The sequence below is a fragment of the Manis pentadactyla genome, chromosome 19, assembly GCF_030020395.1.
Source record: "Manis pentadactyla isolate mManPen7 chromosome 19, mManPen7.hap1, whole genome shotgun sequence".
Lineage (NCBI taxonomy): Eukaryota > Metazoa > Chordata > Mammalia > Pholidota > Manidae > Manis > Manis pentadactyla.
Window position 1 is genome coordinate 20,643,436 of NC_080037.1, and position 72,089 is coordinate 20,715,524.

A 72,089-nucleotide genomic window follows, 5' to 3' on the forward strand; every position below is an offset into this window, starting at 1 on the left:
TGGCATCTGTGATCTCCCTCCGGACTTCATCCCATTTCTCTTGCGTATTTCTCTGCATCTCTGTCAGCATGTTTATGATTCTTATTTTGTATTCTTTTTCAGGAAGACTGGTTAGGTCTGTCTCCTTCTCTGGTGTTGTCTCTGTGATCTTTGTCAGCCTGTAGTTTTGCCTTTTCATGGTGATAGGAATAGTTTGCAGAGCTGGAAGGAGTGACGGCTGGAAGAACTTCCCTTATTGTTGGTTTGTAGCCCTCCTCTCCTGGGAGAACAGCGACCTCTAGTGGCTTGTGCTGAGCAGCTGCCCACAGACAGGGCTTCTGCTTCCTGCCCGGCTGCTATGGAGTTTATCTCCCCTGTTGCTGAGGGCGTGGCCTGGCTCGGGCCTCTGATCCAACGTGGTGGAGCCCCATTGGAGGGGTAGCGGCGGGGAGGCTGTTTATCTCCGTAAGGGGCCTCCCTGCTCCCTGCAGCCCAGGGGTTAGGGTGCCCAGAGATCCCCGGATTCCCTACCTCTGGATTAAGTGTCCTGCCCTGCCCCTTTAAGACTTCCAAAAAGCACCCGCCAAAACAAAACAACGACCACCAAAAAAAAAAAAAATTTTTTTTAATTAAAAAATCAATCAATAAATAAATAAAGTGGCCACTCGTTCGTCTTTATTCTCCGGCGCCTGTCTAAGGCATCTGCTCACTGGTCTTTTGCCCTGTTTCCCTAGTATTGGGGTCCCTATCCCTTTAAAACTTCCAAAAAGCGCTCACCAAAACAAAACAGAAAAAAAAAAAAATGGTCGCGCGCTTTTCTTATGTCCTCCGACACCCGGCCTCCGGTGCCCGCTCACCGTTCTTGCTGCCCTGTTTCCCTAGTATCCAGTGCCCCCTGGGCACGTACTGTTTCTGCACTCTGGCCCGGATGGCGGGGGCTGGGTGCTCGGCAGTCCTGGGCTCCGTCTCCCTCCCGCTCTGCCTGCTCTTCTCCCGCCGGGAGCTGGGGGGAGGGGCGCTCGGCTCCCGCGGGGCCGGGGCTTGTATCTTACCCCCTTCGCGAGGTGCTGGGTTCTCTCAGGTGCGGATGTGGTCTGGATATTGTCCTGTGTCCTCAGGTCTTTATTCTAGGAAGAGTTGTCTTTGTTATATTTTCATAGATATATGTGGTTTTGGGAGGAGATTTCCGCTGCTCTACTCACGCCGCCATCTTGGCTCCACCTCAAATATGTGATATTTATATAAAAAACTGACTATATAATATAATTTGAATGCCTGAAAGCTTCCCTGGAGACAGTTCATTTAAACATTTTGTTAATAAATACGTTGTGAAAATACAATTGTGTATAAATACATGATATAAAAATAGTGAAAGTAAATGTACAGAGAAATGGACAAGAAATTGAGTGATAAGTCAAGAGTTCATTTAATATATATATATATTTTTAATTATTTATGGAAGTCAATACACAAGTGGACAGATCATAAGTTTTGGTGTTAGAGAACATTGGAATCTCAGCTCTGATATTTATTAAGCAACAGGGGACACACTATTCAACTTCTCCAAACTTACTCTTCCTCTTCTGAAAAATGATAATAAATTCCATAACAAGCAGGTTGTGGATTAAATTTGATATTATATATAATGTGCTAGGCACATAGAAGGGATCAATAAATAATAGCTTTTTTAACTGCTACTGATTTATCATTACAAATTTCTATACCAAAAAACATAGGAAAATGGTTCCTTCTAATGCAATAATTTTGTAAAAACTTGTAAAATATATTATTACCAATATATATATAAAGCATAAATGCCAGGCTTATTTAAAATGCCCTGAAAAGACCTTAAATTTCTCTTTTGTCAGATATCTTGATACAATGATCCAATATTAAAATTCAGTCACACTGAACTTTCACTTTATCAAATGTGTCATTCTCTTCTGTCTGTTCTCTGTGTGTGGCGGTTGTGCTGCAGTTACATAAACCTCACGTTCCTTATACTTGAGCTACCTCTTTGTCATTTGTTATTTTTAGCTCAGATTTATCTTCTTCCTGTAAGCCAATCTTGATATCCAGGTTAAATGCCCATGCATTTTCATTCTGATAGTACTGGTCATATTATGAAGAGATTGCTGGTAAAATTATCTGTGCTTTTCTTACCAAAAATGCAATCTCAATGGGAGCAGGAATTGAGTTTATATGTTCTGAAGTAGCAAAGTCCTCATATCAAGGTTTAAATCTTGAGGTATGAAAAAGAGAAGTGCAATTTTTTTTAGTAAATAAAAAAGATTTATAAAAGATGATGTATTTGTAATATTTTGAAGAATAGTTAGAATCTTAAAAAAGAGATATAAAGTCTGAAAGGTATTCAAGGTGGAAATATTGTGTCAGCAAAGGCAGCGGGGGAGGTACTTGGGAAATAGAGTTTTCACTAATGCGTTTGAAATTACTCTTATGTGATTGAATGAGTGTCCTTAAGCCAGATACAAGGCTGTATATAATATGCAGATATAATTTTATATCCTTATTTCCCAAAGGTTTGAAAGGTTATTTTCATGTAATATCCTGTTTGCAAGCTTTTGCTTTCACAGAAAGCAAAGGAAGTATAGTTCAAAATAGAAGGAATATCTCTGGTTATGTAGACAATGTTTTAAAAATGATTAACCATGAAGGCTGCATTCATTGGATTCATGTCCATGGATACTATTAAGTGCTGGCTTTTAAAACTTATATATTGTATCTATTTTATAAAATGTGTTTGCACAAAAACACACTGACAGCACTTATATTTAATATTGTTTCTTCTAGAGAATCATGGCATTAATTTATCTTAATTCTTCATTTCATCAGTACGTATTAGGGAACATTACATTTTCCTCTAAGGAAAATGAAAGATGAAATAGCAAATATTTGATAAAAAATTATGTTAAAAATAAATGTCAATATATATATATGTATGTGCACTGTTTTGATTTTGGTGATGATTTCATGAGGTTAATGCATATGTCAAAACATCAAATTATATATGTCAAGGGTGCTCACTGTATTATGCACCAATTGTCAATCAGTAAAGCTGTTAAAAAAGCTATATTTTTCACTTACTAAAACTTCGGTCAAATCAAATAACAAAACATAAAATATATTTTTATAGTAACAAAAATGTACACCCTTAAGATATACCTTCATACTTACATTTTAAAGCAATCAATCTAACTGACAGCATATTTATATAGTGTCTTGACTAAATCAATAATCATAATGCATTTTTTATTTACATAAGTTTATTATCTTTCAGATAAATTTATTTTTCTTATGTATTCATCTTTTCTCTTAGAGTTTATCTTTTAGTATCTGTGCTCTTTTTTTTTGCTCCTATTATTTATATTTATTCCACTTATATTTGATTCTTCTATCTCCTCCTACTCTCTCTCCCAGTGATTCAATTTTCTTTGGTACCTTCAGTACAGTGGCTCCTGAAATAATATTACCTGAATAATTACAATCTCCAGTGTTTGGCTGAATAACCAAAATAATCTTGTTCTCCATACTTTGTTTATTGACTCCATGCCTGGTAAATACAGACTTTTATAATTTCCTGGAGTTGAAGCTATTCTTTTAGCTGAAAAGATACCAAGTTGTAGAAATGTTGAAACTATGGACTCAGCGGCAGTGATTAGTATAGGACGTCACGTCGCAAAATACCCTCTGCCTTAAAGGCCAAATGTCAATGCATATCAGTAATTGCTTAGAATCTAGAACTATGGATGGAAGTATTTATTGTGCCATCAGATTATGAATCTCTAAAGATTCGATTTTATTATTTATTCTTATTTTAATCATGATAAATACGATGTATGTACAAATTGGAATTGATTATTTTGCATATGAGTTCCAATATTTCTTCATTGTTTAGTCTACTTTGGAAGCCTAGCTTTATTTTTCATTTTTGCCATATAGTCATGATAGATGTCAAATAATATGCTAAGCAATGGTAGCATAGAGTTGCACAAGATATGTTTCTAGCTAGGAGAATTTTGTAGTGATTTGTATGCCAAAGATTAACAATTATAATCCAGGGCTTTGTCAATTAGTGGTATAAATGCATAGGTACTAAACCTGTCAAAATAGGGTACCTAATACTATGTTTTTTACATATGCATATATGCTAAATATTATGTAAAAGAATGCCATTTTACATAAAAGCTAGAAGCTTGAAATAACTCAAATATCCACCAACTGTAAAATTAATATACTGTGGCATATATGTATAAAGGAATATGTTACAATGAGAACACATGAACTGTATCTACATACAACAATGAATCTTACAAATACAATATTGACCAAAAAAACGTCCAGTCTCAAAGACTATTAATTAAATTATTCCAATTGTATGGAATTTTTAAACAAAAATGCTGAGTTTTAGAAGTCAGGATAAAGCTTATATTTCGGGAGTAAGTAGAGAAAAGTAATCAAAATGGAAAGAACAGGTTTCTTGGTATTGTTAATGGACTCTATGTTAACGTTCTACTAACGTATAACAAATTACCAAACATCTAGAAGCTTAAAACAACATACATATATTATTTCACAGTTTCTGTGGGTCAGGAGTCTGGCACAGTTTAGTTGGATTCTCTACATGTTGAAAAACGTTGGCCAGGACCTGGGTAACCTTTGGAAGCTAGTTTGGGAAAAGGTCTACTTCCATACTGCTGATGTGTTGGCATGCCTAATTTTCTTACTGCTTTAACAGTCATGGTAGATTATTTCATGAAAGTGTCTGGAGCAAGTTTGCTAGCAAGACATGACATAATCATGGGGTGACAGTCCATCAATTTTCCACAGTTCATTCCTTAGAAACAAGTTACCCACCCTGCCCATATTCAGGAGGAGGAAATAATCAAAACACACATACCAAAGACAGAGGCCATTTGGTGGTTTCCTTTGTCCTTTGTATGCCTCAGCCTTTTTTTTTTTTACCTGGGTGGTGGTCCATTTATTAGCTGCCAGCTCACCTTATTTGTAACTCATTCATTTGAAAACCATTTATGTATTGATTAGACTCAATAGAAAAGTACTTACAAATCATATCAATTATTTAAAAGAAGCTCCCATGTAATAAAAGTAAAGGGTTCCTTAGTAGCCTGGAGGAATATTGATTATTGTCAAGATATTAAATGTTATATCAATTTTGTTTTTCAATGATAATTAAAGAGAAAGAGTAAATGTAGTGTAATGAACTTTCTCAGATTAATTTTGAGTAGATGGTAATGCCATTATTTCTTCATAGCTGAGCTCCATGTAAAATTCCTTCTAAAATGTAAATCTCAGTAGCCCAGGCATATTAGTTTCTATTATTTAACAAATAACCTTCAAATTTAGCTGCTTAAAGCAGTGTCCATTTATTAGCGCACAGATCTTTAGGTCAGAAGTCCAACACACCAGGGCTGAATTATTTACTTCAGGCCTCACTAGACCAAAATCAAGCTGGGCTAAGCTCTTATCTGGAGTCTCAAAGGAAGAATCCACTTCCAAACAAACTCACGTTGTTGACCCAATCCAATTCCTGAGGTCGTTGCACTAAGATCCGGGTTCTATGCTGGCTGTTGCCTGGGATGCTCTCTCCAGAGGCTGTCTGTCTTCCTTATCCATCTCTAAACTGGGTAATATACTGAAATCTCCTTAGGTCCTCAAATCTCTCTTATGACTACCTCTCACGTCTTTAAGAGTTCCTGGGCTTGCATTGGGTGATTCTACCCTGATAATCCATGATTATTTCCCTATCATAAAGCTGGTGGTTAATAACTTAATTAAATCTGCAAAGTCTCTTTTTCCATTTAAGTTAACATAGGACAGTCATAAGAGCAGGAGACAAAAATCTAGGGGATAAAAGTCATCCTATCACAAAAGCATATTAGTATTTGAATGAAAAATCTGGTTCTTGAAATTAGCAACTTCTGTATATTAATAGAATATTTTTTTTAAGCCACAGACTTTATTTTATCTCTACGTAAGACAAAGAAGGAGAAATTCTGATGTAGGGGAATCCAATATTATTTAATACATCAATATTTTTTTCTAGCCACAAGAGTACAACATTTAGAGCTGTACTTACTTTGTCTTACCAGTAAAAAAAAGTAATAATGTATAGTATCTTTACAGTTCATATTTATACTTTTAGAAGTCAGAAAGTAAAAGTCCTCAAAAGAAAATAGGAATAAAAATAACTGCTTAAAATTTGTACTTGTTTTTTCTTTATATATCAAAATGCAAAGCCTACCCTAATCACATTCCATGTGTAGATCTATACATTATGCAAAGGATTTCTCCAAGTAGTTTTGGTGTTGTGGATGTGTATTACATATTATGTCAGTTAAGCAGAGCATTACATCTGAATACTTTAATATCTTTCTTGTATATAGTAAATGTATCATTTAGTATCTCACTGTTTTTAATTTGATTTTCCTTAGAAGCTAATGATGTTGAGCATATTTTCTTGTGATTATTAGCCATGCATATATTTTCTTTCACTAAACAACTCTTCAGACACTTTGCCAAATTTTTGTTTGGGTTATATTTCCTTTTATTATTGAGTTAAAAGATTTTTTTTACATATTCCAGGTACAAGGCCTACATCAGATATTTGATTTTCAAATATTTTGTTCCATCAACTGGATTGTCTTTTTACTTTATTGATGGTACACTTTGCAGCACAAACATTTTTAATTTTGATGAAGTTGAATTTACATATTTTTTCTTTTATCATTGGTTACTTTGGCTGCCATCTAACACAAGATCAGGAAAATATATTCCAAGTTTTCTTCTAAGAATTTTATTGTTTTGCCCATAATGCTTAGGTCTATTTCCATTTAATTTTTTAAAATATATATATATATTGTGAAATAGTGGCCCACATTCACTTATTTTCATATGGATAGACAGTTGTCCTAGCATCACTTATTGACAAAACAATGCTTTACCTGTTGAATTTTCTTAGCGCCCTTGTGAAAAGCAAATTGATCATTAAAGTAAGGTTTATTTTTGGACTGCCATTTCTACTTCATTAGTCTATATATCCATTTTTATAACTCACCTTCTTCATTATTAAAACTTTGTGGTAAGGTTTAAAATCAGAAATTATGACTCCTCAGCTTTATGTTTTTTCAATATTGTGATGGCTATCCAGGGACTTTTGAGATATGAATTTTGGGAGCAGGTTGTCAATTTCTACAAAAATACCTTTTAGGACTTTGATATGGATTATATAAAACTTGTAGATAGATTTGCCTAATTTTGCCATCTCAACAATATTAAGTCTTCTCAACCATGAGTATGGATTGTCTTTCCATTTATTTAGATATTTTTAAATTTTTAAAATTAAGTTAATAAAAATGGAATTTATTTAAGGTGTGCAACATGTTGATTTGATATACATAGTGAAAGGATTACTATAGTCAAGCTCATTAACATATGTTCTCACATAATTATCATTATTTCTTGTATGTATGGTAACAGCACTTGATATCTACTCTCTTACCAAATTTATAGTATTCAATTCTCTTTCTTTGTAAATGCCATGATCTTATATATAGAAAACCCTAAAGACTCCATAAAAAATTAAACTATTAGAACTAATGAGTAAATTCAGTAAAGTTGCAGGATACAAAATCAACATTCAAATATCTTCATATTTCTATGTGCTAACAATGGACTATCTAAAAAAGAAGTTAAGAAATAATTTCATTTACAATGGCATCAATACAATAAAATACTTAGGAATAAATTTAACCAAGCATGTTAAAGAGCTGTACATCGAAAACTATAAAACATTGATTAAAGAAATTGTAAAAGATACAAATGAAAAGATACCCTCTGTTTATGAACTGAAATAATTTCATAATGTTCATACTATCCAAAACAATCTATAGATTCAATTTAGTTTCTATTAAAATTCCATTGTCATTTTTCACTAAAGTAGGAAAAGCAATTCTGAAATTCATACAGAACCACAAAAATATCAGGTAGCCAAGTAATATTGAGAGAAAAGAACAGAGTTGGAGATATCATGCTTCTTGGTCTTGAACTGTATTACAAAGCTACAGTAATCAAAAGAGTATAGTACTTGCATAAGAATAAGCACACAGACCAATGCAACAAAATAGGAAGAACAGAAATAAGTCCACACACATATGGTCCATTAGTCTTTGAAAAGGTTATCAAGAACACACAATGGACAATGGAAAGTCTCTACAGTCAATGGTGCGGGAAAAACTGATTTTTCACATGGAAAAGAAAAAACTTCTTTTGATTACACAACTTAAAAATGTTAAGTTGAAATAGATTAAATACTTAAACATAAGACCTACAACTGTAAAACTGTTATAAGAAAACATGCAGAAAAAATCCATTGGCATTAGTCCTGGCAATTATTTTTTTGGACATGACTCCAAAAGCACAGGCAATAAAAGTTAAAATAAGACTACATCAAACTTAAAAGCTTCTATACAGCAAAGAAAATCATCAACAAAATGAAAAGGCAACCTATGAAATGGAGACAATATTTGCAAACTATATATCCAATAAAGGGATAATATCCAAAATATACAAGTAATTCATATAACCAATAGCAAAATAGTAACTTGATTTTAAAAAGTGAAAAAGGACCTGAATATTTTTCCAAATAAGACATTTCCCAAAGGTACATGAAAAGATACTCAACATCACTAATCAACAGGGAAAGGAATATCAAAAACACTATGAGGTATCACTTCACACAGGTTAGAATAGCAATTTGAAAAGATAAGAGATAAATGCTGGCAAGAATGTGGAGACAAGGTAATTCTTGTATACGGTTTGTGGGAATGTAACTTGTTACAGCCATTAGAGTACTGAAACCATAACTACCAAATGAACCAGGAATCCCACTTCTAAGCATGCACCCAAAGGAAAAGATATCATTATCTAGAAGATTCGTTTGTACTCCCACATTCACTGCAGCATTATTCATAACAGCCAAGATATGGAGACAGTATAAATGTCCATTGACAGATGAATGCATAAAGAGAATGTATAAATATACAATGGGATATTTTTCAGCCTTAACAAAGGAGATCCTTCTCTTTGCAACACATGTCTGAACATAGAAGACATTGTGTTAGCGGAATAATCTGACCACAGTCAAACAAAGAAAAAAAAAACCTGTATAAATGCCTTTATATATGGGAGTCATTCACCTTTTTCAATGCTGTTTTGTAGTAATCAGTAATAAGTCCTGGGCTGCTTTTAAAAAACTTATTCCTTGAAGTATTTGTTCTTTCTGTGGCTTCTGTGAATGAATGAAATTGTTTCTTCACCTCAGTTTTGGATTGTAAATTTGTAGTTACTAAATTGTAATAGATTTGTGTATATTGACTTTGTGTCCTGTAGGTTTTGAGATTTTTAGTAGAAATCTTAGTATTTTCTATATGTAAGATCATATCATTTCTAAATCAAGATAGTTTTGCTTCTTCCTTTCCAACCTCAGTAGCTATTATTTCTTTTTATTTCCCAAAATTGCCCTGGTTTTAAACCAAGATTCATAAGTAGTTGTGAATATTGACATTCTAGCCTTATTCCTGATCCTGGGGGAGGGGAATCATTGTCCTTACATATGATGTTACCTGTAGGTTCTTCTTAAATGCTCTGTATTAGTTTGAGTTATTTCCCTTACCTTCTTTCATTTTAGTGTTTTTAGAATGAAATGGTGTTAAGATTTAATTCAAAGGCTTTTATTGCATGTATTGCTAATCATGCGGCTTTTATCCTTATTCTATTAATATGGTGTGTTGCATTCATTGGTTTTTAGGCCACACACAAATCTTATATTCCTGAGATAAACTTTTCATTGTATTAACCTTTTTATATATTATTAGATGCTCCTTGCTAGTATTTTTGTTAAGGGTTTTTGCAACTTTGTCCAAAAGTGATATTGGTCTATAGTGTTCTTTTGTTATCACGCTAATACTGGCCTTAAAAAAATGATTTGAGGAGTATTTCAGTATTCTCTTCTCTGTACAGTTACAAAACTTAGGAAATGGTTCATATTTATTCTTTTTGAAATATTTGGAAGAAATCACCAGTGAAGATGTGTTATCCTTGGCTTTTATATAAGGGAAAACATTTAATTACTAATTCAATGTCTTTATGGATAAAGTTAGATTATGGTTATTACGGGTATGGGTGTACTTAGTTTTATATTTATTTCTTATTCAGTTTTGGTGGGGTTTCTTTTTCTTTTTAGGAATTTGTCCATTTATCTTAATAATCTATTTTGGGGAACAGTTGTTCATTGTATTGCATTACTTTTTATTTCTGTAAAATTGCTAAGTAATGATACCTCAAGATACATTAATGAATTTTATTATCTTGATTAAAATCAAATTATTAATTTATTAAAAGACTATCATCTTTACTTGGGTAATCCAGCAAATGGTGTAAATTTTTTGACCTTTTCAAAAAATAAGTTTTGGTTTCACTAATTTCCTGTATGTTCTATCTCATTTTGTAGTTCACTTATTTCAACTCTACTGTTTATTCCTTCATTCCTTCTGGTCTCCTTTTGTTGAGTTTTCTTTTATATTTCTAGTTTCATAAGATGTAAGTTAGGCTGTTGATTTAAGGTCTATCTTCTTTCTCATTGGTGTGTCATATTAGGTTTGCTGCTGTATTTCCTTCTAAGCATTTCTTAAATTGCATCCCATCAGTTTAAGTATATTTTCCTTTGGGTTTCTTGCCTCTCAGTTTTCTCATTCACTCAGTGGTTATAAAGTGTGTTTATTTCCAAAACACTCTTCTGTTGATTTAAAATATAATTGCATTTGATCACATTATTATTTGTATGTTATCAATCCTTATAAATTTACTGAGGCTTGTTTTATGACCTAGCTGATGTTCAATATTGAGAATATTCTATGAGTTTTTAAGGAGAATGTGTATTCTGATGTTGTTAAGTGGAGGTTTGTATAGATGCTTATTAGGTTTCATTTATAAGTGGTTTTCAAGTTTTTTATATTGTTTAATCTGTCTAGTTGTTCTATGCATTGTTGAAAGTACAGTATGAAGTCATCAATTATTTTGTTGAATTGTCTATTTCTGCTTTCAATTCTGTCAATTTTCAATTCACATATTTTTCAGATCTGTTCTTAGTTTCATAATGTTTATATTGGTTCTATGTTCTTGATAAATTGAACTTTTCATCATAAGGTGTTCCTCTTTATCTCTAGTAAAAGTTTTTGTCTAGAATTCAATTCTTCCTGCTTTTGGAGAGCTGCTCCAGCTCTTACATGACTGATGTTTTCAGGGCATTTATTTTTCCCTTCTTTTACTTACAACATGTTAGTGCCTTTGAGTCTAAGTATGTCTCTTGTAGATAACACATAATAGGACATTATTTTGTTATATCCAGTTTGAAAATATCTGCCTTTTGATTGGATTGTTTATTCATATTTAATGCTATGATTGACATGGTGTTTTCTACACGTATCATGTATTTTTATTCCAGCTACTCCTCTACTGCTTTCTTTCATTTTTAACTGGCAATTTCTCATATATCATTTTAATTATTTTAATTGATTTTGTAAATTCATTTGCATATGTGTATGTAGTTTCTCTGTGATTGATCTAGGACTTAAAATGTACATTTTACATTTAAATGTTAATCACATCAGAATTTATATTAAATTTATACTAAAAAACCTTTTAAATTATAGGGACTCTCCACTCACGTAGCTCCATTCCTTGCCTTCTTTTATGTGTTATTATTTTTATAAATATTACATCTGTTAAAAGCCTAACAATACATTATTACAATTATTGTTTGATTTGAAATTACATACCTTAATGAAGTTGCAAGGAAAAAGGAGAGCAAAGATATATTTATAGAATATGTTATAACTTGTCACCATCTAGTATTCTTAATTTTGTGTATTTGTAGATTTGAGTTACCATCTATTGTCATATGTTATATGCCCTGCAATTATATCACTATTGTTTTATGCAGTATCTTTTAAATCGGTTGAGAGTAAAGGAGAAGAAATATATTATTATACTGTCTCTTTTAATTACCTTAATTGGCATTCTATATTTTATGTGTGTTCTGATTACTAGGTTGGCACTTACTTTCATCCTAAAAAAAAATTCCTTTAGTACTTCTAGCAATACACTCTTTGAGTTTTTCTTTATCTAAGAATGCCTTTATTTTAGCCTCATTTTTTTTAAGAATATTTGCTGGATTTAAAATTTGACATTGACAGAAATTTTTCTTTTAGTACTTTGAGTATATTATTCCACCACCTTCATTGTTGCTAATAAGCCAGCTATTAATATTAATAGATACTTTGTGCATTTTGATTCATAATTATCTTACTACTTGCAAAGTTCTCTACCTATGACATTGAACATCTCACTATGTCTGATCAATGGTGTGGTTTTCCTTGTGTTTATACTATTTTGATTTGTTAGTATTCCTGTTTATAAAATGTTTCTTCAAATAAGGGGATTTTCCAGTCATTATTCTGCACCTTTTTCCTGTCCTCTCTTTCTGATACTTTTATTACACATATACTGGTGTACTTACTTTTAGCCCACACTTCTGTTAGATGCTGTTCACTTTATTTCATTCTTTTTTATTCTGTCCTTTCAGATGGCAAAGTCTTTATCAATCTTTCAGGTTAAGGATTCTTTATTTACCAGAGCAGTTCTATTCTTGAGCTCCTTTAGTAAATTTTTCATTTGGTTATTGTGCAAGTCCATTATATCCATTTGATTATGTTTTTATAATGTTTTATTTTTTATAATATTTTAAATTTACATTATTTATTTGATAACTCATTGTCATCTTATCCATTGATTCTCTAAAAATGATTTCATTTAGGGTTTTGAACATATGTTTACAATAGCTGTTTTTAAGACTTTGTCTTCTAAGTTTATCATCAAGACCCAACTCAATTGCAGCTTCTCTTGCATGCCCACTTCCCTGGAACAGTGACATACTTTTTTGTGTCTCTTTTCATGTCTTATAATTTCTTGTTAAAAACTATATATTTAAAAAGTCTTCGATAGATATACTGGATATTGTTTCCTACACCACGTCAGAGCTTGCTATTATTTTCTTGTTAACTTTTCGATTTGCTTATTGTCTTGGTTTAGCATATTTTAATAAACAGACATTTTTAATATTAATGAAGTCTAGCTTATAAATTATTTCTCTAATGGATTGTGCCTTTGGTGTTGTGTCTAAAAAGTCACTGGCATATCCAAGGTGATCTAGGCTTTCTTCTAGGAGTTTTAAAATTTCATATTTTACATTTAGGTCTGTTAATCATTTTGAGTTAACTTTTGTGAAGGATATACGGTCTGTGGTTAGAGTCTATTTTATATATAGATGTCCAGTTATTCAAACACCACTAGTTGAAAAATTATTTTTGCTCCATTTGATTGCCTTTGCTCTTTTGCCAAACATTAGTTGACTATATTTATGTGGTTCTTTTTCTGGGCTCTCTATTCTGTTCCATTGGTTGATTTATCTTTTCTTTTATTAGTACCACATTGTCTTGATTACGGCATTAACTAATTTTGGGAGGTCTATCTACCCATGTTGTGCAGTCTCCCATGTCCCTGTCCCGATTTTTTTCTTGTTTTCATCTGTAAGCCTGACCACGAAGGGGCTGCCCCTATGTCAGCACAGTTTAGCAGTAAGCTTCTTAGAGATAAGAGGTTGCGCTTGAGCCCCCTGAGTCAGTAAAGTTTTCACCACTTACCAGTGGGTGTGCATGCGGCCTGGAGACTGCTTTCATACTTCAGGGAGCTGTGTGTTTGTTGTATATGTCACTTTTCCAGGAAGAGGTTGTAGAATTTACTGTACATTTCCTTCTGGCAATGCATAGCCTTGAGCATGAACACAGCCTGCTGGACCACATAGGATGGTCATGATTTTAGTCCAGTGCTCTTGGACTGGATCTTTCCCTGATCTTGTTAAGTTCCAACAGGAATGCCTTTATGGTATCATACCAAATTGTTAGTCTTCACTGATTACTAGATGATTACTGCTTTCAGCAAATCCCTGCATCATTAATTGCTCTACAGTGTAATCCAAATACATTTAGGCCCTTCAGATAAGCCCAGAGAGTTGCCGGTTTTTGAGGTTTGCTCTGTCTCTTCTTGGGCAGGACAGAACTTCTGCTCTAAGGAGCAGGTGCTTAGAAATGGGAGGGAGGGGGAGTTTTTTCTTCAGTGTCCTTCCTCCCCAGATCCCTCCTATGGAGAAGTTGCTGTGTGTATACCTACATAAAGAATGGATATAACTTGTGCTGCTGCCCAGCTCTCACAAATATCCTCCTCTATATATGTATTCTATATTACAGTGTCTGGAGATGGGATATATTGATGTTATTGATGGGTATATTGATGCCAAATCCACCCTAAAGAGCTCTTTTGCCCCAGAGAGTTGGAGGAGTTGAGAGTAAATACTCAGTTGCTGACCTATGGGAGTAGTTTTTCACAGGAGAAAGTTGTAGACCCTAGCTTGAAGTGAATAGCTTTCCAGTTTTTAAAAAAATTTCCATAGACTTTGTGAAATAAGTGCTTCTCAGCTTATTGTAAACTCTTCATTCAGTCTCCCAAAATATTGAATACTTATCTTTGCTAATTTTGAATAGTTCATTAAGAGTTTCTCTGGTGGAAATTTCACCAAGTTCTTCACATTTTTTACTGATAGGATGTTTTAAAATATGGTATTACTACTAGATGTTCAATTTACAATTGATCCAATATTTATTTTATGAATAAATATTCAGCAAAAGCCTGATCTAAATAATAATTAAGCACTCTAGAAATTTGAAGCTTTTTGTACATCATGAATGTTAAGATTTTTCGAAACACACAATTTAGCTTTTCTTAGTGCTTTAGTGATTTACTGTTGTGTTTGCTTGAACATTAGTATTAACTGACCAAATAATAACTATTTAGCATTTATAGAACAACAGCAAGAAATAGTGCACAGAATACCTTTATCATTTCAAATACGTTTTTAGTTATATAACAGCAGAGTTGAATTTATTTTAGTTGTGAAGACTGCTCTAATCATTCTCTGAGCATTTCTCCTTTCTCTGGACTTCATTTCGAATTATACAGCTCTACAATTCAGAGTTCTACTTTCTCCACTGTATCATCACAGGTACTTACCTTTCAGTGTCACATTCTGAGATATTTTTCTCAGGGAACAGAAAATTGTTAACTCAAAAGTAGAACACTGATATTTTTAAAATTGTAATGATATATAAAAGAGGAATACCTTCATCAACAAAAATGAATAAAGTGCTTTTGTAGCAAGATACAAGGAAATTTCTGGGAGGCATAAAGATTTGCCTGGCAACTTACATAAATCTTTCATACTCCCTGTACCTGTGAATACTATTTTAAAGATTGATGTAGGCAATTTGCTATACAAAGATAAATGATTGCTATATAGAAAATAGCTCAAAAAGGCAAAAAACACAATATTTGTTAGATAACTACAGTATGTCAGCTTTGACATGATAAGTTAAATAATTTGAGAGGAGTGTAATCAGTGAAAACTATGTTTGAAATTAATGTGATGAAAATTTACTGTAACACCTTGACCAAATTGAATAAGCTTTCTGATTAAAAATTTCCATATTAGAATGTAATATTGACTTTGCACAAGATTAGTATAAATGTATGTGAAGTGTAATAAAAATAATGCATCATCCTTTACAATTATCTGAACACCATCATGTGAGAGACAATCTTCGCTTATTTTGTAGATGAAGAAGCCAAAGTATAAAATTTTGTGCTCTATGGTTTTTAAGGGTTGGATCCAGAACTCAAATTCAGTCATATTCATGCCCACTTTTTTTGTTATTGTTGTTAATGTAGCTTGAGTAGAGACATACTGTTCTTTGATTATTAAAACATGGGTTATGAAGTATTGCTATAGTCCTAATGCTACTTCTTAACTAAGACAAGTCTGTTAACCTCTTTGGTCCTCAATTCTGTGATCATTATTATAAGAAACACAATATTCTCCAAGTATACTACAAATAATCCCTGAGGAAGTGTTTCTTTGTTATAATATTATGAAGTATCAGTTGGTATAGGTGATTCAGCAAATCAAATGGAATAAGAAACACTGGAGCTACCATGGTCATATTTACATGACGGACTACCTTCTCGAAAATATAAAATTTTAGTTTAGCAAATTACATATTTATTTGCCCCTAAAACTTTGTAAATCTATTTATGTGCTAGTTAAATCATTCCAAAAAATCTGTTTTGAGTACTACTCTTAGAGATGTTATTTTAAAATCAGGTACAGTTCAAAGTAATATAAAATACAAAAATTTTCAGAGTTCTTCTGCAAATATTAATTATGTGGATTATTTCTCAATAAATTTATGAGATTTCTATAAACTTTTGTCTTTTCTAAAGAGAATATCTTCTTGGCAAAAACATATCAAATAAAAAGTTTATATGTTGAACTGTGTTGGAAGAGGTAATTAAGAGAACATGACCAACAGTTGACCAATAAACTGGAACCAGGCAATGGGAGGGTTCTTAGCTCAACCCCTGTCCTTGGGATTTGCATTCTGTCCAGTATTCCCACAGCGGAAGCTGTCCTAAGGACATAGCCTCAGGAGAAAAATGTGTTGTTGAGACCATGTGGACTGTACATGTGACTAAGTCCAGTAAACGCCTCTACAGAAACTGTAATGTTCCAATGCGTGAGTGTAATATCTACCTACTTGTTTTACAGTTGCCCAAGACAAGCTTCATTTGCAAGTTCCTTTGCTTATTAAACTTTCCACGTACCAGTCTGTAGTGGCCTGTCGCTTTGTTCTGTCTCTCCCTGCCCTGTGTTTATAGGTGTGCATTTCAGGTTTCACATGGGAGGCTCACAAGTTGCCAACAAAAAATTGAAAAATATTTGCCAATATTAATTTTATTGAAATGTCTTGAAGCCAGTTAAGGTATATGTAGTTACAAAATACTTTATATCATTCTATTTGCTTATTCACATCTTATAAAATATTGACTGCTGCTTTCTACAAGAAGAAATGGGTTATCAAGCACAATCATTTCTGATTTAGTACAAGAGGGGAAAGTTTTCCCTCAAAGAGATAAGAGATGAAGGGCAGGAAAATGCTTCACTTTACTACCACCTGGGAATATATCTTGATATTTACAATGTCATCAAGAGTTAACAACCATATTTTAAAAAATTTTTGAAGTATAGTAGACACACAATTTTTTATTGGTTTCAAGTATACAACACAGTGGTTCAGCAGTTACACATTAAATCCTTTAGTGCAGTTACTATCTGTCAGTGTAAAAAGATGTTACAGAATCATTGGCTATATTCTCCAGGTAGTAATACCATACCTGTAACCAACTTATATTACGATTGAGAATTTTGTGCCCCTTGATGTCTCTCACCCTCGCCACCCACCCACCTTGAACCCTCTCCCATGGTAACCATGATTCACTTCTCAGTATCTATGAGTCTGTTGCTATTTTGTTTTGTTTTTATATTCCACAAGTAAATGAAATCATATGGTATTTCTCTTTTCCCACCTGGCTTATTTCACTAACCCTCTAGGTCCATCCTTGTTTCAACTGGCAGGATTTCTTTCTTTTTTATGCCACAATAAAATTCCATTGTGTATATATTATGCCCCTTTTTCTTTATCCATTCATCTATTAATGGACACTTTGGTTGCTTCCATATCTTGGCTCTTGCAAATAATGTGACAATAAACATAGGGATGCAATATCTTTTTGAATCAGGGTCTTGTTTTCTTTGGATAAATTCCTAGAAGCAAAATTACTGGGTCATAAGGTATTTCTATTTTTAGGGTTTTGGGGAACCTCCATACTGCTTTCCACAGTAGCTGCACCAATATTATATTCCCATCAACAATGTAGGAGGGTCCTCTTTTCACCACATCCCTGCCAACACGTATTATTTCTTGTCTTTGGGATAGTGCCCATTCTAACTGATATGAGGTGATATCTCATTGTGGTTTTGCTTTGCATTTCCCTAATGATTAGTGATGCAGAATATATTTTCATGTGCCTGTTGGCCATCTTTATTTCTTTGAAAAAATGTCTGCTCAGGTCCTCTGTCTATATTTTAATTGAGTTGTCATTTTGGTGTTGCCCATTTTATAAGTGGGTTATTTTTCTATTGTTTTTGCCTATTTTTAATTGGGTTATTTGTTCTTTTGGTGTTGAGGTGTATGAGTTCTTTATATATTTTGGATATTAACCCCTTATTGGACATATCATTTATGAATATCTTCTCTCATACTGTAGACTGCCTTTTGTTATCCTGATGGTATCATTTGTTGTACAGAAGATTTTTAGTTTGATGTAGTCTGACTTGTTTTTCTTTATTTCATTTCCCTTGCCTGAGGAGATGTGTCCAGGAAAAAATTGCCATGCTTGTGTTCAAGATATTTTTGCCAATGTTTTCTTCGAAGACTTTTATGGTTTCATGTCTTAGATTTAGGTATTTGATCCATTTTGAGTTTACTTTTGTGTATGCAGTTAGACAGTAATCAAGTTTCATTCTCTTGCTCATAGGTGTCCAGTTTTCCAAACACCAGTAATTGGAGACTGTGTTTTCCCCATTGTATATTCATGTCTCCTTTATTATATGTTAACTGGCCATCAATCAGTGGGTTTATTTCTGGGCTTTCTGTTCTGTTCCACTGATCTACATGTCTATTCATTAGCCAATACCATATCCTTCTAATTACTGTAGCTTTGTAGTATAGCTTGAAATCAGGAAATGTGATGCCTTTATCTTCATTCTTTCTCAGGATTGCTTATGCTCTTTAGGGTCTTTTGTGGATATATATGAACTTTAGGATTATTTGCTCTAGTTCACTGAAAAATTCTATTGGTATTTTGATAGGGATTGCATTGAATCTGTAAATTGCTTTGGCAAAAATGGCCATTTTGACAATATTAATTTTTCCTATTCATAAGCATGGGATAAATTCTTATTTATTTGTGTTTTCTCTAATTTCTCCCATGAGTGTCTTTTAGTATTCAAACCACAAGTCTTTCACCTCATTGGTTAGGTTTATTCCTAGGCATTTTATTATTTTGATGCAACTGAAAATGGGTTTGTTTTCTTGATTTCTCTTTTTGTTGCTAGTGTATAGAAATGTAACAGATTTCTTTGTATTATTTCTATATTCTGCAACTTTGCTGAATCCAGTTATTTCTGACAGTTTTATTATTTCTTTTTTGTAGAGTCTTTACAGTTTTCTATGTACAGTATCATGTCATCTGTAAATGGGATAGCTTAGCTTCTTCCTTACCAATTTGGATGCCTTTTATCTCTTTATCTTGTCTGAGTCCTGTGGCTAGGACCTCCAGTACTATGTTGAATTAAAGTGGTGAAGGTGGGCATCCTTGTCTTGTTCCTGATCATACAGGAATAGCTGTCAGAGTTTTGCCATTGAGTATGATGTTAGCTTTGTTTGTTTTATATGGTTTTATTATGTTGAGATACATGCTTTCTAAACCCATTTTGTTGAGAGTTCGTATCATGAGTGGATGATGAATTTTGTCAAATGCCTTTTCATCATTTATTGAGATGATCATGTAGTTTCTATCCTTTCTTTTGTTAATGTGGTGTATCACATTGATTGATTTATGAATATTGTACCACCCTTTCATCTCTGGAATAAATCCCACATGGTCATGATGGATGATCCTTTTCATGTATTTTTGAATTCAGTTTTGCAAATATTTTGTTGAGGAGTTTGACACCTCTATATTCATCAGGGATATTGTTCTACAATTTTCTTTATTGCAGTTTCTTCATCTGATTTTTATATTAGAGTGATGCTGGATTCATAGAATGAATTTGGAAGCATCTCCTCCTTTTCTCCTCTTTGTAATATTTTAAGAACAGGTATTAGCTTTCCTTTAAATGTTTGGTAGAATTCACTAGTGAAGTTTTCTGGTCCTGGATTTTAATTTCTTGGGAGATTTTTTATTTCAAGTTCAATTTCATTACTGGTAATTGGTCTGTTAAAATTTTGTGTTTCTTCCTGGGTCAGTCTTGGAAGTTTGTATTTCTTGGAATTTGTCCATTCCTTCTAAGTTGTCCAATTTATTCGCATATAATTTTAAAGTAATTCTCTAATATTTATTTGTATTTCTGTGGTGTCAGTTGTAACAATTCCTTTTTTCTGATTTTGGTTATCTGTATCCTCTCTTTTTTTCTTGACAAGTCTGTCTAAGAATTTGTCTATTTTGCTCATATCTCAAAGAACTAGTTCCTGATTTTATTTTTTTCTATTTAATTTTTCTCTAAATTTATTTCTGCTCTGATTTTTATTATGTCCCTCCTATGAACTTTGGGTTTCCTTTGTTTCTCTCTCTCTAGTTTCTTTAATTGTGAGTTTTTTAATTTGGGACTGTTCTTGTTTCCTGAGGTAGACCTGTATTGTTATGTCCTTCCTCTTAGAACCACTTTTGCAGCATCTCACACATTTTGGACTGTTGTTTTTGTTTTCATTTGTCTCCATGTATTGCTTGATTTCAATTTTTTCATTTCTCCATTGATCGTTCAGGAGCATGCTGTGTGAGCTACAAGTGTTTGTGGGTTTGTTGTTGTTGTTGTTTTCATGCACCTGACATCTAGTTTCAACCATTGTGTTCTGAAAAGATACTTGATACAATTTTGATCTTTTTTAATTCATAGAGGCTCTTTTTTGTGTCCTAATATGTGGTATTAGAAAACCTTCCATGTGCACTTGAGATAAATCTGTATCCTGCTGCTTTCAGTTAGAATGTTCACAGGTATCTGTTAGGCCCATCTGGTCTAATACATTGTTCAGTGCCTCAGCTTCCTTATTTATTTTCTGTCTATTTGATCTGTCCATTGATGTAAGGGGGGTGTTAATGTCCCCTAATATCACTGAACTGATGTCTGTTTCTCTTTTTAGTTCTGTTAGTATTTGTTTTACATATTTGGGTGCTCCTATGTTGGGTGCATAGATATTTATAACAATTATATCCTCTTGTTGGACTGACCCCTTTATCATTATATAATGTCTTTCTTTGTCTCTTGTTACTTTCTTTGTTTTGAAGGCTATTTTTTCTGATATAAGTCCTGCTGCACCTTCTTTTCTGTCCCTTATCCTTGCATGAAATACCTTTTCCCCATCCCTTTACCTTCAGTCTATATATGTTTTTAGGTCTTAAATGAGTCTCTTGTAGGAAACATTTAGATGATTAGTGACAAACAACAGTAATTTTTTGTAAATGCTCTAAAAGAGAAGTACATTGAGATCTATAATACATATCAGCAAATTAATTAATTATGTGGTCTAACCATAGGTTTATACAATTTGTTGATAGTAATGTCACAGAAGTTTGAAATCTTAATATAATTCCAAGTATACAAAATTTAAATATATTTTCATGAAAAGGTATGAATTAAAGGTAGAAACTCAAAATTTTAAAGTATATTTCAAATATTTTTTCAATTTTCTCTACAAATACATTCAAAATTGTGCATTAAAATTGATATAAATTATAATTTTTTAATCTAATTATTTAAATAGATGTGAAGTTGTTATATAGGAACATCATATTAAAGCTAATTAGAGTTCTGGTTGCTAATCTAGATAATCCAAATCATGCTTTATTTTTATACATAGACCTTTATATCCAAATTTAAGAGTAGTAATCAATAGTTAATATTGAAAAATTTCCCTCTCATGATGGATAATTACTGCCATTGGCAATTTGTTGCAATTGCTACACAAATTTGTCATTATTTGAAAAACCACAGATTAGAATATAAATAGGGGTAGACCTTTAACATTTGGCATTACAGAAAAACAATATTCCATGTTAAAGAATACTGCATGTACACTCATTGATTATGATTTTTCCTTTCTCTTTTTCTTTAAATGCTTTTGAGGATCAAATTCTTTCCACTTTAGGGAGCAGTGTTCTCCATTGTCAGCTGCTGCAAACCCTACAAAACTACTGAATATTTAGAACTTGTCATTCATACCAAGATTACAATAGGCAAGTGATGTTAAGATTTTCCCTAAGGCTTGGTAACAGATACATGTCTGTCCTTTCTTCATTTTCACTTATCTTGGTTGTTTGGAGATGGCAACATGCTGTAATAGTGGTCTCAAAAATCACATTTTTGGTTCTATTGTTCACCTGTCTTGGGTAATATATTTCAGGTCTCCTTATTATCTTAGGACTTCAGTTTTTTCCTCTGACCCCAATTCAGTTATCACAGTGGTTGCATTTTCTAATTTTCTAAACCCAGGCAATGACACTTATAGACACATTGTCCATAATGTTACTGAAAAAAATCTTAAGACTTTCTTAAGTCTTAAAATAGCTCTGATTTCATAGAGCATTTTGGCTAAACTATCTCTAGTGGATAGTATCCATTAAACCAATATGCTCTCAGTTCCTACATGAGTAAGGTGGACATAAGTTCTTGTTTACTCAGGGCAGTCCAGGTTTATGCTTATCTAGGATAATTATTAATAGGAATTCTTTCATTCTTAGTTTGATGATGTTATATGGTCAGCCTTTACATAGATCTTTGTCGTCTCTGAAATCCCTGAGATCTGTATTTGCAAAAATTCCCTTAGCAAATCATTTTAATATTTTTATATTGTTCCTCCTATTTCAAGCTGACAGAAACTGTCCCCAAACAGAATAAAACCAAAGAGATCAATCCATAAAGAAGTGGACACTCTTTCTCTCTTTGTCAATGAAAACTTCACATCTACTGGGTCACAGCATCTCTGGCAATATAATTCTGCTAGTTAGAAATATTTAACAGTTTCTTATCAAGTCCACATTTTAATCTTCTTTATACATTTTGATTTTTCACAAAAGTTCATTCATTATATAAAGGCATTAAAATATACTAGGATTTTTTATGTACACTCCCCAAGCCTTATTATTTAATTTTTTAAATATTTAAATCACCTGTTAAGCTGAAGAATAAATTTTACCTTACCATCACTAATCACTATGTTTACCAGTGACCCTATAATTCTTCCAAGTTAAATTTCAATCAACCAGTAAATTTTAATGAGACAAAGATTTCAGCTAATTATTATTCTTTATTCCTTATCATTTTTTCAGGTATATGGTCCTACTGTTATTGCACCATCACATGACAGCATTATTATCTAATCTGAGAAAACTATGTATTGTATTTAATTTTTGATGACCTTTCTATTCTTAAGTATGTGGAAACCACCAAATTCAATCAGTATTTAAATTGCTTCTATACGTAGAAACCTACATATATATATTGTCTTATTATCTTATCCTAATTATTCAGTAGGATTCACATATATTTGAAATGATAAAAATATTTTTTTAATTAAATTCAATAATCTTTAGAAGTCAAAATAATTCTAATGTGCATTACCACCTTTTAAAATACTCATGCTTCAATCATGTACATTTTGAACACCATTTACATAAGATTAGCTAGTTCAAACAAAAGATAAACCCAGTACAGAAAGCCATTTTCTAGGATTTGTGAATATGCCATGGCCTACATTTTTGTTTTACTTATGATTACAACTTTAGGCCAAAATTTTGCTTAGGCCACCTTTCTTCCAGAGAAATTCATTTTCTAAGTCTCTCTCTATTTTCATTCAAAATGTTCCTTTTTTTTTCACAGTTATAAGGCATTTGAAATGTTTTGGTTTCAATGCAAATACTGTAGTTCAAATTCATGCACTATACCTACCTTTACAGTGGATGACAAAACAAAGCACAATGTTAATTAATAATTATCATTTCCACTCTAAGCAACTCTGAATTCATTTAAATCCTTGAGATATCCATTTACATATAAGCAGACCTCATATTTAATATATGCTAAATTGAGCATGTGTACAAAATACTAATATTTCCAAATGTCCCATTGTTACTTTGTGCAACCATCTTCTATGATTAAAACAGCAAAAATAAATAAAAAGTTACAATTTTTTATTCTTTTATTTCCTTCATCTCCCTCCTTCTGACTTGTCATTTTTGATTTCTTATTGTTGAGCTTAGGATTCATAGAGAGAAATGTAAAAAGCATAAATAAATGACCATAAAGGCAGTGTTCTGATAACAAAGAGATCAAGTAAGGACCTCCAACATTTCGGAAGGCTTCACATATTACCTCTCTCCTCCACAAAGGGAGCACTACAAAACCAATTTCTACAGAATCATTTTGTTGATTTTTAAATTTTTTAAGTATCATCATTCAGTATGTATTATTTTATGTGTGGCATCTTTCCCTTAACGTTATATTTGTGAGCATAATCCATGTTGTGTATCACCTAATTTATTTTAATCTGTGTAGTTGATTATGCAAATATTCCACAGTTTACTTATCTTTCTACAGATAAAGACATTAGAACTTTAAAGTTTAGTTATATTATGAACGGCACTGCTATGGACATTCTGCCACATGCTATTTGGAGGATAGATACTTGTATTTCTGTTGAGTGTACATTTAAGAATGGAATTTCAGGATCATAGGGTAGGTATCATTCAGCTTTAGTAGGTAGTATAAAAAAGTGTTCAAAAATAGATGGACACATATAGCAATGTATAATAGCCCCTCTACAACCAGACCAAACTTAGTTTTATCTGTTTATTTTTCACTTTCTTCATTCTAGTAATGGTATAGCCATAGAGGTTGTTCTTTATGTCAACTTTCTCTGATGATTAATGAAGTTGGTATCATTTAAATAATTACTGGCCATTTGCATTACTTCTTTTTTGAACTATCCATATCACTTCCTCATTTTTCAATTGGCATCTGTCTTATTTATTGTTGCTGTCTAGGGATTCTATATGTTTTAAATATTGCCTTTATTTATACGTGTGTTGCAAAAAATTCCTCGCTATGATGATATCTGCTTTTTATTATTTGTTAACAGTTATTTTTTTTCTTCCAAGGTGTATATTGATATGAAATTGGGTGTTCTATTAACTACAACATATATTAAAAGCATTAAGGATGATAAGTTTTAAATTTTGCTAAGCACTCTGTAAGCTAACTTGGTAATACAAAATATAAGTATGAGATATACCACTTTCTAAGCAAAGGCTTTATTAAGACATAATAAAAAAGGGGTTATTAATTCATTTACTTTTTCTGGTACATCACAGTATAAACCTTTTTCCTTTCTTGAAATTTATTTGTCTCACCCTTTAAACATCATAGTGCCAATTACCTTTTTAGAGGCAGATTTATCATGGTGCATATATTTTAGGATCTCTCACAAGAGCTTAAGTTTTTATTTTATTTTATTTTATTTTTTATTAAGGTATCATTGATATACATTCTTATGAAGATTTCACAAGAAAAACAATGTGGTTACTACATTCATCCTTATTATTGAGTACCCCCCATTCCCCATTGTAGTCACTGTACATCAATGTAGTAAGATGCCATAGAGTCCCTACTTGTCTTCCATGAACCTAATTTTTATTGATATTTTTATAAATATACTTGAAATTTTACATCTTGTATGAAGTATCTCTGAAAATGTAAGCTTCAGGCCTGAGAAAACTGGGATGTAATGCAGATCATCTTATTACATTTTTAGTTGCTTTTTCCCCACAAATATTTATAATCAAAATTGTCAAATGCTTAAACCCTTCACTGCTCATGAAGTTAATATAACACAACAGATAAGATAGTGAGATCAGTGACTCATTAATTGACTGATGATGTGCATTAGAGATTTCTAACGAGGGAAATAGTAAGTAGAAATGGCCATAATTAGTTCTAGTAATGAAAATGAATAAATTTCAAGTAAGCTAAGTCACAAGCTTTATTACATTTTGCCAAATGTATAAAATTCTAGAATATGGGGAATTATAGTATTTTTCCACACTGAAAAATTTTGATAAATTATGTGTCTTGAATGGGAATGTGTATGTATCTGACTTCTGCAAAACTTCAGACTGTAGCTATAAGGAGAAATTAAATTAATTAGACTGTTCATAATTAAATATTCAACCTACAGGGATTTTTTAATCAATTCCATATATCTTAAGAACAGATTGCCTCTTGGAAATAATTGTTAACTAAATTTATAGCCAATATTAAATAATCCCTTACACAGGGAAGTAAAATCCTTGAGAAGCAATATTTTACCTGAATTTGCACTGTTCATGAGCAAAAAAAAAAAAAATCAATCTAGCTGTCTGAGTGGGACATAAGAATTCTTTCCAAGAACTGCTTAATGTGACACTTTCATATAATTAATGTTTTATAAAGGAAATTTCACAGCAGATACTTGAGGCTATGCAGTTTTATTATCCCTGGATATTTATACCACATTCTCTGCTTACTGCATGAGATTTTTGATCTCCTTACAGTGCAAAATATTATTTGTTCACAGACTGCATAGATCCGAAGTCCCCGTGACCAACCACTTTCCATTTCTTCCCTAATTTGCTAAAGTTTTGGTCACATTTGGTGCTTCTCTGTCCCTTCTCAAGGTTTGCTGGCCCTTTCTACTCTCACGTCCGGTTCCTTTCTTTCTATTCACACGGCTACTCCCTTGTTTAGTTCCTTACCAACTTATATGTAGATAATAGAAACTAGCCCCCAGTTTGTGGCTATGGCTCCGTTTATTTTTATCTGTGATTGATAATACTCATTGATTGAGTCAATGGTTGATTGAGTCAACCATGCGGTGGTGAAATTCTTCTTCATAGATACTGTCATGGTGATGCACAATATTTGGGTGTTTCAAAATTCAGCATATCTGGGCCTTCCATTCTACTTTCTGGTGACCCTGATCAGGAAACTTCCTGATATGGACGAATTTTGTTGCATAATCAGCTCAAACCACACAGACACTACTAAACATATTTCCCTAATGTGTCATCTTCTTCCATGGCTGAGGAAGGAATGAAGCAGCAGTAATTGCAACGCATGTCAAGGTCTTCCTTCCTAAAGGAGACACTTGTAAGCTTTCAGACTCAAACACTCCACATTCTGGACTCAATTTGTCTTTCAAAAATTAGCTTCCAATGTTGCTACCAGCAAATCTTTAGTTACTCATTATCTCTGACATGTTTTATTCATTCTAATGTTTTCACTTCTATATGCTCATTAATTCATTCAGGGTTCTCTTCTTTAATTGAAACCCTTTCATGTCTGGCTTATTCCTCACCTTCTTCTTCATCTTTATCTTATCATACTTCTGATAAATGTTTTCCTTATAACTCCTATAACACATTTTAAGACAAAAATTCCAGTTCACTTTATTTCTTAAAGTGCATGTCTAATTCAAGCAATTTTTAATAATTCACTAAAATGATTAAACATTTTTAAAAATATGTTTTGATTTATAACAATTCACAATATATGGAAAGTGGTATTTGGCTTACAGAGCTAACAAAATGATGAATCTAATTTTTTAACTTCCTCTCATGGCAGGTTGGGAGAACCCATGATTAAAATCAAATCTCATAAATAAGCAAAAGTGAGAAAAGTTGAACAAGGTACATCTCAGTTACATAATTAACTTTGAAGGGAAAAGCAGAGAAACTTAAATCAGTGCACAAATCTAAAAGACTAAAAGTCAAATTACAGGCAATGTTAGAGGTCAATAACAGGATAGGAATGATTAAACTAAATCAAGTACGGGGTAAACTTAGAAGGAGACAGGCAGTCTTGTGATGTTAAAGATGGCTTTCTCTTTCTCCTGCATAGTTCTCTGAAGGCTCAATAAGGATTAGAAGTACTATTTGGATGCATTTTTTCAATCATAAATAACAGATGTAAGAAGAACATTCATATGTGAAAATTAGCATAGACATAATTATTGATATATAACTAAACGTAGTTCACACTTGTTTAAATTAAATGAAACATTATAATTTCCAGTATTCAAATAAAATTATGAGCATCATATTCCTTGTAGCAGTATATTTCTTTTGAAAAAGAAAAACTGTCTTTAATAATATCTGGAATGGCAGAGAGCCTTCTCCCAAGATAAATAATCATAATTGGTGAAAATAATAAAGCACACGTTTAAAGTATATGACTATAGTAGAAAGACACAAATGAAGAAAAATTATTGAAAGGAAAAGGAAATATACTAATATTAGTAAGTATATCAAGAGACTGTGGCACTTGCGCCACACTGCTCTCAAACCTAGCCAGCTTGCTGTGATGGCATCATCCTGACGCAGGTGGGTGTAGCCAAGATCGAAGGATTCTCTCTTCCTCCAGACACCAGAACAGCACCATAGTATCCATCCAGGAAATGCTGGACATCTTGCAAAGACTCTTTTTGAGGTAACAGAGAGTGGGAGGACCGGGATTCCCCTCTTTCATCTGTCTCCTCACATGGAGTCTGTATTCCAGGTACAGCAGCCCAAGAATACCCTAACATCCTTGCTTAACATTATTCATTGGACAGAGGTTTTTTTTGCAGTTTAGCAAGCTGAGAAGTTTGCAAGCTACTGCCCTACTTGTAAAGCAACAATTTCATTCTGAGAGAATTGTGCCACTGCCTCTGCCCATACTCCAGTGCCACAGCAATGGTGCACAAGATTTACATGGTGGGACAGGAAGGCAGTGAGAACAAAGAGCTCTGAGGCTGTCCTCAAAGGAACAGGCCACATTTGGAACAGAGCATGGGTAAGTTTACATGTAAGGGTACTGTTGAAACAATGGAAATTTTGTAGTAAGCAATTACGAAGAGGCTGGTAGCTCCATGATAACAACAATCAAGACTTCAGCCAACTAGAATTTTAGCAGAGAGAACCAGGCAAAAGACAACTGTGAAAAACCTGCAAGGGGCCAGATCAAACTCAAGAAATGTACTTATAGCCTGGATTATTATTATTTTTTGGTCTAGCTACTCTCTTTTCATTTTTATTTTAAATTGGGATATAATTGACTTACAATATTATATTAGTTCCAGATGTACAACATAGTGATTCAACATTTGTATACATTGCAAATTGATCTCCACAACATGTGGGTACCATCTGTCACCATTCAAAGGTGATACAGTATTATTGACTATATTCCCTATGCTTTACTAAATGGAAGAATATATCTGAAAATCACATCTCTGATAAGGAGTTAATATCTTAAAGAAATAAGGAACTCATACAACTCAATAACATAAAAATAATCTGATTAAAAAATGGGCAGAGGAGCTGATTAGATATTTTTCTGAAGAAGCCATACAGATGGTCATCAGACACAAGAAAAGTTGCTCAATATCACTAATCTTGGATAGAGAAATGTAAGCCAAAGCCACAATGACGTATCACCTATACTGTTAGAATGGCTATTATCAAAAAGATTAAGTATAACTGTTGGCGAGGATGTGGAGAAAAGGGAACCCTTATACACTGCTGCTGGGACTATAAAATGGTTTAGCCATTATGAAAAATTATAACTAGAACTACCACATAGGTTTCTTTTTCTAAGCAATTTTTTTTCCTTAAATGTAAAAGATACTCCCGTATAGCAGAGACAGGAAGGACAGACATGAGGACTACATGCCAGTGCATGACTAGGCTGCTGCTGCTTTGTAATTTAATTGTTTTAAACCTCAAAAGAAGAGGATGGCAGTTATAGTGGGCACTGAGCCCCTTGTCATCTCAAAAGTTCCAGGCCCAGGTCTCTGACTGGTGTGAGGCCCATGGTTATACTGTATGAGGCAGACGCAGGCATTACAAGCTAATCAGCCCAGGTCATGTGAGTGTGCAGGTTCAGGATGCTGGTGTGCATGGGCTGGCTGCTCTTGAATAGGAGATCCTCAATTAAAACTTATGGGAGTTGCTCACTTCATCGATATTACCAAGGACCTGGGGCTCAAGGAAAGTGAGGTCTGGATGGCAAATCTTCCCATAAAATTCAAAAACTCCCATTGTTGACAGTTTCAATCAGTTGTTTTGTGACCTTAATGACATCCTGTTTTGGCACTTGAGGTCTTCATCTGTGGTGGTGTTGCAGCTCTCTGTGGAACTCTTAATATGATCGGTTGCTTTGTACACCTAGGTGGTTGGACTATGTGACTTCTTGTTACATCTAACATCAGATAGACTGCAACTAACTTCTTGTTCAATAGGCTTTTGGTGGCTGAAAATTTCCTGGAGCTAAGAATGGCTGTCTTCAGCTCTCTCGTGGTATTGAACCTGAGCAAGCACTTCCCAGTCTCTGGATGATGCATCGTTGATATCACTAAGAATCTTTGGTAGATCCATGGGTACCTGAGAGCCTGGTGAACTGTGATGTGCTTTGTGGGGGTCGCGCTCGGCATCTGGTTGATCACATCCTTGCCTTCAGGAGTCACTGTGTCTCACTCTACTGATGAGAAATCATAGGCTACAGCCTTGATCCACTAGTAAAATTGGTGCTGATCCTCATTCCATAAGGGATACTATCCCAATGGGAGGACATACAGGATGACCCCACAGGCCATAATACCCACAGATTTTCCACAGGGATCTTTCTTCAAAACCTGAAGGGACCAGTAACTTTCGGTGCCACAAAAATCAAACCAAGTCTGATTGGTACAATGGTAAGATACCTGCACTTTGATGGGTGGGCAAAATCAGCTACATTGACAGCGACACCCTTGCATTTTCTTGCCGACAGTAGGTTCTAGGTTTCAGTTTCTGGGGGACAATGTCATACTGCTGGATGTGGTTAACACTCCAGAATCTGATGCATATATGGCTGGCATCATCTTCACTGTAGTTCTCGCTAGCTACAGGGTCTTTAAATAGATCCCTACCAGTAACAAAGTCAACCATGAGGTAGTGAAATTTTTCTTCATAGATACTATCATGGTGATGCACAATATTTGGGTGTTTCAAAATTCAGCATATCTGGGCCTTCCATTCTACTTTCTGGTGACCCTGATCAGGAAACTTCCTGATATGGATGAATTTTGTTGCATAATCAACTCAAACCACACAGACACTATTAAATATATTTAGATCAATATTCCTGTTGAACACAGATGTAAAAATCTTCAACAAAATATTAACAACTGATTTAAAAAATATATAAAAAGAAGCATTCTTTAAGACCAAATGCGATTTATTCCAGGGATGCAAGAATGGTACAATATTGGTTAATCGATCAATGAGATACACCACTCAACAAACAGGAGAATAAAATTCCCATGATCATCTCAAGAAATGTTGAAAAAGTATTTGACAAAACACCATCATTCATGATAAAATTTATCAATAAAATGGGTATAGAGAGTATGTACCTAGACATAATAAAGGCCATATACAACAAACCCACAGATAACATCATATTCAATGGCAAAAAGCTGAATACATTTACTCTAAGATCAGAAATAACAAAAGAATGTCCACTCATGCTACTTTTATTCAACATAGTACTGAGGGTCCTAGCCATGGCAATTAGAGAAGATAAAGAGATAAAGTCATCCAAAGTAGTAACATTAGGCTTATGGGAAAGGCAAAGATTTCCACATAAGATTAAAAATAATTCAAAGACGTCTACTCTCACCACATCTATTCAATAATTTTTGGAGGTTCTAGCCAGTGAAGTTAGGCAAGAAAATGAAATAAAACACTTCCAAATGGGAAAGGGAGAATTTAAACTATCTTTTTTTGCAGTTGATATAATATTGTATATAAAAAATAGTAAGGAATCTGAAAAAAATTGAGCTAATAAATTTAGCAAAGTTCTGTAATAGAAGATCATTATACAAAGTCAATTCTTTGTGTACACTACCAATAGCAATCTGAAATTAGATTAAGATAATACCATTTGCAATTATATAAAAAATATAATTCTTGGAAATAAGCTTAATGAAAAGAGTACAAGACTTATGCACTCAAAATTAAAAAAATACTGTTGGAAGACATCAAAGAAGGCTTATAAAAAGTCCAACAGACTTTTTGCAGAAATTAAGTATCTGATCCTAAAACTCATAAGGAAATACCAGCTATCCAGAAAGTCAAATTATCTTGGAAAGATAAGCAAAGTTAGAAGACTCACATTTCCAGATATCAAAACTAAATAAAAACAGTGTAACTGGCGTAAAGAGGAACCTACAAATCAATGAATATAACTAAAAATATGAATATAAATAAACCTTTACAGTTTTGGTCAATTGATTTTCAACATGGGTGACAAGGGAAGTCAGTGAAGAAAGAATAATTTTTCAATAAATGATTTTGGGGCAACTGTATATACTTATGCAAAAGAATAAGTTGGTCTCACAGAGCACATCATAAAAAAATTAACTCAAAAGAGAGACCATAGACCTAAATGGAAGAGGTGTAATGAACTATTCTAAGGAAACGAGCAAATCTTCCAGACCTTGTATAAAGAAAATCCCTTATAAAAAAAAAAGAGAAAATCCCTTATAAGTATGACACCAAATCCATAAATGGCAAAAGAAAAAATAAATAATTGGATTCCTTCCAAAATTGAATATTTATGATTCAGATACCATTTGAACCTATTTATTTCTAGTATGGATATAAAATGGTATAGCTTCTGTATAAAACAATTTGGTAGTCCCTTAAAATGTTTTATACAAAGTTACTCAAAGACACAGTAATTTCACAATGTATCTAAAAGAAATGGAAACATATGTATGCACAAAAACTATACATAGATATTCATGCCAATGTCAGTTATAATGCCCAAAAGTGGAAATCACCCAAGTGAGCATCAATAGATGAATAGTTCAATAAAATGTGGTGTGCAGGTACATTGCAATATTATTTGGCAATAAAAAGGGATGAAGGATGATATATGCTGTAATATAGATGAACTTTAAAAATTATGCTAAGTGAAAGAAGCTGAAGACTGTATTGTCTATAATTCCATTCACTTAAAATGTAAGAATAGAAAATTTTATTTAGAGAGAAAACAGATTGTAGGTAAATGGTCTGGTGGAAAATGGGGAGTGACCTCTGTCTGACAGGTGCAGGATTTCTTTGAAATTGATTGTGGTAATGGTTTCATAACTCAATGAATATATTAAAATTTTTGCATTTTCAAATTTAAATTTTTGAAGTATATAATATGTGAATTATATCCCAATAAAGTTGTTTAAAAATTACCTTATATTTAATATGTCAAATAAGATATAAAGTGTGATCCCCTCTCGGCATTTTATAGCAGAAACAAAACAGTTCCTTGCTCCCAGAAGACTGCTACAGGAAGAACTGTGCTCTCTTCATCACTGAAACATTGAATTTCTGGATATGATGACTAGTACTGCTGTTTAGCTACATATCTGAGAAAGAAGTCAATACCAAGGACAAAAGTGAAATATTGAGAAAGCATTTAGACACAAAAATACATTGCTACATATTATCAAGTAATTGGTTTATACGTGATTCTGTGACCCGCGAATGCTGGAATGACCTCTCCTTAAGGTAGTAAAAGGCAGCAGTCTCCTAGCTCTGAAAGCATCATTCAGGTAGATTCCTCATTCTGTTCGGCCTGCTTCGAACCTCAAGCATCAGTGTGTATTCCCGTGAAGAGTGAGTCATGGGGTAATTACTGCCATCTGTTTGATTTGACCTTAATGTCTCGTATCTTTTACATTCCTCATCTGCTATTTTCATAATAAGTTGAAGTGAAAGCAACTGAAGATGAGGCAAACCTGTTATTCATCCTAGTCTTTGAACATGGTTTACATTATGTGTTTTAAGTTTGTCCAAATTAGTTGCGAAGAACTAGGGCCTTTGCTAATGCTATGGAATCGATGAATCTTGGAGAAAGAATGCATTATTATTTCTAATCAGGGCTAATACTAAGCATTTTTTATTAGTCATTGTAGTGTAGATCTTACCAGTCAAAATGAAAATGTCAACAATCCAAACAAGTACCAATAAGCAAGTACTTTTCAAAATACACTAGCTTTCCTGCCTTCCTTTAGAATATTGAAGTTGTTTTCTCTCCTGGATTTGAAATAAAACTTCAAAAAATAATTATCTTAACAGTGACAAATTAATTTTTAATAGACATTCCTTAGTGTACATTTATCTTCCAACTATCAGTTTAGTCAGTATTTTATTTCTTTGTCTGGAGTGGCCAAAGTCACTTCAATCCCTTTATGTGAAAAAGAAATGAAGGAAATCATCCCAAATCCCAGATTTGGAAGACTTATCCATGGAAGAGGTAATAAGTGACAGGAGATGACAGGTAATAAGTGACAGGTATAAGCAATACCTTATTGCCACTTTCAGAAACATGAGAAGACAGGGAAAAAAAAATTAGGGAATAAGTGCCATGATCTGTTTTGTTCTTACCTTCAAATCTTCTACTAGTGATTTCCAGCAGGAAAACAAACAGTAACCATCGGTCATGGTTATTCAAATGAAACAGTTTGTTCATTTTGGCCCTTGGACATAGCAGATCAGGAAAAAGCACTGAATGGCATGAAAAACAGGGTAAGTTGAAACATGAAGAATAAATTCAGGCACAACTTAATCTTAGACTTAGCAAAATGTCTATTGTTTTCCTATCACAATATGAAAATTGAAGAAATTCAATGCAAACACACCTTCCCTCCTAGCAGTCTTAAAGGCCATTTACAGGGGAAATCTTTAGGTTGCTTCAATGACATCCAGTTCAAAGGGCACAGGTGTGTAATTTCTGTAACTGCCATCCATTAATAATTTAAGCAAAAATAGAATTACATGTGATAGTTTATTTAGAAAAGGTAAATGTTGATGTCTGTTGAATTATAACACTCAATGGTGGGAATAATGTTTAAATACTAGATATGCAGAACACTTGTCTTTATTAATATGTACAATCTAATTCTCTATCAAGTGAAGAGTCAAAGTCCTTCATATTATGAGCTCCATGAGTGTCAGCAAGTCAAACCATGCCCTTTTTTCCCTCTCCACCAAACAGAAACAGCCTTCTTTCAGCACAATCATGTCAAAAGTTTTATTGGCACATTAAGTTCTATTATATTCATGGAAATTACTCTCAACATTCTTTGGTTGCTACTGATTTTGTAGGGAGCCCGATGAAAAATTCTGTATGTTTCATATAAGTTGTTTTGTCAATAAGGGTGTATTGGAAATTCTGGGTTGCTTACACCGGCTAAGGACTATCAGCTTAGGAGCTTCTCGGGACCTAAGAGGAGACTGAACACTCGGACACAAGAAAGCAATAGAACAGATGGAAACAAGGATTTGACTCTTACAAGATGTTCTTCCATTGAAATTAAAGCACTAGTCAATATAAAAAATATATAGATAGTTGATCTCTACATGCTCACGTAGTTTCTACTTTACCTTTACAATTTATTAAGTGCCTTGGCCAAATAAATTATGCATATTAATCCTGTTAATTGAAATGTATATATGTAAGGTTTCTGAGTAAACTTGTATAAAATATAAATATTATAATTATTTTAATATTAATGTAGGCTGTATTTCTATGCATTCATGGTTATTTTTAATTTTAGTGTACAAGGTTTCCCATACTTAACTAATTCACACTCTAATATATAAACAAGTTACTCACATATTACAGGCAGTAATGACTAGTAGTAATGGCATGCCATTGAAGATGATATGAAAGTCCCTCTTAAGAAAATCTGTGAATCAAAATATGACACAAATGTTAGTAATGAATTATTACAATAAAAAAGAAATAACATACACTTGGATCATATAATTATAAATACCTGTGTTGATTCTGTTCTTGGAGAAATTATCACTATTCTGTACAAAATACAAACACTAAAACTATATTATTTTCTATGACAAAAATATAATGATTTGTTAATATGTTTCGGGGGTAATGTGTCCCTGATATTTTACTAATAAAGTGTTACTCTAAACTAATGAATTAAAAATTTGAGAATACAAATCATCATAACTCCCCCCCCTTATTAGCTCTTGAGCAAGCTACATATGGTAGCCCAGCAAAAAGGTTTTTCTAATTCTATCCATCTGCTATTCCATCCCTAATTCCTCCCTGAATACATATTTTTTCTTTGAGTATCAAGCTTTTCAAACCTTCTTCTATTTAGAATATTTCTTACTAAAGTAAAGTAATTAGAAATAATAACTAGTTTGATAAAACTATAAATATTTTAGGATGCTGTAAGAATTGTTGTGTATCATTAGCTTATTACATTTTATTAATTATACATGCATAAATGTAAAAGGTAAAAATGAGAAAAACGTAGTAAGAAAGTGTTAAGTTCAGCTTTGTATTTAAAGCAAGGATTCTTTATAGTTATTTCTAGTTTGAATGGGAAATATGAAATAAGTCCAACTGTGCATAGAAAAATAATTTTATTAATTAAATTATTTCCACTCTATGCTTGCAAATGATTTTCCTGGTTTTATAAAAATCTAAAGAAAACCAGAAAATACAGTCCCGGCTCCAGAGCCCAAGCTATGAGCATGTTATGTTTTTAATAGGAACAAAAATAAGTATTTTTAGTTTATACTTTAATTATTAGTTTAGTCTCTAATTCTAACATTTGAATCATATTAATTATATGTTTTCTAGGACTAATTTTACAAGAAGTATAATTCAATCAGTATTTTTCTCCAATGTTCTTATACTGTTGTTAATGTCTAGAATAAGGACAGTTATGGACTGAGTGGTTATGTCCCCCTGAAAATTCATATGTTCAAACCCATCTCCCATGTGACAGAATTAAAAAGTGAAGCTTTCAGGAAGTAATTAGGATTGGATGAGGTCATGAGGATAGAGCCCTCATGAAAGTAATTAGTGCCCAAATAAGTCAGGGCAAGTGCTTGCTTCCTCCTACTACTCTGCTACACGAGGATACAAGAAGCCAGCAATGTGTAACCTGGAAGGGAGGTCTCCAGAACCTGATCCTTCTGGCACCTTGATCTCCAACTTCCAGGCTCAAAAAATGTGAGCAATAAATTTCTGTTGTTTATACTTCAATGACTGGAACAAATAGTTCTAAAATTCATATGGAACCACAAAAGACCCCAAATAGCCAGAGCAATCCTGAGAAAGAAGAATAAAGCAGGGTGGATCTTACTTCCCAACTTCAAGCTTTACTACAAAACCGCAGTAATCAAGACAATTTGGTACTGGCACAAGAACAGACCCATAGACCAGTGGAACAGAATAGAGACTCCAGATATTAACCCAAACATATATGGCCAATTAATATATGATAGAGGAGCCATGAATATACAATGGGGAAATGACAGCCTCTTCAACAGCTGGTGTTGGCAAAGCTGGATAGCTACACAAAAGAGAATGAAACTGGATCACTGTCTAACCCCATACACAAAAGTAAATTTGAAATGGATCAAATACCTGAATGTAAGTTATGAAACCATAAAACTCTTAGAAAAAAACAAATACAAAAGTCTCTGGGACATAAACTTGAACAACTTCTTCATGAACATATCTCCCCGGGCAAGGGAAACAAAAGCAAAAATGAAGAAGTGAAACTATATCAAGTTGAAAAGCTTCTGTACAGCAAATGACACCATCAATAGAACAAAAAGACATCTGACAATATGGGAGAATATATTCATAAATGACATATCCAATAAAGGATTGACATCCAAAATATATAAAGATCTCATGTAGCTCAACAAACAAAAAGCAAATAATCCAATTAAAAAATGGGCAGAGGAGCTGAACAGACAGTTCTCCAAAGAAATTCAGATGGCTAACAGACACATGAAAAGATGCTCCACATCGCTAATCATCAGAGAAATGCAGATTAAAACCACAATGAGATATGGTATTTTTTTTATAGCAGTCCAAACTAAGACAGGGTCTTTCAAAATATTATTATGGTGAAAGCCTTCAAATAAAAAGTTAATTCAATTTTAAGCATTTCCTCAATTGTCTCAATCTTTAAATCCTAGCTCCACCAGTTCATTATCATGAGAGCATGGACAGATTATGCTCCCTATTTCTTGGTCACCTCATTCACACAGTATTTCAGACCAACAGCAGAGTTTGAGAGCTTTGGTCCTGAAGGAGGAGCCTGACTGCTGCACAGGTAGCCTATGAACTCATAGGCAACATGAGTAATTTGATTGTGTGCATGTGTATGTGTAAGCACATTGTTCATTAGCCTTGGCAATTTTGGGAGACTTGCCTAATATACATTTAGAAGAAAGAGTTTGTCTTCTATACAACATTACATAATACCCCATACTTTTGGTATGATGTTTTTGTAATTAGAATTAAGTTGTATAAAAGTGATGTGAGAAAAACTCATACTACAGTAACCAAAATTTGTAATTAGCTTAAATAGAAATTTAATAATCTGTAGGAATTTAAATAGTAATTTTGTGGAAAAAACAGCTTTTATGGGAGCACATTCAATTATTGTATTTTTTAGGGGAGTTCTTAGTTCTGGAGATCTTTTATTTATCTATATGTATTAAATAAATTGTGTGGTTAGTATCAGTAAAGTTTTCTTCAAACCTAATGTCAGGTGATAGGAATTTCAAATGAAGCTCAACTTTCAATATGTTAATCACAGTAATACAGAAAAGCAAAATCCTTCAAAACTGGAAAGTGTCTCAGCACTATGTTCAAAATATTGATACTGAGAATATATTTGTTTTTTAATTTTGTTTTGTCTATTGCCTCATCATTAATTAATGACTGGGACCCAATAAAAAAGTTATTTTTCAATTAATGAGTCAATGGATAATTAGATCACTTAAGACAGTTAACTCTTAGGCAGATAAAGGAAAAAGTAAAAACACTCATTTTCAGAAATTGTTGTAACATAATAATGATGTAGTAGTGTCCCAAATGTAAGAAAGCCATATACAAATTCTATCATTGTAAATGCATGACACAATTTTTCAGAATAAGCTTCACAAAGAGAATTTCAGAGCCCCTTCTGATTTTTAATTCAACTTTTAAATTTGTAGAAGTTGAATAAATGTTTTAAAAATGGATCCAAAATAAGCTTGTCTGATAATATAGCATTCATTGTCTGATGCCTTCAGGCAAATTTGATTAGCAGTTGTGTCATGCTAGTCTTAATAAATCATCACATTCAAAGCAGATGTGCTTTTCAATAATCCTAAATTTAAATTATTTCAGTCATTTTTTTCTTCTCAACTGTGTTTGTTATGTTTTCAAAAGCATTCAATTTCATATCTATAAAATATTTTAAATGCATAAAAAGTTGAAGAGTGTTCTTTTAAATAAGCATTCTAAACTACTATGAGGCTAAATTTGAATGTGAATTGCAGCACCTCTGATGAATAGCTATATCATTAATCTGTAATCAGCCATTGACATATTCATTTGTTCAAGAGACCAGCTGTCGGTAGGGCAATTTTCATAAAATTAAGAAATCAATGTTATAACCATATGCAATGTTTGATTTGATGCAGAGGGGAATTAGTAATAAAACTAGAGTGTAGTTCTTCATAAAGAGATGACATTCACATAACCTTAACCCTTTACACAAACAAATCTGAAATTAAAAAATGTTTTATGCTCACAAATAGTTTTTTCACCTTTCAACATATGTTCTGAAAGTTTTTTATTTAGGTTTTGTAGAAAAGTGATGTCAGAAATATGACTGCAAAATAAAAAAACGAGTTAGTAAATATTATGTCCCTAGTATGAGTATCTGTTACTAGATTAAACATATATCCAGCAATAATTTATAAATAAAGTTTCACATCATTGGTCATTTTGAGTTTATAATAGAATATAACTACTGTAATAAAAATAGATTTTGACACAAAATACATATAATGATTTGAGCATATGTAAAATTTGTCTAATTATGTAATTTTATTTATGGAAACCAAAGGTAAATTGTTTAAATTGGAAGAAAAATAACTTAGAAAGAGATTATTTTGATCATTAAATCAGTCAAAGCAGTGTGATAAATCATTTGTAATCTATTCTTATAGAAAATGAACACATATACAAAATCACTTTTATTGGCTAGTTTAATAACTTCCTTGAAGATATCATAATCAGATGACTTCTAAAAGTATCAACTAATTGTATATATATATATAATTTAATAAGAAGTGTGAATATGCATATATATATATACATCAAAAGGTACAAACGTTCAGTATTTGATTAAAAATCAATTATTTATGGAAAGAAAAGCCTGTTCTAATAGGTTACATGTTGAATAACAAAGGAAACATCTTCAATGTATCTAATTTTTTTATGAGTTTTGCTCTAAAATATTTAATTAAAACACTTTAACACTTCGTATTTATAAAGATACACAAAATCACGGTGTTTTAAACTGACAGGAGCCCACCTTGTGCCTATCTATAGCCTCCATCTCAGGCAAATGCCACTTTAGTAATGAGATCCCTGAGGAATCCTGGACTGCTGGGGCAGGGAAACAACACGACTCAAATGTATCTTCCAGTTCACAGGCTTTTACGTTTTTTTCATCAGTGGGAAACCTAAAACAATGACAGGAGAAAAAAAGCGTCTGGTTTGGGTGCCTAATAATAAATATACTTTTCCAAATCCCCTGTACTTTTGCCATTTCAATTTCCTTAATAATATCATGAGGGCAAAATAAAACAAATAAGCAAACAAAAACATCTCTTTAAATTGTTTTACATTCTTCTCCTAGAGATAGGGTCCTGCTTCCTCCCCTTAAATTTGAGCAGGGTTGCTACTGCTTTGGTCATTAGAGTATGGTTTTGTAAGTTCCAACTGCCATCTACCCTCCACTAAGATGCAAAACCTCTGAGATAAGGGATATTTTTTGTCTTGCATCACAGTTATGTAGCTGAAACCTGTTCATTGCTTACAAGGAATCATCTACTTCTGCTCTCGCATATCCCTCACAACCCGGCTGCAAAAAGACTCCAAAAATACCTCTCTGGTCCAGATATGACATCACTCATTGCCCCACCTTGTAATCGTCTATTGACGTGGAGATGGCCTTCTTCTCTCTACCCCTTGGAAACACCTACTGATACGGAAATGCACTAAGGCCAGGCAAGAGATTCTGGAAACACTGAAATTTTACCCACAGGTTGTCAACTTTTTCCAGTTTTAGCCTTTTGCTTGTACCATTGCATTAATTGTTTGAAATTCTAATTCTTTCATTTCTGACTTGTTGCTTTAAATGGCTACTCTGAAACCTTGCAGCTCAGCTCCCTCCTAGTTCAGCTGAGCTCCAGAATCTTATTAAAGCAAAATAAAAAACAGAGGCATATCATTTTATATTCCTATTTAAATAAAGTTTCATTTGAACAAAATGTAAAACTATATATTTACCTCATAAATATTTATATTAAGCATCATTTTAAATATTGTAGATTTTTTAATTCAATAGCATTTATTAAAATAATGCAATATAATAAGTAGACATCCAGCTTAAATTTAATATTTGGATATTTTGTATGAACCACGTATATCAGGAATATACACATCTTCCTATTATAAGAGGGGAAAATTCTTATAGGAAACACCACCTACAGTCATTATACATAGGTATAATGAGCAGGAGTAGATGACTGCTTGTACACAATAAATGGGTTGCTCCCTGTTTATTTCTCTATTTGAATGATTTTGGCTTCAAAGGCTATTTGCCCCAGGCAGGGAATATATTTTTCTCCTGGAGTTACACCTGAAGAAAGTCAACAGAACCTCTAAACCCCAAATTGGTCTTCATGGGTGTGATGCTTTGGTACACTGCCCCTAGAGATGATGAGGAAATATAAACCCCACTGTGGATGGTGGGGAGGCCCCAGTGGCTGCTGTTGTAGGAGGTGATGACTTGCCATTCCCTCTGACAGCAGTGGATGGTGTGGCTTCACCCAGGAGCCTCTATCCATAGGACTTCCAACTGGGAAGCCCCTAGTGGGGAATAGGTCTATGGTAAAGCCTTTCCCAAGAACTGAGGAAGAGTGGAGACACCAGAAGCTGTGGGATTAGCCATCTGTGTGATAGCCCACTCCTAGTCCTTTTAATTCCCCAGTGTAGCCAGAGAAAAAGCCAGATGGCTCCTGGTGTATGACCGTGGACTACAGGGAATTGAATAAAGTCACACCCCCTTTACATGCTGCTGTTCCCTCCATAGCAGACATTCAGGACACCCTCAGCCATGAGCTGGGAATGTGTCATTATGTTGTGGACCTTGCTAATGCTTTCTTCTCTATTGACATAGCACAGAAAAGTCAGGAACAGTTTGCCTTCACATGGGAAGTCTGGCAGTGGACATTCACTGTCCTTCCACAGGGACACCTCCACAGTCCAACCATCTGTTATGGACTTGTAGCCCAGGACTTGGCCACATGGAAGAAACTGCAAATGGTGCTGTTGTATCACTACATTGATGATATTATGTTCACGTCTGATTCTCTTAGAGATTTAGGACGGGAAGTTCCTAGACTGCTGCAACATCTACAGGAAAAAGAATGGGCTGTGAGCACCACCAAGGTTCAGGACCTGGTTTGTCTGTAAAATTCTTGGGGGTTCCTGGTTGAGTAAAACTAAAGTTATCCCAGAAGCAGTCATAGACAAGGTCCAGGCTTTCCCCACCCCTACCACTGTGGCAGTATTATAAGACTTTTTGGGTCTTTGGAGCTACTGGAGAGTGTTTATCTCACACTTGGCAGAAATTCTGAAGCCCTTATACCAGTTGGTACAAAAGGGTGTCAGGTGGGACTGAGATGAGACATGTGCAACTGCTTTAACTACTGCCAAGTGGGAAGTCAAGGTCATACACGCCTTCAGTATAATGGACTCATCAAAGCCCTCTGAGCTACGTGTTCATACAACCAAAGATGGTTATGGATGGGGCCTTTGACAGAAGCTTGAATGGATCTGCCAACCTATCAGATGCTGGTCACAACTATGGAAAGGAGCAGAGGCCTGGTACACCTTGATAGATAAGCGACTGGCTTCTCAGTAATGTGGCTTGCTGGCTACGGAGCCCATCACCAGAACAGCTCTAACCAAGGTAAGAACCACCTATCCCATCACAGGGTGGATATGAGACTGGAACTGAAGGCCACACAGTGCCATGGCACAGATGCCTATGCTAGCCAGATAGGGTGCATATTTATAGCAGTGTAGTGCCCTTTCCACTAGCCCCTTAAGTGTAGAACTACAATGCTTGCTGGGGCCTGTGACATACCAGTGGAAAGTAGCAAGAATTTGCTTTTGAGCCATTGGTAACTGAGAGTCTTTTCCAGGAGGGAAGAGTCCCTATACCTGAAGATGCTTGGTACACAGATGGCTCCAGTCTTGGAAACTCCAGAAGTGGAGGGCTGTGGTTTTCCATCCTAAGACTAAGATAGAATGGATGGAGGATGGAGAGGGGATGATTTGTTGTTAGCATGGCTCATGATCACACAGGAGCCCTACCCTATAGTTGAGTGCATTGATACCTGGGCCATCTATTGGGGCTTGATTCTGTGGCTACTGACATAGTACCATGCCAACTGGATGGTTGGCCACAGGTCTGTTTGGGGGCAGGAGCACTGGCAAGGCCTATGGGCCTCTGGTCAGACTAAGACAGTTACTGTATATCATGTAACTGGCCATTTGCCTTTGGCACCCCTAGGGAATGATGAAGCAGACACATTGGCCCAGGTGCATGGCTAGAAGCAAAGCTTGTCTCTAATGTAGCCCAATGTTGACATCAACATTTTTTGCACATGGGACAAAAGACAGTGTGGGCTGTAGCCCATCAGTGGGTCTTGCTGTTGACCTTTGAAGAAGCCAGCAGAGCTACAAGGGTGCTTTATGTGCTCTAGGAGGGACTTACACAGAGTCTCGCAGAAACATGGGACAAGAGTAAAGGGGCCGAAACCCCTTGTCAGGTGGCAGATAGACTATATTGGACCTCCCCCCATCTCAGAAGGATTCAGTGTGCCATGACTTGTGTGGACACAGATCCTGAACTTGTTGGCTGATCTTCCTGCATGTCAAGCAGATCAGCAAACCACCAAAAGGGGCCTAGAGCTTCTCTTTGCAGCCTGGCCTGCCACAGGTGAGGGAGAGCAATCAAGGTACCCACTTTACTGGACACATGTTACAAAAATGGGTGCAGCAATTAGCGATAAATTGGAAATTTTATGTACACATAACCCTACCTGGGAAGGAATGATAGAGAGGTACAATGATTTGTTGAAATCTGGCCTGTAGTTGGACATTAATGATCCTCAGGGCTGGTCAGTTCGCTTATGGTCAGTGCTGTGGCATGTGAATGAGAAGCCTCCAAAAGGAGCCTTGAGCCCTGTGGATGTGCTAACACACATTGCTGCCTCTCCTGTACAACTGTATGTGCAAACCGAAGCAGAGTTATTGAAGCCAGGATATGGCTAGGAGGGCAACATCCTGCTGCCAGCCTCAACTGTGTTAAACCCTGGAGACTCTGTTGAGGGGATGAGGCCATGATTATTTTGACACATGGACCAGGGATGGCTGGCTCTTCTGTCACCTTGTGGAGGAAGCCTGAAGCTGGCCTCCTGTGTGTTCCTGGAAGAACAGCAGAGTGGCCCCCAAAGATCACGGTAGTGTATCCAAGATGGTTGGGAGGTAAGAGCATCTTATGGGGAATTTTTGTTTTATCTTTATGGCCAGTGCATGTACCTCCCATAGCCCCACATATTGACTCATCTGTAACTCCCACAGGGAGTGGGGGTGAAAGTCTGGTATACTAGACCAGAATGAGATCCCATCCCTGACACTATCCTTTCATAGAACCCTCTCTTGCATACATCCTACCTGATGGTCAAGATTTGCCTATGCTGGTGTCATTAAAACATAGATCTTATCAACCTTAAGTTTATTTTCTTCTCCAGTCCCTGTGGCCTGGACCCACCCCCTGGCTGCAGCTGCCTCCTAATGATTGCTTTGAACTCCCTACCCATTGAACTACTGACCACCTGTGGAATGGGAAAGCTATGGACTTAATCTGCACAGGACTTGAACCAAGTGAATCCTCCATCTTGAGCATTATCATGATTTTATTGCTGTTGTTATTGTAGACTATTAGTCTGGTTGCAGTGCTCCAGTTTTCTCACACAGGTGCGATTGTGGAAGATGTAGAGAGAGTAGATTGTGAGGTAAGATTTCTGGAGGTCTCCTTATGGGGGTCCTTATAGGCTATGGGTATGATTGCAATATTTTCAGAATCTCTCACCTGGCTTTAGTGCATGTCCCTATCAGTTGGTGTTTCCAAGTGGTGGAGTGAAGTAGTCCATCTCCATGTCTATTGGTGATTACAAGGGGGGACAAGTGAGGCCATATCTGGACTGGAGATGTTTGATGGGGTCATTTTGCAGCCGGGTCATGAGAGACATGGGCCAACAGAAGTAGATGACTGCTTGTAAGCAACAAATGGGTTTATCCCACTTTATTTTTCCCTTTGTCTGATTTCAACATGAAAGGTTATTTGCCCCAGGCTGGGAACATATTTCTCCCCACCAGAGTAACACAACCCCATTGCATTTTATTCCATGGAATAAATTGTTGAGAGTCAGATGGATCAACACTTATCATTTCTGAGAGGATATCACTTCTGAGATGATCCCTTAACAGAAGGCTCCACCAGTTTTATGGCTCCTGAGTTGGGAGAGTGCAGCACAACCTAAGAGGGCTAAGAATGGAAGGGTCCTGAGTATTGAGTCAAAGTGGGGAAAGCATCTTCAAGGTTTCTCTATCTTGCCCCATAAGGAGACCTCAGCAAAGGTCCCTGAAGACCTCTCTCCACCCAAAGCTTCAGATAGAGACCTAAGAATGAGGTGTCTAGGCTAGGAATTTAAACATGCTAAGAGAATGATCTTCCTGAACATCTGAAGAAAATTGATAGGTGTGGAGCCAGAAGGAAATAAGTAACCACATATTCTTAATATGAATATCAAGTAACATTTATTGAGCAAATGCTACTACTGAATTTCACTAATATTATTTCCTACTTAATTGAATCCTCATTACAACCACATGGGGGGGCTATTTATCAATCCTCATCTCTCTGAGTCTAGGAAGGTGCATCTTACAATGGGCAAGGCACTTGCCCTAGGTTACACTCTAGTCAAGGGTTGAAGCACGTTTTATCCCATTTCTGTCAGTATTCAGCAATATTTTATCACTGCATATCTGCTCAAGGCACAAGGCACTAAAAATGATAGATAATCTGTGACAATGTAAATAGCTACTGTGTATATATTTCTCTCACTTTTTTGCAGTTTTTTTTCCTAATGTCAAGAGACCTCTTTTGAACTGACAGGAAATAGCAGGCATACAGTTCAGAGGGATACACTACTTTGTCATGATAAGAAAATGGTATATCTGAGATTTTATAGCTGATTCTGGTTCAACCAATGTATGCTATAATTTTAATATAGATTTTTAGTTGTACTTAAAGTATTTATTTCTGTTGCTTGATAATAACTTTAACCTATAGTTAAATACATTTAGGAACACATTTATTATTATGGCATAGGCTCCTAAAAAAGACACAAATTTTAGTTGTTAATATAACTCATGACAATATCTTTTATGATTTCATTTTTGTACCCTTGTGTTGATGAAAGTAGGAGCAGGATATTTTTTAAAAATGAACAATAAATTGTGTCTGTTTTCAAGTACTTAACATGTAGAGGGATATGTAGACAAGTAGTTAAGCAATTATAAAACGGACTAAATAATAAAGCAATGGGCTACTGAAATGCATTAGGCTAGAAACCTATCTATATCTAGGAAAATGTGGAATCCCTGAATAAATTATTAATATGAATTAGATGTAAGAGTAGCTATTTGGAAAAATAGTATTCTAAGAAAATAGTAATCATGTGTACAATCCAGGAAGCAAAAGAAAATATAGATTGTCTTTGGTATTCCAGGAAATTGTGCAATTGGAATACAGATTGTGGGAGCTGAGTGTAAAAGCTTAAAGAAGGGTAAAAAGAGTCGTCCAGTGAAAATGAGATAAAGTAGACATAGAGATATATCTAAGTCTGAGTACAATAGTGGAGGTCCTCATATTGTCATAGTAAAGAATTTGAGCATTTTCCCATCAGCAATAGCAAGGTCTTTGAGGAGGTGTAAAAGGGTAATTAGCATAATCAATTTGAATTAAAAAATCTCTCTACATATAATGTAGAAAATGTTTTGGTGAGAAGCGAAACTGGGAACAGGAGGCAACTAATAGGCTGTTGAAGTAACTTAAATGAGTGAGAAAGACAAACTAAGATTAGTTATGTGGATGTGAAGAAATTCAATGGATTTGAACCATAAAGTTTTTCAGACTTGGTAATGATATTAAAATAAAGATAATGGTGGTAAAAAAGAAATTATCAATATGTCTTATTCCGTTTAGGCTGCTGTAACAGAACACTATGGACTGGGTGGCTTATAAACAAAATACCTTTCTCACACTTCTGGAGGCTAGGAAGTCCAAGATCAAGATTTTGGCAGATTCAGTGTCTGGTGAGGCCCCACCTGCCTAATTCAAAGACAACATAATATACAGATGATATAATACACTGTATTATATTCTTGCTATCTTCATTTGGATGAAAGTGCAAGGGAATCCTCTGAGGTCTGTTTTATAAAGGCATTAATTTCATAAGGACTCTACTGTCATGCCCTAATCATCTCCCAAAACCCCCACCCCCAGATACCATCACACTGGGGACTAGGTTTCAACATATTTTTGAGGGTACACAAACATTCAATGTTAGGATTTTTGGTTCTGACAACAGAGTGTGTACTGCTTCAAATCACTGATATGTGGATCTCAGGAAGAAAAGAAAATTAGTTGTGTGGGCAGAGAGAATTTCCAATCAGACAAATAATATTTGAGGTAACTCTAGTACCTCCAATGCCATATTACTATATAGTACTCAGGAAAGAGATCTAAGCTGGTAATATCCACTATGAATAGCAAGCAATGTCCTACTCTTACTCATTCGAAGTGTTCCAAAAGATTTACATTTCAAAGTTACAGTAAACTTTAAAGCAATCAACCACTAAATGCAAACACATTTTAAGAGAACAACTATCATTTACCTTAGCCACATACACCTACGACAGGACAATGAAGATAATAGGATAAAAATGTCTATAAAATTTTTATCTTTACATTGAAATACCATTTTATTTCTTATCACATAAAGGACATCACAAGACCTCAAAGACCCAACTCTAAAAAGTCAAAAAAGTTAAATGCTACTTATAGACACAGGAAACAAAGTGTTGGTTATCAGATGGGGAAGGAGATGGAGAACAGCAAAATAGGTGAAGGGGATTAAGAGGTACAAACTTCCAGTTATAAACAAATCATAAGGATGTAATATACAGCATAGGGAATGTAGTTAATAATATTTTAATAACTGTATGGTAACTAGACTTATGGGGAACCTTTGAAAGGTAAAAAATATTGAATCACTATGATGAACACCTGAAGCTAAAAGGATATTATATGTCAATTACAGTTATATTTTAACTGTGGATTAAAATCCATGTGCTGTATGGATTTGAGAAGTGGAATGAACAAGCAAAACAATAAGAAAAAGGGATACTTTTATGGAAGTATCTCATTTATTCCATAAAACTGTTGAAAGTGAGATGGTATACATGTATGTATCAAAAGAACATATTTAATGTTCAATACTATTTGCCAATAAATATAAAGAAAAAAATGAATGTCTTCATGCAGATGAATGACTATTTAAAGCCAAAGTTGAGAGTTGAAGAAGAATATATTATCAAAAGAATATTATAGAAAGGAGAGCACATTTCAAATTTTTCCCTGAATATCCCAGCAATAGCATACCTTTATTTGATTATTGTTGTTATAAATCAAAATGTGCATCCCACTGAGGTCATGACGCTTTGTTAAATAAGCATTTAAAGATATTATGCTTGAAAAAAGCAAAGAACTAATATATGAAACATTGAGGAACACCACATTGCTGATATAAGGCACGTAGAAATTAAATACTAGAAAGCTGCTAGCTGATGTATGTATGTGTGCATAGTGCAAATGTGCATAGGTACACTTGTGAAATGCCCAAGTGATCACATATGCCTCACAATAATCTTGGCTTTAGTCATGATTTAATATTATTAATGTATCTCATCTGTCCATTAGTGCTGTTTTTCTAGACCATCATTATTTGTTGTTTCCTATGGTCATTTGCAGTTATTACTCTGTTTTTCAATGTTCTTATTCTTTGGTTTATTTATTAACTAAGTAACATTTCTATAATATTTCAGTCAACAATTCTATATTTCACATTGTTATCAAGTGAACTAAATAAACCATAGCTTGGGACATAAAATAGGTAACAGCAATATTTGAAAACAATATGAAATTAAACATAATAGATTTTCTGACTACAGTAAAAAAATTTAGCAATACACCCACAAATCTTAATATAAAATCTAAATAACACAGTATTTTTATCTCTAGAAAATGCTTTTGGCTATTTTAAAATTCTTCTTACATACATGTTTTTCTTTAAATCTTTGAGCATGTTTAAATCTTTGAGCATAAACTTTTAAACTTTTTTTCTGCTAATCTGATCATAGCTTTTTTTTTGTCTGATTTACCTCTTTTTTATACATCACTTTTATCTACTTCCTCACAAGTATAATACTTTGACATCAAACATGATTTTTATGGCACTGCGTGCTTGATTTTTCTGTATTCTTTTAAGAAAAGCTGCAATTTTTATTGGTAGGAAGTTACATTATTTGAACATGAGTTTTCATAAATTGAGGCTTATTTTTAATGTTTTAATAAAATAAGATATTTAATATTTTAAGTATTTTGGGCAGACCAGTGCTAACTTTATCTTTGTGGCTAGTTCTCCCCTGTTACTATGATGAGGCTCTTCTGGGATAGTGATTAATTATTCCTTATATTTAACATTGTCTCTGAACTCTGACTACTGGCATCTCCAACAATTTCTGGTCCTTTCCTAGTTAAGAAAGGATTTTTCAATTTACAGCTCCCAGGTATTTGTTCTTTACCTGGAAGTTAATTTTTTCTTGTGTTTTGGAATTTCTTCCTACAATTTCACAGATAAGTATCCAACTAAATACTCAAATGCATCCCTATAGAGAACTTTCTAGAGCTCTTTTTTTCAAATTGCTACCTTTTCATGGCATTCCACTTCACATATTCTAATCTTCTTAGCCTCCCTAAGCTCCTTATTTTCCTCTTCAATTCAACAAAAATGTCTGGCTCTGTGCCTTCCTCCCCTCCCTGGAAGTCCAGAGAAATTTCATTTCTCTTAACATTCGTAATTTTATGCTGATTCTTTTGCAATGACTGAAAACTGCAATTTCATATATTTTCGTCCATCTTTCTAGTTATTTACATGGGAGTAAAAGTACAAATTTTGTTATTACCCCATGACTTTGAATGAAATTCTCAATATCTACTTATATGGAAAATGAGTAATTAGAAAAAAATATCTGTAAGACATGTTTTTTATACTCATGAAACACTGCAAAAAAAAAAGAAAAGAAGCTAAAGGACATGATCATTTTAATTATTTTTTTCTTACACATAAATGATAAGTCTAGACATATGAGTGGACAAGGATGAGTAACTATTTCTAAGTTTCAGGTCACTAAGAACCAGGTATGCCTACATTTTTACCATAATGTGTAAAATTTCCCTGTAACTTATTGGGGCTCAATTATGTTTAAAGAGTTCATATACTATCATTTCATCTGCTTAAACACCAATAAGTGTGGACATCTACCCTTCTGTCAGAATTCTCCACAAATCATCCTGCCTTTCTTTTTTCATAGTATAAGGAACCACATGTAGAATCATAAGGGGCAAACTGAGTGACCTACACCTTTTGTCAACACAGAAATTTATTACTCCTTCAGTTACTCCATGTGATTTACCTAGCACTCACTGAGAAAATATTGACATAAGGAAATGATCTCAAATAAAAAATAAAATGTTTTATAATATTCAATTGTACATTTTATTTAAAATATTTTTAAATCTCCTGAAATCAGTTTGGCTCTACTAATTGTATAATATTATTTAATACTATTACATGCTGAATAGAAGAACACACTTTCTGGGTTTTCATTAATATGATGCTATTAATTCATGTATAGGATATGTGGGCATCTTTTAAAGAATGATTAATCTGATATTAGAGTTATAAAGCAAGAGAGAGGTAGAAATATGACAAAATCAACATTAGAAAATATTAAACTTTTAATCAATTAATATGTACTCTAAATCACATAAATTTTACTTTTCAGAGTGCAAATTAATAATCAAACTAAATAATACTTTAATAACTAAACAATGTTTTTTAAAATCTACCTGTATATATATTTTATTTTATTTTATCTGGTTTTATTCTATTATTTCACTTGAAAAGTACAGAAAAGAAAAATGCTATAGTTATTTTCCACAACTTTTATGGAAACCATGGCCATGCCTATCTGTGTATAGGTCTTCTGATACTCACAGATTAATATTTATTAGGTATTAAGTACAGACATGATTATATATTTCAAACATTAATTACTTTACATTTTTGTACCAAAGTAAATATCAAAATTAGATATATTGCAAAAAATTTAATATGTTCCTATCATTGATAGTTATCAGTTTTATTTGTCATTTTATGTTTCCTTTCAATTAAACTTAAGTCAATAATATTTACTGGCATTTATTTTATTTACTAAGTAGACAAAAGTTTGAAGATTTTTAATATATCATTAAATTATTGTCAAAAACAGCAGATGGAAAAAGTAATCCAAATGCGGTTATCACCCTGAAGTAAAATTATTCATAAAAATGCACTTTTCTTAGTTATTCTCTAAGCTTTTATAATGTAAAATACAATAATACATAAATACTAATTTAGAGGCAGTTGTGAGTCCTGGCAACTCTGAAAATAAATATTTTTCTTATTTCTTCTCTATAATCTAGAGTAAATTTTAACATTGAAGTAAATAATGAAACTTGAAACTATATACAGACCTGACTGATTTTTTTGTCTTCTCTGTAACAATAACTTATCACTGAAAGTGCTGTTCTAGGCATGGTATCATTCTTAACAGAATCTTGGAACTGAAAAGAATTCACGTGCTGCCACCTTTGACATTGCAAGGTTGACTATTTTTACCTTATGTGAACTGAGTCTAAACTATTTTCCCCAGATGATACTTCAATATGAATTTTTAAAACTGTCTATAAAAAGTAACAATTTAATGAAGCATTTACATATCAGGAAACATTTACTTAAGAAGAACAGAACAATCCTGTAAATTAATTATGGAAATTCCAGAAAAAAGTTGAAAAAGAATAGTGATTTTATAATCTATGTAGTTTTTGATTTTTGCTTTTACTGAATGTGAGTGAAATTGCGCTGTATTATATACCCATGGCTTCCTTTTATTAATATCCTGCAAGCACATTATAAGTAAATATCCATTCTACAATTGTTTGATACAAGTATTTTTTTCTCGTATATATGTTCATCTTGATTTTTTTACAAGTCAGCCTGTAAGACTCATATTAGTCAATAAATATTTCTATATTGTTACTCTTAGATGTATATCTTAATGTTTATTTTTTATTATCTGCACTTAAATTTTCATGTATTTTATTACATGTTAAATATTAAATAGCCTATGGATTTATAACACTTTCTAGAAACTCTTGTAGCATCTTCTTACCTTAAAGGAGCCACACTAGAGGATTTTAACTCAAAGTAAATGGAATGGTAAAAATTGAGACAGTGAAAATCTTATAATGTTAAATGAAGTATATATTACCTATTTGAACCTCTATAAGACTTCATTTGCTGGGTAATGTAAAATTTGCTACCCTCCAAAAAGGAGAGAGGATCTTTCCCATGCTTTGATGTCAAAGTAGGAAATTTCTTCAGTCTTGTGTTACTCACTGTTAGTTTTAAGGATCCAACAACCATTCGATTCAGCATTTCTACTTTTGAGTATTTATATGAAGGAAATGAGATCACTATCTCAAAAAGAATTCTGAATCCATGTTCAATGCACCATTATTCACAATAGCTAAGATGTAAAAAACAACGTAAGTGTCCATCAACAGATGAAAAGATAAAGAAAATGTGATAGGATTCTCAATTAAATGATGTCAGTGTAGGATGGCAAGGTGAAAACCTCCACCCATATACACACTGGGGAAGTAACTACAGGAAATACAACTAACCCTGAAAATTACTTGAAGACTGCAGAACACAAACTATACCTGGTGAAGAAGAGAAGACCACACTGAGAAAAGTAAATGTGAAGAGTCATGATCAGTCCAGACCCAAAGCCTTCCCTCATCTTAGCCCACAGGTGGATGGAGAGAAACATAGTGGGGAGAAGATAAAGGCTCAGTAGTCAGCACATATGGCCCAGGAGATATGCTATGAAAATATAAGTTCACTTGCATTGGGCTTGGTGATTATTGAGGTAGGACACCAGGTGGAGTTGGAGCACACTGAAAGGCTGAGACTCCTGTCACTTGTGGAGGACAGGCATGCTCTGTCAGTCCTGCTGAGACCCAATGCCGAGATGGCAGTTTGAAAGATTTGCCAACAGCAGGAACTGTGCCTGAAAGAAAGGGGTTAGAGGGAGATTTCTCCAGAGGAGAAAGAGAAGGCAGATGACATTCAACTAGCCCTCTCAGTCCGACTGATTGGGTGCTTATGGAAGCCAGTTCCAAAATTCTCCATCTTCCTCACTGTCAGGTGCCCTGTAGGGGCATTTTCCTGTACTTGCCCTGATGAGGCCACTTGATGCAGCAGTAGTCCAACATTGCTAACTGACAGGTGGAACACAGATGACAGTTTCCTGGCTTTCCCAGCTCTCCCTCAAACCAGCTGCTCAAGGGCTTTCAATATCCAGCTCTGAAACTCTCCATCTTTTTGCTGGCAGCTCAGCCACATGGCAGGCCTCCCTAATTATAATGCACACCCCACACACAGCCCAGCAACAGTCTGATTTTTCAGACTGGCAGACTGAGGGTGGACTACACGTTCCTGGTTTCCTCAGTCCTGTGTAGTTCAGATGGCCAGAGCCAATGCTAAACTCTCCCACTGCCCAACTGGCTCAACCTCCGTTCTCCATGGTGAGACTGCCCCACCCTGAACACTTTGCCAAACAGTGGTCCATGACTGTTAATGAGAAGGCAGAAGATGGCCACAACCACACTGAATCCCAGCAGAAGTACCTCACATCAAACAAAGGGCATACAGAAGTTAGCTGTGGGATCAGCCATTGCCAGCAAACAAGCAGAAAGGTGGCCCCAGCGCAGAAACCACTAAAAACAACTGGCTCAGTTGCAAAAGAGAACCATGAAATGGTAAGCAAAGAGTCTTGAGCTTCTTGGCATAGGGCACCCACTTAATAAAGGATTTTTTTTACGAGACCAATAGGCATAGCTGATCTATCTAATACAAAAGAAGAATCCCAAAAAAAAACAGAAAAAATGAGTATGCAGAGCAATATGTTTCAAACAAAAGAATAATATAAAACACCATTAAAAGGACTAAATGAAATGGACATTAGCAATCTTCAAATCAAAATAACATTCATAAAGATGCTCACTGAACTGGGTAAAAGAACAGATGATATCAGAGGGAATAGAAAATAGGAAAGGAGTCACTTAGAGCTGAAGGATACAATAAGTAAAATGAAAAAATAGAGGGAATGAAAAACAGTCTGCTTTGGTGGAATTTCAAATACTGAGAAAATGCGTTAAAACAGCTGTATGACAAATCCAAAGGAAACAATATTCACATAATAGGGTTCCCGTAGGAAAAGAGAGAGACAAAGGAATAGAAAAATCTCTTTGAAGAAATAATTGCTGAAAATTTCCCCAATCTGTGGAACTTAATATGCACTGAGCTCATGGAAGCACAGAGAGCCCCTAACAAGATGAACCCCAGGAAGACAACACCAAGACATACAGCAATTCAAGTGATAAAGATTAAAGATAAAGAGAGAGTCTTAAAAGCAGTGAGAGACAGACAGTTCCCTGTAAGAGAAACTGCCTAAGGCTGTTGGCAGGTTTCTCTGCAGAAACATTACAGGCCACAAGGGAGTGGCAGGTAATATTCCAAGGATTGAACGGGAAGAGCCTACAAACAAGAAGCCTTTACCCAACAAAGTTATTATTCTGAATTGAAGCAGAGATTAAAAGTTTCCCATATAAATGAAGGTTAAGAGAATTCAACACCACTAAATCAGCCTTACAGGACATGTTAAAGGACCTCTTTAGATGGAAATGATCTTGAGTCTAAATATATTTTTCAATAAAAATAAACCTACAGAAAAGGTGGTAGACCAATTACTTTTTTACAAAGCAAGTATAAAGTTCAAAAGACAAAAGTAGTAAAATCAATTATCCACAAAACATTACTTAGGGATACACAAATTACGTAGATGTATTATACACAAAATAGAGAAGATGTAGAATTAAGAAGTAGTAATTTTAGAATATGGTTGAAATAGTTTGAACATGAATATAATATAGACCGCTACATATTTAGGAAACTATCTATGAACCTTATGGTAACAATAAGCTTAAAGCCTATAATAGACATAAAAAAAATTTAGGTAAAGAAATCCAAATTTAATACTAAAGAAAACCATCAAGTCACAAGAGAACTGTATAAGACAGGAAGAAAGGAACAAAGAGGACTACAAAAGCAACCAGAAAACAATTAATAAAATTGCAATAAATACATACTTATCAAAAATAACCTTAAATGTAAATGGACTAATGTACCAATTAAGAGAGCCCCTAACAAAATGAACCCCAGGAAGACAACACCAAGACATACAAGGGTGGCAGAATGTATAAAGAAACAAGACCCATCTATGTGCTGCCTACAAGCGAGTCATTTCAGACCTAAAGACATGCATTATCTGAAAGTGAAGGTATGGAAAAGAAATTTCATGCAAAGAAAAGGGAGAAAAAAGGAGGAGGAGGAGTATTTGTATCAGTCAAAATAGACTTCAAAACAAAGAAAGTAACAAGAGACAAATAAGGATAATATATGATGAAGGGATGAAGTCCAACAAGAGGATATAACAATAGTTGTTAACAGAGTTAATAGAAGGTGGAACATAATAAAGAACAAAGCAGAAATAAATAAAATAGCAACTAAGAAAATAAATTCCAGGAAACCAAGAGCTGTTTTTTTAAGAAAACAAACACAGTAAACAAATTCCTAATCAGACTTACCAAGTAAAACAGTGAAAGGACACAAATAAGCAAAATCAGAGTGAAAAAGGAGAAGTTGTGACTGACACCACAGATATACAAAGAATTATTAGAGAATTATATGGAAAATTATATGCCAATAAATTGGACAACCTAGAAGAAATGTAAAAATTCCAGGAAAAATACAAACTTCCAAGACTGACCCAGGAAGAAACAGAACATGTGAATAGACTACAAACAAATTGATTTGGTGATCAAAAAATCCCATGGTTGCTTGCTCTGTGATTTACAAACAACTGGTTCTTATCTTCCCTTATAATAGAAAACCTCAGGTAATGAGATCATTTTTTACCACCAGAAATGATCTCTTGATTAGAACATTATTAGGAAAAATAGAGTATGACAGGCACACCTTGTTTTATTGCATTTTGCTTTACTGAACTTTGTAGATATTTCTTTTCTTACAAATTGAAAGTTTGTATCAATCCTGTTTGGAACAAGTCTCTTGGTAAATTTGTCCAAGATCACATGCTCACTTTGTATCTCTGTGTCAAGTACTGGTAATTCTCACAATAGTTCAAATGTTCCATTACTATTATATTTATTATTGGCCATAAACCATACTCACATAAAATGGTGAAATTAATAAATTTTGTTTTTCCTTACTGTTCAACTGACCAGCCATTTCCCTATCTCTCTCCCTCTCTTCAGGCCTCCCTATTCTCCGAGACAGAACAGTATTGAAAGTAGGCCAATTAATAATCCTATAATGGCCTTGAATTTAAATGTTCAAGTGAAAGGAAGAATAACACGTCTCTCACATTAAATCAAACTCTAAAGCTTATTCAGCTTATTGAAGAAGGCACATCAAAAACAGATATCTGAAAGTTAGGCCTCTTTCACCAAATAGTTAGCAACCCTGTGAATGCAAAGAAAGAGTTCTTGAAGAAAATTTAAAATGCTACTCCAGTGAACACATAAATGATAAAAAAGTGAAACAGTTTTATTCGTGATATGGGGTAAATGGTAATGTTCTGGATAATCTACAGAATCTCCACCCAAAAGCAGTAGGATACCACATTTTTCTTAGGAGCACATGGAACATTTACAAGAGTAGATCATATACCACACCACAAAAAGAGCCATAGCAAATTCAAAAAGACTGAAATTGTACCAACCCTTCTCAGACCACAAAGGTATGAAACTAGAAATAAATTATTCAAAGAAAACTAAAAGGCCCACAAACACATGGAGGTTTAACAACATACTCCTAAATAACCAATGGATCAATGACCAAATAAAAAAAGAGATCAAGTAATACATGGAGACAGATGACAATAACTCAACACCTTAAAATCTGTGGGATGCAGTGAAAGCCGTGCTAAAAGGAAAATATATTGCAATACAGGCCTACCTCAGGAAAGAACAATCACATATGAACAGTCTAAACTCACAATTAATGAAACTAGAAAAAGAAGAACAAATGAGACCCAAATTCAGTAGAAAGAGGGACATAATTAAGATTAGGGCAAAAATAAAATTGTGAAGAATAAAACAATAGAAAGAATCAATGAAAGCAGGAGCCAGTTCTTTGAGAAAATAAACAAAATAGATAAACCTCTAGCCAGACTTATCAGGAAAAAAAGAATCTGAACACATAAACACAATCAGAAATGAGAAAGGAAAAATCACTATGGATGCTACAGAAATACAAAGAATTATTAGAGAATACTATGAAATATTATAAGCTAACAAATGGGATAACTTAGAGAGAAATAGACAACTTTCCAGAAAAATACAAACTTCCAAGGCTGACCCAGAAAGAAACAGAAAATCTGAGCAGACCAATTACTAGTAATGAAATTGAATTGGTAATCGAAAAACAACCTAAAAAAAAAAGTCCATTGGCTTCACTGCTGAATTATATCAAACACTTAGTGAAGAACTAACACACATTCTCCTTAAAGTTTATTTATTTATTTAATTAATTAATTTATTTATATTTATGTTTACTAGGCTCTCCCCTACCCCAAGTCCCCCCACAAACCCCAATACAGTCACTGTCCATCAGCACAGTAAGATGTTGCAGAATCACTACTTGTCTTCTCTGTGCTGCAAAGCCCTCCCCTTTCCCCCAAACCCCATATATACATGCTAATCATAATACCCCCTTTCTTCTTTCCTGCCCTTATCCCTCCCTACCCTCTCATTCTCCCCAGTCTTTTTCCCTTTGGTAACTGTTAGTCCATTCTTGGGTTCTGTGATTCTGCTGCTGTTTTGTTCCTTCAGTTTTTCTTTTCTTCTTATACTCCACAGATGAGTGGAATCATTTGGTATTTGTTTTTCTCCGCTTGGCTTATTTCACTGAGCATTATACCCTCTAGCACCATCCATCTTGTTGCAAATGGTAGGATTTGTTTTCTTGTTATGGCTGAATTATATTCCACTGTGCATATGTACCACATCTTCTTTATCCATTCATCTACTGATGGACACTTACGTTGCTTCCATTTCTTGGCTATTGTAAATGGTGCTGAGATAAACATAGGGGTGCATCTGTCTTTTTCAAACTGGAGTGCTGCATCCTTAGGGTAAATTCCTAGAAGTGGAATTCCTGGGTCAAATGGTAAGTCTATTTTGAGCATTTTGAGGAACCTCCATACTGCTTTCCACAATGGTTGAACTAATTTACATTCCTACCAGCAGTGTAGGAGGGTTCCCCTTTCTCTGCAACCTCGCCAACATTTGTTGTTGTTTGTCTTTTGGATGGCAGCCATCCTTACTGGTGTGAGGTGATACCTCATTGTGTTTTAATTTGCATTTCTCTGATAACTAGCGATGTGGAGCATCTTTTCTTGTGTCTGTTGGCCATCTGAATTTCTTCTTTGGAGAACAGTCCGCCCAAAGCCTCTGCTCATTTTTTAATTGAATTATTTGCTTTTTGTTTGTTGAGGAGCATGAGCTCTTTATATATTTTGGATGTCAAGCCTTTATCAGATCTGTCATTTATGAAAATATTCTCCCATACTGTAGGGTTGCTTTTGGTTCTATTGATGGTGTCCTTTGCTGTACAGAAGCTTTTCAGCTTGATATAGTGCCACTTGTTCATTTTTGCTTTTGTTTTCCTTGCCTGGGGAGATATATTCATGAAGAAGTCACTAATGTTCACATCCAAGAGACTTTTGCCTATGTTTTTTTCTAAGAGTTTTACGGTTTCATGACTTACATTCAAGTCTTTGATCCATTCTGAATTTACTTTTGTGTATGGGGTTAGACAGTGATCCAGTTTCATTCCCTTACATGTAGCTGTCCAGTTCTTCCAGCACTGTTGAAGAGACTGTAATTTCCCCATTGTATGTCCATGGCTCCTTTATTGAATATTAATTGACCATATATGTTTGGGTTAATGTCTGGAGTCTCTAATCTGTTCCACTGGTATGTGGCTCTGTTCTTCTGCCAGTACAAAATTGTCTTGATTACTATTGCTTTGCAGTAGAGCTTGAAGATGGGGAGTGAGATCCCCACCACTTTTATCTTCTTTCTCAGGATTGCTTTGGCTATTCGGGGTCTTTGGTCTTTCCATATGAATTTTTGAATTATTTGTTCCAGTTCATTGTAGAATGTTGTTGGAAATTTGATAGGGATTGCATCAAATCTGTATATTGCTTTGGGCAGGATGGCCATTTTGACGATATTAATTCTTCCTAGCCAAGAGCACGGGATGAGTTTCCATTTGTTAGTGTCCTCTTTAACTTCTCTCAAGAGTGTCTTATACTTTTCAGGGTATAGGTCTTTCACTTCTTTGGTTAGGTTTATTCCTAGGTATATTATTCTTTTTGATGCTATTGTAAATGGAATTGTTTTCCTGATTTCTCTTTCTATTGGCTCATTGTTAGTGTATAGGAAAGCCACAGATTTCTGCACGTTAATTTTGTATCCTGCAATGTTGCTGTATTCCGATATTAGTTCTAGTAGTTTTGGAGTGGAGTCTTTAGGGTCTTTTATGTACAATATCATGTCATCTGCAAATAGTGTCAGTTTAACTTCTTCTTTACCAGTCTGGATTCCTTGTATTTCTTTGTTTTGTCTAATTGCCATGGCTAGGACCTCCAGTACTATGTTAAATAACAGTGGGGAGAGTGGGCATCCCTGTCTTGCTCCCAATCTCAGAAGAAAAGCTTTCAGCTTCTTGCTGGTAAGTATGATGTTGGATGTGGGTTTATTGTGTATGGCCTTTATTATGTTGAGGTACTTGCCCTCTATACCCATTTTGCTGAGAGATTTCGAATTTTGTTGAATGCTTTTTCAGCATCTATGAAGATGATCATGTGGTTTTTGTCTTTATTTTTGTTGATGTGGTGGATGATGTTGATGGAATTTCGAATCCTTGCATCCCTGGGATGAATCCCACTTGGTCGTGGTGTATGATACTTTTCATGTATTTTTGAATTCAGTTTGCTAATATTTTATTGAGTATTTTTGTATCTACATTCATCAGGGATATTGGTCTGTAATTTCCTTTTTTGGTGGTGTCTTTGCCTGGTTTTGGTTTTAGGGTGATGTTGGCTTCATAGAATGAGTTTGGGAGTATTCCCTCCTCTTCTGTTTTTTGGAAAACTTTAAGGAGAATGGGTATTATACCTTCTCTGTATGTCAGATAAAATTCCGAGGTAAATCTATCTGGCCCAGGGGATTTTTCTTGGGTAGATTTTCGATTACCACTTCAACTTATTTGCTGGTAATTCATTTATTTAGATTTTGTGTTTCTTCCTTGGTCAATCTTTGAAGGTTGTGTTTTTCTAGGAAGTTGTCCATTTCTTCTAGGTTTTCCAGCTTCTTAGCATATAGGTTTTCATGGTAGTCTCTAATAATTTTTTATATTTCTGTTGGGTCCGTCGTGATGTTTCCTTTCTCATTTCTGATTCTGTTGATGTGTTTTGATTCTCTTTTTCTCTTAATAAGTATGGCTAGAGGCTTATATGTTTTGTTTATTTTCTCAAAGAACCAGCTCTTGCTTTCATTGATTTTTTTCTATTGTTTTATTCTTCTCAATTTTGTTTATTTCTTCTCTGATCTTTATTATGTCCCTCCTTCTGCTGACTTTAGGCCTCATTCCTTCTTCTTTTTCCAGTTTTGATAACTGTGATGTTAGACTATTCATTTCGGTTTGTTCTTCCTTCTTTAAATATGCCTGGATTGCTATATACTTTCCTCTTAAGACTGCTTTCTCTGCGTCCCACAGAAGTTGGGGCTTTGTGTTGTTGTTGTCATTTATTTCCATATATTGCTGGATCTCCATTTTAATTTGGTCGTTGATCAATTGACTATTTAGAAGCGTGTTGTTAAGCCTCCGTGTGTTTATGAGCCTTTTTGCTTTCTTTGTACAGTTTATTTCTAGTTTTATGCCTTTGTGGTCTGAAAAGTTGGTTGGTAGGATTTCAATCTTTTTGAATTTACTGAAGCTCCTTTTGTGGCCTAGTATGTGGTCTATTCTGGAGAATGTTCCATGTTCACTTGAGAAGAATGTGTATCCTGTTACTTTTGTGTGTAGAGTTCTATAGATGTCTATTAGGTCCATCTGTTCTAGTGTCTTGTTCAGTGCCTCTGGGTCCTTACTTATTTTCTGTCCAATGGATCTGTCATTTGGAGTGAATGGTGTGTTGAAGTCTCCTAAAATGAATGCATTGCAGTCTATTTCCTTCTTTAATTCTGTTAGTATTTGTTTCACATATGCTGGTGCTCCTGTGTTGGGTGCATATATATTTATAATGGTTATATTCTCTTGTTGGACTGAGCCCTTTATCGTTATGTAATGTCCTTCTTTATCTCTTGTTACTTTCTTTGTTTTGAAGTCTATTTTGTCTGACACTAGTACTGCAACTCCTGCTTTTTTCTCCCTATTGTTTGCATGAAATATCTTTTTCCATCCCTTGGCTTTTAGTCTGTGCATGTCTTTGGGTTTGAGGTGAGTCTCTTGTAAGCATCATATAGATGGGTCTTGTTTTTTTATCCAACCAGCGACTCCATGTCTTTTGATTGGTGCTTTCAATCCATTTACATTTAGGGTGTTTATCGATAGGTATGTACTTATTGCCATTTCAGGCTTTAGATTCGTGGTTACCAAAGGTTCCAGGTTACTTTCGTTAATATCTAAGATTCTAAATTAACTCACTTAGTATGCTGTTACAAACACAATCTAAAGGTTCTTTTCTATTTCTCCTCCTTTTTCTTCCTCCTTCATTTTTTATATATTAGTTATCAGATTCTATACTTTTTCTCTATCCCCTCATTGGCTTTGGGGATAGTCAATTTAATTTTGCATTTGCCTCACAATCAGCTGCAGAGATGGTTTGTGGGAGATAACCTCTCTCAGCTTTTGCTTATCTGGAAATTGTTTAATCCCCCATTCGAATTTAAAAGATAATCTCGCCAGATAAAGTAATCTTGGTTCCAGGCCCTTTTGCTTCATGGCATTAAATACATCATGCCACTCCCTTCTGGCCTGTAAGGTTTCTGCTGAGAAGTCTGATGTTAGCCTGATGGGCTTTCCTTTTTATGTGATCTTATTTCTGCCTCTGGCTGCTTTTAACAGTCTGTCCTTATCCTTGATCTTTCCCATTTTAATTACTATGTGTCTTGGTGTTGTCCTCCTTGGGTCCCTTGTGTAGGGGGATCTGTGGATCTCCATGGCCTGAGAGACTATCTCCTTCCCCAGATTGGGGAAGTTTTCAGCAACTACCTCCTCAAAGACACTTTCTATCCCTTTCTCTCTCTTCTTTTTCTGGTATCCCTATAATGCAAATACTGTTCCGCTTGGATTGGTCACACAGTTCTCTCAATATTCTTTCATTTTTAGAGATCCTTTTTTCTCTCTGTGCCTCAGCTTCTTTGTATTCCTCTTCTCTAGTTTCTATTTCATTTATTGTCTCCTCCACCACATCCAACCTGCTTTTAATACCCTCTATCGTGTTCTTTAACGATTGTATCTCCGACCTGAATTCATTCCTGAGTTCTTGGATGTCTTTCCATACCTCCATTAGAATGTTGATGATTTTTATTTTGAACTCCCTTTCAGGAAGACTCATGAGGCCATGTCATTTAAATCTTTCTTGGGAGTTGTATTAACAATTTTACTCTGGACCAGGTTTCTTTGGTGTTTCATGTTTGTATATGGCGCCCTCTAGTGTCCAGAAGCTCTATTCTGGAGCTGCTGAGCCCCTGAAGCAATGTCAGGGGTCAAAGGGAAGCAGTACTGGGGGTAGGAAAGAGCTGTTCCCCGCCTCCTGGCTCCTGTGCCTGTCTCCACTGCCTGAGCCAGTGGGCCGGGCACACAGGTATAAGTTTTTGTCCCAGAGCAGCCAGATATGGATCCCTGTTTTCCACAAGCAGCCAGAATCCCAGTCTCCCCAGGAACTCTGCCTGTATTAACTTTCCAATCCGGTAGTCATGCGAGTGTCATGAAAGCACCATGAAATGTAGGTTTGTGCTCCCAGAGCAGATCTCCATAGCTAGGTATTCAGCACTCCCAGGCCTTCCACTCCCTCTCTGCTCCGTTTCTCTTCCTCCTGTCAGTGAGTTGGGGTGAGAGAGGGGCTTGGGTCCTGTGGAGCCACAGCTCTGGTACGTTACCCCGTTCGGTGAGGTCTGCTCTTTTCTCCAGGTGTGTGTATTCTGTTGCGTCTTCTTTCCTGTTGCTCTCTCAAGATTAGTTGCGCCAATTAAAGTTTCTAATTGTATCCAGTTTTAGGAGGAAGCCTCTGTCTCTCCTCATGCTGCCATCTTTAATCCCTCATTTTTTTTTCCTTAAAGTTTTCCAAAATGTGGAAGAGGAGGGAATACCTCCAAAGTCATTCTATGAAGCCAGCATCATCGTAATACCAAAACTGGGCAAAGACACCAAAAAAAAGAAAATAGAAAGAAAATTAGAGACCCATATCCCTGATGAGCATAGATGCAAAATAACAACAAAATATTAGCAAACTGAATTAAAAAATACATCGAAGAGATCACCCATCATGATCAAATAGGATTTATTCCAGGGTTGCAAGTGTGGTGCAATATTAGAAAATCCATCAATATCATCCACCACATCAACAAACAGAAGGACAATAATAATCATCTCCATAGTTCCTGAAAATGCATTCTACAAAATTCAACATCCATTCATGATAAAAACTCTCAAGAAAATGGTATAGAGGACAAGTATATCAACATAATAAAGGCCATATATGACAAATTCACTGCTAACATTATACTTAACAGCGAGAAGCTGAAAGTCTTTACTTTAATTTGGGAACAAGACAGGATGCCCACTCTCTCCACTTTTTTTCAACATAGGTATGGAGGTCCTTGCCATGGCAATCAGACAACACAAAGAAATAAAAGGCATCCAGACTGGTAAAGAAGTTAAACTGTTCCTGTTTGCAGGTGACATGATATTGTACATAAAAAACACTGAAGAAGCCACTCCCAAACTACTAGATCTAATATCTGAACTCAACAATGTTGTAGGATACAAATTACCACACAGAAATCTGTTGCATTCATGTATACTAATGATAAACTAGAAGAAAGAGAAATCAGGAAATCAATTCCATTCACAATTGCATCAAAAAGAATAGAGTACATAGGAATAAACCTAATGAAAGAGGTGAAAGAACTTTACCCTGAAAACTATAAGACACTCATGAGAGAAATTAAAGAAGATACCAGTAAAATGGAAACACATCCCGTGCTCATGGATAGGAAGAATTAATATTGTCAAAATGTCATCCTGCATAAAGCAATCTACAGATCCAATGCTATCACTCTCAAAATACCGACAGCATTCTGCAATAACTAGAGCAAATAGTTCTAAAATTCATATGGAACCACAAAAGACCCTGAATAGCCAAAGCAATCCTGAGAAGGAAGAATAAAGCAGGGGGAATTATGCTCCCCAACTTCAAGCTCTACTACAAAGCCACAGTAACCAAGACAATTTGGTACTGGCAGAAGAACAGACCCATAGATCAATGGAACAGACTAGAGAGCCCTGATATAAACCCAACATATATGGTCAATTAATATACGATAAAGGAGCCATGGACATACAATGGAGAAATGACAGTCTCTTCAAAAACTGGTGTTGGCCAAACTGTTCAGCTACATGTAAGAGAATGAAACTGGGTCATTGTCTAACTCCGTACACAAAAGTAAACTCAAAATGAATCAAAGACCTGAAAGTATGTATTGAAACCATAAAACTTAGAAGAAAACATAGGCAAAACTCTCTTGAATATAAAAATGAGCTACTTTTTCCTGAAAACATCTCCTCAGGCAAGCGGAACAAAAACAAAAATGAACAAATGGGATTACATTAAACTAAAAAGCTTCTGTACAGCAGAAGACATCATCAGTAGAACAAAAAACAAAAATCCATCCTGCAGTATGGGAGAATATATTCATATATGACATACCCAATAAGTGGTTAACATCAGAAGTATATAAAGAGCTCTCATGCCTCAATATCCAAAAAGCAAATAACCCGATTAAAAAATGGACAGAGTTTCTGAACAGACACTTCTACAAAGAAGAAATTCAGATGGCCAACAGGCACATGAAAAGATGCTCCATATCACTAATTATCAGGGAAATGCAAATTAAACCCACCATGAGATATCACCTCACACCAGTAAGTATCACCACCATCCAAAAGACAAGCAACAGCAAATGCCAGTGGGGTTGCAAAGAAAGAGGAACACGCCTACACTGTTGGGGGGAATGTAAATTAGTTCAACTGTTGTGGAAAACATTATGAAGATTCCTCAAAAAACTAAAAACAGAAATACCATTTGACCTAGGAATTGCACTCCTAGGAATTTACCTGAGGGAAACGTGTCCAGATTCAAAAAGATATATCCACCCCTCTGTTTATTGCAGTACTATTTACAATAGCCAAGATATGGTAGCAACCCAAGTGTCCATCAGTAGATGACTTGTGGTACATATACACAATGGATTATTATTCAGCTGTAAGAAGAAAACAAATCCTACCATTCTCAACAACATGGATGGAGCTAGAGGGTATTATGCTCAGTGCAAGAAGCCAGGCAGAGATAAACAAGTATCAAATGATTTCACTCCTCTGTGGAGTATAAGAACAAAGCAAAACTGTAGGAACAAAACAGCATCAGATTCACACACTCCAAGAAAGGACTAGCAGTTACCAAAGGGAAAGGGTTGGGGAGGGTGGTTTGAGAAGGAGGGAGAGAGGGAGAAGTGGCATTATAATTAGTACACATAATGTAGGTGGGTCATGTGGAAGGCAGTACAGCACAGAGAGACAAGTAGTGACTCTATAGCATCTTACTATGCTGATGGACAGTGACTCTAATAGGGTGTGTGTGGGGACTTGATAATATGGGTGAATGCTGTGGTTACAATGTTGCTCAGACATGTTCATAAGGTCATGTATCAATGACATTTTATTAATAAAAAAACCCTTTAACAAACAAGGAGTTGCTTCTTATAGAAGAGCAAAGAATGTGGTTTATTGGGATGTTACTTATTCCTAGTAAATATGTTCATGAAGATTGTTGAAATGACAACAAAAGATTTAGAATTATTATCTAAACTTAGTTAAGGCAGCAGCAGTGTTTGAGAGGATAGACTCCTATTTTGAAAGTAGTTCTATTGTGGGTAAAATGCTCTCCAACAGTAACACATGCTACAGAAAATTCATTCATGAAAGGGAAAGTCAATCAATGGGAAAACTTCATTATTGTCTTATTTTAAGAAATTGCCACTCATGAAAATTCTCATTCATAATATTTGTTTATGACAGGGGCAGTAGTCTTATATGGAGAATATAGCAAATGATTTTTTAATATATTCCTATATTGATAGATAATATCTCCATTAGTTGAGTGAGGATTTAATAATGTGGGTAGCTAGTGAGCCACTATATTGTATATCTGAAACCAATAGAAGATTATATATCAACTGTACTTCAATAAGAGTAAAAATAAAAATAAAGAAGTTGCCACAGCCGTTCCAATCTTCAGAAACCGCCACGCTGATCACTCAGCAGGCATGAATGATGAGGCATGATCCTCCTTGACCAAAAAGATTCCAATTCATTGAGAGCTCAAGTGATCGTTAACATTTTTAGCAATAAGGTATTTTTAAAACAAGGTACATATTCTGATTTTTTAGATATGATGCTAGTATACCCTTAATAAACTATAGTATAGTATAAACATATCTTTTAAATGCACTGGGGAATCAAAAAATTCATTTGATTTGCTTTATTGTAGTATTTGCTTTATTGCAGTGGTCTGGAACCAAACTTGCAATATCTCTATGGTATGCCCAGAAATGAATAATTGGTCTTTTATACTCTAGCATGAGTACATAAAAATTATCATTGGGTAGATTAAGTATTTCATATGTGTAAACCTATAGAACTATGAATATGTGGCATTAATTGGTAGTACCTTTTTAGAAACTGAAAAAAATAGATGAATCAAATAGTTGTCAATAAATGTTAACAGCTGTTGCTGTTATTATTAGATCCTAATTATATGCAGTCAGTTGATGTGCTGGCATGTTTTCATGCTGCCCACACTAAGATGACTACGATTTCTTTTCATTTAAATGTTTAAAGTTTGTATTTTTAAATGAGACTTTATCAATTTTTTTAAAAAGTTATAGCAACTTTAATAACTTCTGTTAAATGATACCCAGCTGTTTATCCTAAGAAGGTAAAAACTATTTGATTATTTGCACATTGCTTCATATCTAAGCCATATTTCCTCATTGGAAGGCTCTATGCTCTGACACATGATGCAGTACTTTGTGTGAGAAAGTCTTAACTGGAAATTTAGTCATGTGTATTAAATACTATGACTTTCAGTATTTTTGAAAAATAAATCTATTGCTTTCTGAGTTTTATTAACCATTATATATACCTTTCATGGCATTACTGTATAGACATTTTAGCATACTAACAACTAGAAAATTATTTTAAAATTTGAAATCTGAGTGACTTTTTTAAACATGTTATACTCAGCTATCAGATTATAAAATCTATTTTCTTAGACTATTTCATATTCATTTTCTTTAAGTTAAGCTATCAAGGAGATTATTTTTTCTATATTTCTACAGGGGACATAATTTTAAAAAATTCTTCAAAGTTTAGAGTATATTAAAAAGAATTCTCAAGGCAATCCAACTGTGTATGCATAAATTAATTTAGTTATCCATTCATATAATTCTTCTATAATATCTGATATATAAATAACCATTTAGATGTATATCAATCATTGCCTATTAATCATTTTCAACTATAGCTCGCCCTTCTCCTCCTTTCCCCAGAATCCCTTTACAAAGCCTCCCAGGTAAATTCAGTCAACAGGTACTGATGCTGATAGCATGGAGAACAAGAGAAGTAGAGAAAGCAGGTATTTCCATCTTTTATCATTTACTCACATCTCTCACCTATTCTAGTAAGTGGCTGATTCTCCTCCAGAGGCTTACTCTCCATAAGACAATCTCTCTTTCCATGATCTCAGATCTCCACAGCCCTTGAAAGGACCTTATATTCCAGATGAATTCCATTTGTAGTTTCTATTAATACCTCCTCTAATTCCAAAGAGTGGCCACTGACATCCTGTTCTTTGACTTGCTTCAACAATCTCTTGTTTAACTTGACATCTCTTTCATAACCTATGTGATAAATTTCCTGAATTAAATTACTTGTATTAAAATATCCACAGAGACTCTCCAAAATATTTCATGAAACAGTTGTTCATAATGGATTATAGAGATCATGTCACTAACCAGCTTGAGAGGTTTCTTCATTAGAATTACTGGCACTGGAAAAATGGAGTATTAGAATCAGCTGAATGTACCGACGATGTAATGAATAACATTATCCAGTGTGATTGTTTATGTGGCAGCTTGGCTAGCTGGAAACATATTTTTCAGTCTACTTTTCCCTGTGTGAGCCTGAGTGGAGTTAGGCAAAAGGGAAACTCTCAGAAACTTGTGTAATAAACGGAGGGATGTATTCTAAATCTGTTAACCCAAAATCAAAACACAAAACCCAGTACATGTGAAATTTATAATATTTGTGCATTTTCCCAAGATTCCATGCTGCATATGGTTGAATTACTTTGTTGATTGATCTAAAATTGCTTGGCAAAATCAGTCCCTGGTAAATAGTATGTGAAGTCAATATGCCAGAGATGCCATAACATGAAGGAAAGTATAAAAATAAGGTGGTATGAGGAGTCAGAGGACAGGGATGATGGTAAGAGATGCCACCATTGAAATGGGCCTTTGATACCATTAGAAGAACTGACGTTTCAGATTGATAGAGCCAATAGGGAAAAGGCAGGATGAGTAATTAAAGCCCATTACTGTAATGGGCAGAGGAGGCAAAGCTGACTCTCAGTCTTTGACTTGTAGGGACTGTGGTGGTGGGAAATTGAATTTGAACCATAAAGAGTAAAATATGCATATCCTTCCGCAATATTTGGTTAGAATATCCTAACCAAAATATTTTATAAATATTCTAATGTGTTATCTATATTTGGCAACTTTGCTGTAAGAAATTAATATTCATTATGGAATGTGATATAAAAATAATAAATGGGCTATTTCCTTTGCAAGAAAGATCAGAGCAGTTTGCTTTCATCTCACAGGGACAGCAATACCTTCATCGTTTTCTGTAAGATTATGACAACTGCCCTGTCTTCTTTTTTTTTTTTCAATATATTTCAGTGGAAGGACAATTGCCTAATTATCACTAAAAATAGTAAATTGAAGATTGTATGGTGACAGGATATAGGAAACATAAATAAATTATATTTCTCCCAAAATAGCTGAAGCTTGTTCTGTTTTTGAAAGTAACAATATTTACTGGAACAAAGATCCTATCATTGGTTTTACAGGAAGCATACCTCAAAATCATATATTAAAACAGCTATAAATGATATCATAGCCATCACATTTTTTCATCTTTCACCTATAGCAATTGTAGATATAAACAACATCTCAAAAATGCATCCTATTTAAATTGCATTTGGTCCCCAAGATTTATTTTATCATTGTAGATTTGAACAACCCCTATCACTTTTTTAAAATCTAAAACAATAACATTTCATGAAACATATTAAAGGCCATGAATAGGGGGACAAAGTTAAATAAATGGTGATGATCTCTGGTCAGGTGAAATATTTTCATAAAATAAGTTTAGGAAAAGACATCTCTTGCATTGCTCATTACTATTCACCAGCTAACATGCAGATAAAACAGGATGCCAGGAACAGTAAGAGGGGACTCCTGAGATGATTTACAGAAGCCAGTGTAGATTATATTTTGGTAGTTTTCTTGGAAGCACACAAACTACAATCTAGTCAAAGGATTATCAGGCAATAACAAAGCAGTTGTGCATTAGAAATATGTAATTGTTCTATTATTATTTTGATCTGTAACTGAGCAAGACCTAGAGTAAATATCACAATGCAAAATAAACATAACAAAGTTACTAAAAGCAAAGATATATTCTAATCATAAAACTGTTGGCTAACCCTAACATTACTTTTTATGCACCCTTAGCTACTATAGTGGGTTGAATGATGGCCTTCCAAAGTATATACATATCTGGAACCTGTAAATACGATTTTATTTGGAAAAGGGACTTTGCAAATACAATTAGTGAATTTAAGATGAGATCATCCTAGATTAGACTTATTCTAAATCCAGTAACAAGTGCCTTCATAGGAAGAGAAGACACAGAAGGGAATGTTGTGTGAAGATGGAGACAGAGATTGTAATTGCAATGTCACAAGCCAAGGAATTCCTGGAGCCATCACAAGCTGAAAGAATGGAGAAAGGATTTTTCCCTAGATTGTTTGGAGGGAGTGCAGCCCTGTTCATACCTTGATTTCAGACTTGTGGCCTCCAGAAGTGAGATAAAAAAAATTCTGTTGTGCTAAGCTGCCAAGTATGTGGCAAATTGTTAGAGTAGTCCTAGGAAACTAATACAAATACTGCCTGTTAGAAGTAACAAAGGAGAATAATTTTTCCTTTGGGAATTCATATTAGTGAAATGTAGGGTCAGTGTAAGATTTCGAACTGGGGGGGAAGCAACATACCCTGTGTAGTCAGGTTCTGTCAGCACCAGCATGACCTCATAGGCAGCCCTTCCCTCCCCAAACCTCTCCTCCACCATTACTCCCTGAGATAACACATGTGAGATATGAAAGAATCCCAACAGAGTAATAAGGGGAAAACTAGACTCTTCTATACAGTACATGATATCCTTTCAAAGATTCATTTAGACATTCATGGATGTTTGGCTTTGGTTTTATTTCATACCAATCTCTCTGTAAAATGTGTGTTTTTTCCTCTTTTATGGAGACATTACCACTACCTCCTTTTTAGTAATTAAATAATGTGACGGATATTTAAAAGAGCTATAGATCCATGCAGGAATACAATGTGTAACTAAATCTGAAACCAACTCTATTCAGGACTTCTTCAGTCAGTAGCAGCTTCAAGGTCATCACATATAACACAGAACTTGATGAACAGCAGGCAGCCTCCTCTCTGAACAGTTAATTAATGACTAGAAAGGTTCTGTACTTCTCTCTTATACAAGTCCTCCAAGTGACAGGCAAGAAGATAGTGGAACTAAAGTGCCTGCCAACTGTGGATTTAAATGATGTGAAATGAAGTACAGTTAAAAGCAGAAAGGCTGAATTATGTTGATACTTTGGACACTTGGTAATAATAATGTAAGTACAGAGATAGCACCATATCAATGAGTTTAACAAATTTAATGTAATTGTT

General features: G+C 34.5%; 1 pseudogene; it reads right to left on the minus strand.

The window, feature by feature from the left end:
* Nucleotides 1–29,782: 29,782 nt before the first annotated feature.
* Nucleotides 29,783–34,447, minus strand: LOC118935402 (calcium/calmodulin-dependent protein kinase type II subunit gamma-like; annotated as a pseudogene).
* Nucleotides 34,448–72,089: the final 37,642 nt, after the last annotated feature.